We start from the raw sequence: 60948 nt of genomic DNA, 5'->3' as shown, positions 1-60948 counted from the left end.
AAATGTGCCCAAAATGAGATGCTCAGTAACATACCTGTGTTTATGTGGTGGTGCCCATGCAAAATATTTGTAATTATTATGATTAAGCTTTCAAGTTTAGTTAAAAAAAAAAAAAGTTCTTACTCATAAAGCCTCCCTGAAGACAAAAGGACTGATTTGGGATTGCCACCTGCTACCGCACGTCCTACAATACGTCCCTAAAAAGGGAACAAAGAAAGAGGCCTGAAAAATCTTTAGAGGAACCATTCATTACAGTGACAATGGGGAAAAGAAATACATTATCATAATTAATCCTATCGCTGGCGGTGGGTGGCGGGTTGCCGCTCTAGGGCTGTCGGACACTGACAATGCCTACATGTACACACGCTATTGTGTAACAAGGCAGTTTGGGGGTTAAGAATATTTTAAGCTTTGTAAACATCATTCACAGAACAAAACCTCACTGTTAGTTGGAAAGGCAACTTTCTCTGTCCCCCTTTTTAATGTGAAAACAGAATGCTGAAGTCCATTGAAATTAAACTTCCTTCGTGTAGTTGCTTTTTCTTTCTTTCTTTCTTTCTTTCTTTTCATGGCACTTCAGAGAATCGTAGCAATACTTTTCAGATGACCGTATCGAGGTGGTTTTCTGACAGAAACTGACAGAAAATAATCCAGGGCGTGTGTTAAATAAAGTAAAAAAAAAAAAAAAAAAAAATGCTAATCTGGTAAGGATTTTGCAATAATAATAATAATAAAAAAATACATATTTCAAACCTCTCACGAGCCAACAAGTTTACATTTTCAGAGGATGTTGTATGTATGTATGTATGTATGTATGTATGTATTATTATTATTATTATTATTATTATTATTATTATTATTTGTGATAATTTTTTTGCATGTTCTAAATAAAGATTTTTTTTTTTGTTTAATTTTCACATCTAGCAGGACTGCTAATAGCAGGGCTTTCTGGGAGTTGTAGTTTTTTTCCACCCGTGCGAAGCACATAAACTGTTTTTTTTAACCCGATCAGCTGCAAGCAGTATTATTTCAGTTACGTTTCTAAACAATGTTTAATGATCCTAAAATGTAATGTATGCAGTAACCTACTTTTTAAAATTAAAATGATCAATATTATGTTAACCTGTCAGGAAATAAGATGACATAGTATAGTGTAGTATAAATAGTGAATTTGAAGCTGACATCCTGGGATCCTTCAAGAAGCTCCTTGATGAGATTCTGGGATCAATAAGCTACTAACAACCAAACGAGCAAGATGGGCCGAATGGCCTCCTCTCGTTTGTAAACTTTCTTATGTTCTTATGTTCTTAGTATAAATAAAATAAAATAAAATAAAACAACACAGAGATATATTATATCTTTATATAGTGCCTTTTATAGTGGACCACCATCACAAAGCACTTTACAGAGGTAGGCTGTGAACTGCACATTATATGCAGAGTCACTTACAATAGGACATTGATTTAACATCTCATCTGCAGGGTAGAACACAAGGAGGTAAAGTGGCTTGCTCAGGGTCACACGGTGGGTCAGTCAGCGGCAGAGGTGGGATCTGAACCGGCGGTCTTTTGGTTACAAACGCTGGTCTTTAACCACTGGACCACACTGCCTCCTTATAATTATGTGTAATAATTTCTAGCAGTGTATTTTCCACCTGTGAAATAATTTTATACCCATAAAAGTGAGCTCCTTACTTACTTTGTTTAAATGCAGGATGAAGATTAATTTAGCCTAGTCGTTTTAAATTATTTGAATGTCTTAAATTTATATTTGTGCTACATTGGCCTTAATTTTTACTGCGTTCTAAATAAATAAACCCCACCTGAGCTCTTGCCGATGATGAGCGATAGTTGAGCTGCTTTTGCCCACACGTATTAATTGGGGCTGCAGAAGTTCATGTTAAGAGCTGTGTGATGGCAGATATCTGGACAGCGCATGGTCATCTCCTCAGTTTATTTATTCAAGGCCTAAAGACCTCAGCCGAGACCTCCCTCAGTTTGTTAGGCTTAAAGGGGGCCTTGTCTACCACACAGGGCAATTCTTCACATTCCACATTAGCTCAAATTTCCATCTGCCTTTTTCTTCGTTAAATTAAACAAATTGAGTTTTTAGCGGGTGCCCTGCTCCACACATCTTGCATGCGAAGACCATTTATAGAATGGGAACAGTATTATTACATGACCCGGCTGTGTAAAAATGTGTAATGGTTTATACATAACGCATTAACACTATGGTAATAATATTTCTAATACGAAATTATGTAAAATAGAACATTTACCATGGCTATCTATATTAGTATCTTAGTATAAAATATATTCAGAATACATGAGTGTGACATTAATATGAGAAAGGTTACCATGATGTAATCTTTTGGAGGCTATTTTTGTACTTATGCAACCGTTGGCCAAATAGTCCGGACCAGTTATAAGGTGTGTCCCTGTTAGAAAAGAAGTTCAAGGCAGAACAATAGCAATTTATCCTCTTGAAAAAAAATGTATTCTGGTAAATTTGCATTCACGTAGATATAGCTATGTTTGCATCCCATCCACCTCTTTCTTTGTTGATTAAAGAACTCTGTAAGATTACCACTCACAGAATATGTTCCTTGCAGTATTATAACAATTACTTGCAATATATGCTTTAAACTATTTCATATATATATATATATATATATATATATATATATATATATACACACACACACATTGGCATTAATATACAATATGCGCATTAAATAGATCACAAAATATATTTCCTTATGTATTGTTTCTAATATATTCAATGCAGGATATTTTAAGTACATATTAAAATATATTGGGTGAAATACATTTAAAATATGTATGACCATCAATAGAAAATATACTGCTTAAATATCGGACAATATATTTTTCATATATTTATGATATTCCATGCAGGATATTTAAAATATACTAAAATATATGTGTTGGAGTACTTTGGAACAATATATTACCATCAATATAAAATATACTGAATAAAATATGACTCAAAATATATTTTCTCATATATTCTTTCAAAATATTTTGCATTAAATATATATTGGAAATATATTTCAATACATATGCAATGTATTTGCAATATATTATTTTTTCATATGGGTATTTATCACAAACTATTACTATTTTGTTAAAATAAAAAAATAATGGGTAGCCTGATGACAGAAACGAACAACTGGTTATGCACAATTATTATTATTATTATAAATAAAAGGCATGTACTGTATTAACATTTTAAAAGACTGTTAACCTATGATGTATGTTCACAAATGATGTGTAACTGACCACTAGTCTAAAGTAAAGACAAACTGTTGATTGCAATAAATAAATAAACTAATTAGAGTAGCCTAACATTCTGGATTTCTAGTTTTGAAACAATATGTAATACATATTGCAACAAGAGTATTAAGAACTACAAAGAAGATTAATAACTGACTCAAAACACAAGTTTAAATGAAGAAATCTGAGTAGAGAGAATGCTTTGACTCTACCAGAGTTGGCTAGAGTACTGCTGTTAAAAACCAGGAAAAGAAGAACACAATCCATGCAGAGTGTAGAGGGTGCAGAAAATAGAGCTATCAGTGGATGGTAGGTTAGAATAAAGACTGCACCACCCACTGGAAGAGTTTACAATTGAGGATTTAGACACGTCAATCAGCGACGTTATTCCACCTCATGCCATTAAAACGAAATGCTAATAACATGCACACAGTTTAACTTCTCAAACCTAATAGGGGTCACTTCGAGACAGGCTTACCTGTGGGAGATGTTTTGCATTCACCACAGTGACTGAAAAAAAGCCACCAACACAATCGGAGGTACTGTACTGTATGTCCAAATCTACATGTAACTCATCACTGTTACAATTAAATATACACTTCAAATTGAAAAGAATACTCAGAATAGGCGTTATACTGTACATTTTCAATTTATTTATTAATGAGTGATTCATGTGAATGCTTATTAAATCATATACTTTGCAGTCTTAACAAATCAATTAAAAAATATTGGTAATTTATAGTAATATACTAAAATGTTACTACTCAGATAGGAATCTGGTTAACCTCTTTTGATACCTTAACATAGCATACAGTGGTACCAGTGCCCAGATGTTGATACTGAAGTATATTTTAATGAAGCAAACAATGCTGCCACATGGCCAACTGCTGCAATTGCAGCTCCGATTTTAAAGTCAGATATACAGTTTATTCACACTCCTACAAATTATTATTATTATTATTATTATTATTATTATTATTATTATTATTATTATTATTATTATAGTGGTAGTAGTTTTGTAATATAAATGAGTTTAATGAATCTGGCCCATAGTTTCTCGTCCAGGGTTTGCATATGGGTGTGCCACAGTCATTTACTCTACACTCACCCAGAAGCTTCTGACCCTGCTCAAATTGGGTTAAAAAAGAGCCTGTCTTGCCTTAAACCTGTTTCTTCTGGGACCGCAGATATTTAGGGTCTCTAGTTACTTTAATTGGGTGCCCTCTGGTGCAGAAGAAATAAATCAGCCTGACTGTGAGTGAGTTATAGATCATGTCCAGGATGATACAGTGTGGTCCTAAAAACAGACCCTTGCTTCAACCTTGTTTTTACAGGTGAGGGAAATCATAAACAGAGATACTGTAGAAATAGGCTCTTATTCCTTTAGTTTAGCTTCACACCTGGACAGGTATTAACCTCTGAAAACATGCAGGAAGCTTCATTCAGTGTCTGTTAGATTCTGTATGCATGTGTGCATATATACATATGGATGGATAGATGTAGGGCCACCATGAGTAGCTATGGTGACAGGTGTGCTAGGTGTTTAAGGGATATGTGGCCATATTTGTGCAGTCTCTGATAAAGAAGCACCTGACAACCAAGCACCTTACCCTAGTGAGAGTAAACCACACTTGCAAAAGGGACATACATATATATACAGCTCTGGAAAAAATTAAGAGACCACTGCAAAATTATCACTTTCTCTGGTTTTACTATTTATAGGTATGTGTTTGGGTAAAATGAACATTTTTGTTTTATTCTATAAACTACTGACAAAATTTCTCCCAAATTCCAAATAAAAATATTGTCATTTAGAGCATTTATTTGCAGAAAATGAAACTGGTCAAAATAACAAAAAAGATGCAGTGTTGTCAGACCTCGAATAATGCAAAGAAAATAAGTTCATATTCATTTTTAAACAACACAATACTAATGTTTTAACTTAGGAAGAGTTCAGAAACCAATATTTGGTGGAATAACCCTGATTTTCAAGCACAGCTTTCATGTGTCTTGGCATGCTCTCCACCAGTCTTTCACATTGATGTTGGGTGACTTTATGCCACTCCTGGCGCAAAAATTCAAGCAGCTCGGCCTTGTTTGATGGCTTGTGACCATCCATCTTCCTCTTGATCACAACCTTCAAGCCAAGTACAACCTTGTACTTGGCTTGATTCATGCCAAAGCTGCCCGATTCCAGCCTTGCTGAAGCACCCCCAGATCATCACCGATCCTCCACCACATTTCACAGTGGGTGCGAGACACTGTGGCTTGTAGGCCTCTCCAGATCTCCGTCTAACCATTAGCGACCAGGTGTTGGGCAAAGCTGAAAATTGGACTCATCTGGGGGTGCTTCAGCAAGGCTGGAATCGGGCAGATTTGTCTTTGTGAAGGACGCATGAATCAAGCCAGGTACAAACTTGCTTCCTTCTGCTCTGACAATGTTCCCCAACTCTGAGGATTGTTTTTTCCAGCAGGACAATGCTCCATGCCACAGCCAGGTCAATCAAGGTGTGGATGGAGGACCACCAGATCAAGACCCTGTCATGGCCAGCCCAATCTCCAGACCTGAACCCCATTGAAAACCTCTGGAATGTGATCAAGAGGAAGATGGATGGTCACAAGCCATCAAACAAAGCCAAGCTGCTTGAATTTTTGCGCCAGGAGTGGCATAAAGTCACCCAACATCAATGTGAAAGACTGGTGGAGAGCATGCCTCTTCCTAAGTTAAAACATTAGTATTGTGTTGTTTAAAAATGAATATGAACTTATTTTCTTTGCATTATTCGAGGACCAGTTGTCATTTTCTGCAAATAAATGCTCTAAATGACAATATTTTTATTTGGAATTTGGGAGAAATTTTGTCAGTAGTTTATAGAATAAAACAAAAATGTTCATTTTACCCAAACACATACCTATAAATAATAAAACCAGAGAAACTGATAATTTTGCAGTGGTCTCTTAATTTTTTCCAGAGCTGTATATTGTTATTTTCCACAAATACTAATTCATATAAGAATACAACTGGCAAATTGTCCAAAGTTCATGGTGATCCTTAAAAAAATATGTAATAATTAACGCAGCGCATAAAATAACTCTCTCATGTTTTCTTCAAATGCTTTCAGAAAAGCTTGTTGAAGTAAACGTTCGTTTCTCGATAAAAACAAACCCATTTCAAATGCATGCCAAAACCTTTCCGGGTTTCTTTTTCTTTCTCTTTTGTGTATCTGATTTTGAGTTTAAAGGGGGTTGTATCTGTTATATCACTATAGATGGTATGTCAGATTGCTTTTTATAAAGCGAGTTTAACCATTAGGAAATGTGCAGAGCAGGATTGCAATGTGCGGGATTTTATTGAAAGAGTTTTCCTCTCCCTCTCTCTCACTCGCTCAGTCACTCGCTCGGTAGTCCCCCTCCCTCCCCCCAACTGATTTGAAGGATCTGCCTGGGTGGTCTCCCTCTCTCTCCACTTTGGCGAGCTGTTGCTTAGCAGCTAATAATAGGAGATGTTTGCAAAGTAATTTGCGTCTTCCTTGGCCAATGAGAACCAGAGCACTTTTCCATCAAACCTCCCTTTTCAGGATTTGCGAAGGGGCTCCCTTCTCCAAATGTTACTGCAACAGGATCAGAAGCAGACCTAGAGATCTGCGTTAGTGTTTCCCTGGTTCTTAACTATATTTTACAAGCTATCTGGGCTAATGAAGACCAAAGGATCTATAAGGATTTGGACACATAATGTTGGGATGGAGTTGCAAGACTTTGGCTCAAGGAAAGAGTAGAAGATTTTCTCCAAACTTTTACCCCCTGGATGCGCTTTTTCTTTTTCTTGGATTATTGCTGATTTTGTTGAATTTCGCTTTGATTCTTCTTCCTCATTTTATTGTGAGCTTCGTTTTCTTGTTTGGACTATGGCCTCGGATCCCAGTATCCCAGGGGCCAGTATCTGTGGAGAATTACCCCCGAGTTATACGCGTTCTGCCCTGCCTGCAAACTCAGATCTGCTCCGGAGACCCAGTTATTGCCATGCTGCTTTCGCACTAAAACAGATTTCAAAGGTGACAAATCGAATGTATTTACACATGCTTAAAAATGTAAACGAAGGTTTTGTACATAATAGCCCCAGAAAATTAACATTTAGGATAGGTAAACAACGTTTTAAGGTGTAAATGTTAAAAAATATTTGCGATATCCAAGGTATTTTAAAGAAGTGTATTGGCTGTTGTAAACCCATGCGTTTATCTGTATCTAATGTCCCTGCAACAAACGCTTTAAACTAGCGTGTAGCGATGTACATTTTGAAACGGTTAAAAAGTGTATGGAAGGATGTTGTGAAAAGTGTTAAAATGCTTTAGCTTCACAAAGTTCAGCTAAAGACACACGCTGAATGAAAAGAGTTTGATATTTATTTTAAATAACCCCGATTTAACTTGAACTGTTTGTTCTGATTTCAGACAAAACAATTTGCTGTGGGTAGAACGTGGGTAATCTGAACTCGAAAGCTTTCTATAAAAATATGTATTTTGAGTGTGGTTCTTTTGTAAATGACATGTTCGGTTTGCGAAATGAATCTATAGGCTGTTGTGCTTGTTTGAAGATGCGGTGGGTCCCCAAGAGGAATTAACTGATTAAGTTTTATCTGACAGACCTATCAATGAAGTGTACGTGCGTTTGGAAAAGTGTCAGAATTCGGGGAATAATAATTTTAGAAATGAAGATTAAACGTGCACATATACCATAACAAATAAGAGAAAAATACTTAAAACGTATTAAATGGACTGTTACGCGTTTAACAAAGTCCTGAAAATAGAGAACGAGGCGTTCTGAATCAACAGCTGAAGACATAAGCATTCGTGACAAAATACAGATTATATATTTTTTCATAGGGAAGTGGGTATATTGGCATTTGTGGGTTTGTTTTTCTGACTGCTTAGAGCAGCGTGGAGCATTTAAAAAACATGCAGCACACCACCGAAAAATGCATTCCAGATTATCAAAGCCTTAAAAATATGGATGGATGTAAGACATTAGAAGCTTACGAGGTCTCAATGTTCTGCTTCCAATAAACTGACGGTATATAATGACATTAGATTGTTAATAACATGTATTTCTAGAGCTAAATCAGTCACGGTTGTTTGCCACCCAAGTCTTTTTGAGATCATAGTGTGGTTATTTTGTAGTGTGGGCAGAGTGGGCAGAGAGCGGAAGCTAGAATTGAATAGGAAAGAAACCTTTGACACTGGTGACATTACCTGTGGCCAATTAGGAATGCACAGACAATCCCCAAAACAAGCACACGCTTCTAGAAAATGGTATGTGGCAAATAACGTAATGTGCGGGCAGACGCTACCGTAATATCAACACTTAGCAAAGTTCTTCCCAAGTTGATAACTTCAATTGCAGAAAAGAAAAGTAAATATCTTGATACCTGAGAGATGGGCTGAGTCCATTCTGAACCCCGAGTAATTTGTATGTATGGGTGTGTTCCTTTATATTGCAGGGTAAGGCTGTGGGACAGAAAGCCCCCCTGTGGATTCGGGCGAGGTTCCAGGCCCTGCTCTTCTCCCTGGGCTGTCAGATCCAGCGGCACTGTGGAAAGGTCCTCTTCATTGGACTTCTTGTATTTGGCGCTTTGGCTGTCGGATTGCGGGTTGCAGCAATTGAGACGGATATCGAACAACTTTGGGTGGAAGGTCAGTAATAATACTGTATATTTTACTATTGGGTTTGCAGAGAAGAGACATGATCAGTTGCCAAACTGGACCATGTACCTTTTGAATAATTGGATGTATGTCTATTTAAGGGGAATGTCAGCAATTTATCACGTGTGAGTAAATTAATAGGTTCGACGTTGCGGTAGCAGTCCTCAAAGTTTAGAACATAACTTTGTGCTTCTTTGTCTATTTACAGTCTTGCGATGTTTATTTACAGTGACATATTGTTACTTTGTAATTGCTACTTTGTGTTTGCAATCATACCAACTGCTTTGGAAACAACAGTACCATGTCAAGTTTATGCTTTGAACATCGCTTGGTGTTTTTTTTTTCTTTTTAAAAATTGCAGAATAAACAACAAAACTGGAATAATACTATGGACTTAAAACACGCGTACCAGCGGTAGGCTGTTGTGTCTCGTTGAGGCGGTGTCTGAATTTGACTGCATTTTTTCCTGTTGAAAAGTTGTCTCTTTGGCACTTAAATTTCAGATTCCGTATTTGTTTTTAGTTTTTTCCGTTTTTGTCTTAGCACGTTTGGGTCGTACGAAGCTGGTGGGTTTTATTTGGTTTTCACACTCTCGAATTCTTTCTAAGCCCCCAGGCTTTAGCTCTGCTGTTGATCCCAGGAGCAGATGGGCTGTGTGAATCGTTATAGCCGTCTTTCAGGCCCTGACCCTCCCCCTAAGCTCCCTGTGTGGTCTTAAACTATTCTTGGATTCCATTCAAGAATAAAGCCCCCCCCCCCCCCCCCCCCCCCAAAAAAAAAAAAAAAAAAAAAATAGCGATTGCCTCTAAGTTTACCCACCTGTTTCACACACACTAAGGGATTCACGGCAGTTGTAAAAAGAGGTTTCTTGTATTTTCCGGTCAGTTTTGTCTGTATTTTTAAGTGGTTTTGTTGAAAACTGCAAAGTTATCTACAACAGCTGTAATCTATCATAAGGTTTAATTACCCTGTTTTTTCACTTCCTATTCCTTAATTTGTTACGATTTGCCTCAATGCAAAACCAAATTTTTACTATAAACGTACAGTATAGTAGATGATTACAAAGGTGAATAGGCGGATAGCTTTTTTGGATTTAAAAAAAATGGGGGGGGGGGGGGTTCTTAAAACTTAATGTAGTATAAAACATCTATGGAATCATCTTTTAGTAATGACAGAATATATTTTAAAAGTAGCAGTAGCTGTCTCAGACTTATGGAAGTAAATGTAAACTCGCCTGGTAAGATAAACTAACTGTAACAGAGCTGAACGCAGCGCTTAATGTATTATGGCAAATGATTGCCTTAGAATGAAATTCCAATAGCTTAAAAAGGAGAATGCTGTGCCTTTAAGAGGCTGTGCCTGTTCTAAAGTTTCTGTCTGTGTTGTTTCCCCCAATAGCCCATTGACAAAGCTGCTCTAAGTTGAATGGAGAGTAAGTGGTTTGGTAACAGCGAGAGGCTAGTTCTCACACACACTCACACACACACACACGCACACATACACTCACGTTTGCATTCCAATATTTGTGGGAACTTCTCATTGACTCTCACTATATTTTTATTTACTAATTTCTCCAGTCAGACAAAACTCCACACAGGGTGAAAGTCAGCAACAAACTACTGTATTTTTTTTTTTTTTTTTAAGGCATACCTAAAAACATGTTTTACAAAGTGGGGACATCCCCACAACATTATTTTTTCAAGGAGTTACTATCTTTGTGGAGACATTTTCTCAAATTCTGTCTGCACATTGATATTAATACCTGCAGTTGTAGTTATATATTTGCTTGCTAAACTGACTTTCCTAAAGCCTACTGTGTAATTCTGAAGAACATTGGGCAGAGGTATTTAAGGGAGTAAGTCTTAAATAGAACTGAGGTGCTTACGAGCAGGCAAGCACATTGATTGATTGGGTTGTTTTTCCCAGTATAGTTTTAGAATACAGCAAAAGGGGTTCCCCTGGTCTGCTGTCCACTTTTTCCCCCTTTGGGGTGATACCTGGACTTGCACCCCACATGCCCTTGAAGAAAATGAATGCAAATGTGCTGCCAAAAAATAGATGGGAGAGAGAAGAAAAAAGGGAAAGAGAAATCACAGGCTATGTGAGTGAAAAGGCAGAGTACACAGATAATAGGGCCCTGAGTGCATTGTTAACAGGAAGAAAAGGGAATAATGGAGGGGGGTGTTGGGGGGGCACAGGACAGGACAATCCAGAGGGGTTCACATTTTACATTTAGCCTGTTTGACATTTGTAAGACTCACTCTTGCTCAATTTAAAAACTATTGAAATTGAAAATAGCTTGTGATTTACAACAGCATAGTTTGTTAAGGTGTCTTGAAGGTGCATATGGGAATGATAACATTGCACTTTACTGTATAACTGCAGTTACAAAGCAGTTATTGTGATGTTCAATAACATTAAGAGACATTCTGTTTTCTGAAATTGGGTTTCTCAATTTCATTAGCTGGACTCAATGCTTTACCCTAGTGCAGTTTGAATATTTAAATGCATGTTTGTTGTTTTACAGTATGTAGCTGAACTGTATGTCAGTGTGAAAATGCTGTACTTCCTTCAATATAACTCTGATCCATGAAAAAAGATGCATTTGTCATGTTTACACAATGCCAATCAAAAGAATGTACTAATGCCCAGCTTTCCACATTCCAAGCTGTTGAATTTAGAAATATATAATATCAAATAAAATCTTTTCTGACTGACTACACATGACTGTTTGCACCCTTGGGCCTGGGTTTGATCAGAATGCTCAGCATTGCTATAGCCACACTGTTGACTTTTGAATTCTTTATTGGGACTGTACTGCAGCTGTAGTATTATGGATAAGGTCCCAAGATTAATAATGCAAATTACAGTAAGTGTAAATGTAACTAACGGCTGGATCACTGTCAGCCGTTAAATTAATGCATCTAACAAAAAAAGAAAAAATGCTTTTCAAGGTCTTTAAAGTCTGACAACAATCTTGTCAGTTTCACTTTAAATCAAATTCATTATGTTCAATGGCAGAGGACTACATTAATAGTCTAAAGCTGTTGTTAAGGATGTGCGTGTATGTGGGTGTGTGAAATCCTATTAAATTAGTCAGTGGAATGCCTTCTTTATGATACCTCACAAAATGGTTTATAATGAGAGTTGTGTGTAGTAAAAAAAGAAAGAAAGAAAACACAAGTGCCAGCGTGATTTGAAGGGTCCAGCTGGAGCACTGGAGACACCTTTCAGAGTACTCAAATAAACAAGGCTTTCGCAGGAAATTTTGAGTTATTTGCGCTCAGAGCGGTTATCTAAATAAAAATGCAAGGTAAATGCAATAATTCATTAAAAAATACACAGTCTCCCAGTCCCGGCCGGGAACCAGAGAAAGAAAGCTCTATCAAGCATTATCGGAGGTGAATTGCAAGCCACAGGGCCCCAGCTACATAAATAAACTGTAACTACTGAGCTGCAGACCTCACGAGTAGAAAGAATAAACAAGGCCAAAGTCAGCCTGGGTCAGCAGAAAATGTTTATTCCAACCCCCAACCCCCCCACCACGACCACACTCCTGAAAGCACCTATAATTCTGTTTTTAAAAACACTTTGTTCATGAATGTAATGTTCAGGGTTGAATTGACAGCATTGAGGGACTGGGGTCTTCTGTTCATTCACAGTCTTGGCCAATGGAGATCAGTCCTGAACTCCATAACCTGTACTGGGCAGACTGAGCTATGATGAACAAGCAGCATATTCTTGCTTGAACTGTGCTGATGCTGTGTGATGTTGGTATTCTTAAAGTATCTCCACTTTGTTTACGTTGATCTATGTGAGGAAAACCTTGCAACTTGAATAAGGGAATGGTCAGATGAGATTCTTTTCAAAATGTGTCAAAATTAGCCCATGGTGGTGAAGTTTGCTAGCTGGGTCTTCAGGGTCCATCACTAGCCACGTGATCCCAAAAGCGAACCTGGATTTTAAACCTTTCCTGGAAATTCTTTTGCTGATAATTATCACTGCTTCAAATAAAGCGATACCAGTCTCTTTTTTTTTTCAAGGATTTTGTTTTCGTCTCTTTATCTCTCTATCCTATTTACACCGTCAAAATAAAACGAAAAGAAAAAAAAAAATTCTGGATGCTTGGAAAAAAAAATGGTCCCTGGGCTCAATAAATTCATTTCTGGTCTGAATGAAGCCAGCAATGTGGAAAAATTTTGCTTTTCACAACGGGATGAATGTATGTTTCAACCACACATTAAGCCGTATTAGCAGGCAGTGGAGTGCTTAATGCGACCATTTTTCACAGCAGCCAACAGTGGGGATGATTAGCATAATTAGTACAGGCAAGCCTATACATATGGAAATGGCAAGTGCCTAAATGCCAACACCAGTGGAAATTTATGTCAACCCTGACAGGAGTCTCAGGATTGAATAGGTCCTACTCCTAACTGAATCTTTTCTTTTTTATGGCACTTCCCTTAACCTTAACTAGTTTTAGAAATCTAGATTTAAGTTTATCTTAATTTAAGTTTCATTTTAGGTGGGACTTCACAGTCTCTGAATGGTAGGCCTCACACACACACAAAAATGAAAGACCTCTTAGGCTTCAAACCATGAAGTAGGCCTCAACAAAACCCCTTGGTAATTAAGTCTTTTTCTCCTCTCTCTCTCCCTCCCTCTCTCTCTCAAAAACTCTCACACACACACACTCACACTCAGACTTTCTATAGCTAAGGTATGAAGCCAAACCCCCCTTTTTGCATAGTTTTATTTGGGAGGGAAGGCTTGGTTCTTTGCTTTTGTTGTGTTAGTTTTCTTTATTTTTTCCTGTTTGTTGGGAAACATCTGAAAGACATTCAGGATGAATGACAAAAGCCCATATTCATTCTTTGGAGCCTAGGCTCTTTCTTTGCTGAGCTGAGGTGGAGCACCCATCTGCTACTAAATTCTACGAAAAAGGGGGGTTTGGTTGTTTAGGAAGGGGGGGGGGGATTTATTTTTCAGAGGCTTTTTTCATGAAAAGAGACCAAATTTTCACTGCTAGGTTTTTTAACATGTTCCAGAAAATATTGCAAGTGAGATCTCAGCACGTTAAGGGAAAACAAAGCAACAGAGGACAAGACATGTTTTGACAAGAGCTCGTTCCAAAGAACAGCTTAGAACTGCTTTCCCAATACACCATCTCTTTTAATTTCGCTGTATATTTTCTGGGAAGCTGGGGTGGCTACAACAGGTAAAAATGCGTCTTTCAGCACACCACTCACCAAGACTTCCTCCAAAGCAGCATGGGTCCTTTCAATGGCTCCCTAATCCAGCTAATCTGGCCCACAACACTTTGAAGGTGGCCCACCCCATGTTGTGACTAGCATTGTGCCAAGAAACTCAAATCACTTAGTTTAATTATATTATATTGTGGCTTTACATTAATTTAGCGTTTTACATGTTATTAAATATAATATGAATTCTGTTTTACTCTCAGTGACTTTGGTAACCCTTGGCAGTATCTTGCTTACTGCAGTCCAGTATGATTGAGTGATGTCATCCCACACTGCATTCTGTCTGCAGCGAGGATGTTGCCATACCCTGGTGCACTAAGGTTGGGTTGCAGCGATCATGTAGAAAAAACACTTTGATGCAGAGAAGAGTTCCATTACTGGGACTGATTAGCCAACGTAGCCAGCCTTTAAATAATACTAACTCAAATGGACTGGACCATGGGTCCAAAGTAATTAGCAGTGGAGAAAAATAACAAGAAGAAAAAAGTAAACTTGCCACTAATTAATAGCAAATGGTCTTGCAGTTTGAGAAGTTTCTGTTTGAAAGTTGTGCAATTGTTTTAAATGGTACTGCTTTTGGAATTTGGGCAAACCTTGGAGACCTGGACAAGGACCATAATATCAGAACATTTTTATATGAGGTACACATTTCAGAACCTCTTAACAAAAAGAACCTTTTCATGACATTCTAAGATAATAAAAGTTTGGAAAGCTGTACTGTAGCTCCCTGGACCAGAGAGAGTGTTTAGGAGGGAGTGTGATTGTGAGTGAGATTGGAGCTGACAGAGTCCAGCAGCGGAGCTGACACCACAGCACAGGGGACTCTAACTCTGTGGTTAATTACACGTCACATTTCATACAGCTCGGGGCCCTTCTTACTGGCCTGATACGCTAGCCGTCCGCTGGGTGAGATCCCCCGCCCTCTTTAAATCTCCGGTGTCAATAGCATTGTATCTTGCTTGTCTGTGGTTTTTACAAGTAATTTAGTTTATAGTGTATTTTATTCCTGGATGATTTAGAGTATTTAATTATGTGGAATACGTTTACTTGCCTGTATTTTCTATTATCATAGCTATGTATTGTATTCATGCTCTATACTACACACAAAGATGTACAGCATAGTACGACATAGTGTGATGTATGCACACACCATGGCACAAAGAAACAGCTGTAGTCGACACACTAAAGAAAATGTCTCCCAACTTTAAAGTTCAACAGTGGTAACATTCAACTTCTAGTTACAGCTTTGTACATGCAGCCCTCATTCACCCATGTCTGGTAATTTGCTGACTTTGTAGCATTAACAAAATTATTCCTTGTGCCTGGTTTTCAATGAGTTATAGAGGGAACCTGACATATTTTCCTTCAAGTTCTTTTTACTATTTCGGTGCCTGTCCCTTTAAGTGCAAGGGCCTGTAACCACAAGCAGCAGAGTTCCCATCTGGTGAGTGGCTGAGCAATTGCTGAGTGGCGGGGCCCTGGTCCCTGTCTGGGTGGTCCAGATGGGTGGAACGAGACACAAATAGCTATAATTTACTTCAGGAGCCCTATAATTACAGGGAGAGAGGTTGAAGCTCTGTTCCTGCAGATGCCCGATTGCATTAAATGTGAACACAATGCTCAGAAGGAGAGGAAATACATAAAAAAAAAAAGAAAGAAAAAACTCCTGGGCCTAAAATCCTAATTGGGCCCTTTATCATCAAACTAAACTATGCTTCTGTGCAATAGAACATTCTGTGAATTGTCTCCTCTTCCCAGCACACTGAGCCTCCTTTACTGTTGACTGTCTATAAATCTGGTGTTTTTCAAAAATAATCTGATACTGCTGTAGTTTTGTTACAAATTAAGCCCTGCTGCATGGGGAAAGTCAAGTTGGAAAGGGAAGCTGAGTTTCATAGGTATAGCTGCAGGGATGCTCCACTACTTGGCACTTGAGTATGTGACAGAGTTCAGTAACTGTTTTGGTATAAAGGGAATATCCAGAGATTGCTCTGGACTATTCTATATTGACAGAAAAACATGAAAAAAATCCCAGTGTGGTACAGTAAATGTCGTAGCCCCTCTGAAGTGGAGTGTGGTGTGTTTAATGTGCCCTTGGTGGTACTGTGGATTCCCTGCCTTGTCTTTTTATGATGGTCCCACTTAATTAGAGAGTTGGACTCTGAGGCTTCCTCTAGTGCTTTGTATCTGCACTCCAGCATAGCGTGAGAGGGGTGCTGTGCTGGTAGAGTGAACATTATCACATGAGACACATTTGGTCAGTGCTGGTTTGCAGGATTTTTACTGTTTGTTGCATTGGCCAAACTTTTGCCAGAAAAGTTCCTGCAAACCAAGTTGGCAAAGTGAGTAAAAACAAGCGTGCATGCTAAAATGGTTGTCTTGTTTAAGTGCCTAAGCGTCTTCAAATAAACTGGGCACAGTCATGCAGGCGTGCGTGCGGTTTGCATTGTTTCAGAGACGTGGCAGAATATACCCTTCAGAACTCTTCCCAAGGCACGACAATCCAAACACAAGTAGAATATATAGCTTGTAATAATAAGGCTGTGAGATTGCCTGCTTGTGGTGCATCTCTCCCCCTCAAGCTCTGCTGTGGGTCCCTGGTGGGTCTGTGGTTAGGATTGCAGAGCTGTGTAGGAAGTAGAAAAGCAATGAGAAAGGGGGGGGGGGGTTGGAAATTAGAAATTACCACATAGAACTTTGTCAACCTTGCACATAATTATTACCCCCCCCCATCCTATAATCCTGTAAATCCTTAAAACCCATTTAGATATTCAAGCAACATCTGTGCACAACCCATCAAAAGATGTTTTCTTGTGGCTTACTTTCTGTGATTTGTATTGCTTGCTATTTAGTTGGTTAGAAATTTAAAAAAATAAAACATACTTAACAGACCTATGTATGAATTAACTAGGATATCGCTAACTTAACCCTTTAGATGCTGCAGACTGATCTCTATACTGCAGATAGACAGTGTTGCATTTCAGTGCAGTTATAGTGCAGCTCAGTTGCAACTGAGTACAGTTAGCCCTGCTGTGTATTAACTAGCTTTGGTTTTCTCTGCAGCTGGCAGCCGTGTGAGTCGAGAGTTGAGGTACACCAAGGAGAAACAAGGAGAGGAGACTGTCTTCACGTCACAAATGCTGATTCAGACCTCTAAACGGGGAGGTACCAACATCCTTACGCAGGAAGCTTTGCTGCAGCACCTCGAGGCCGCACAAGCAGCCAGCAAAGTCCAGGTGTCTTTGTATGGAAAGTAAGTATTTAAGTTGTAAGGATGCAAACGTTTTATTTTATTTTTTTGTCGCCAAAATAAAATCTGTTTTTTCTAGGGTTTCAATGTTTAACGTTTAACTTTGATTTTATAGGTCGTGGGATCTGAACAAAATCTGCTACAAATCGGGTGTCCCTGTCATCGAGAATGGAATGATTGAGAGGGTAAGTGTCCAAAGCCCTGCCTGCTATCTGGGGATGCTGTCCAAATCAGAACAATACAACAGAAAGTGTTGCATCTGTTAGAATCAGAAATATTTGTGCTGTTGTTGTAAACGTTAACTTGTAAACACTAACCCTGCACTGTGTTGATTTTCTCCAGATGATCGACAAGCTCTTTCCCTGCATGATTGTGACTCCTCTGGACTGTTTCTGGGAGGGAGCCAAACTCCAGGGTGGCTCTGCCTACCTTCCGTAAGTAACTATTTCACTCAATGAGATTCACTATATGGACAGCAGCTTTACCCTGTACATGTTTTGGTTGCATAGCCCATTGCCTTAAATTATTTTATTGTCAGACATCATTTAAAATGTTGTTTTTCTGAAAAAGGCTGTATCATTTGAATATAATTGGATAGGATTTGAGATTTGCAATCAAGTGAAATGTGTAGTGCTACAGTCTCCCATCTTGGCCACACACACACATCACCCTGCTGGGGTCTTTTCAGACAGAGTATAACCAGCTAATCCTACATTAGGTTTAAAACTGGTGACCTATCTTCTAGCCCTAAAACTAGAATGCTATCTATGGCTGTCTGGTGAGATCACCCAGCTGATCACCCATTTATTTCTAGCTGGTGGTCCTGCTTTCTGCTTTTCTTCACCTTGTTTTATAGACAGATATTCAGACCTCTAACAAGTGAGCCACACTGTCTCAGTGCCTGCTTTACCTCTCTCACACCTAGGCATAAGAACATAAGAAAGTTTACAAACGAGAGGAGGCCATTCAGCCCATCTTGCTCGTTTGGTTGTTAGTAGCTTATTGATCCCAGAATCTCATCAAGCAGCTTCTTGAAAGATCCCAGGGTGTCAGCTTCAACAACATTACTGCGGAGTTGGTTCCAGACTCCCACAGTTCTCTGTGTAATTTTCTGTTCTGAGTGCCCCTTTATCTAATCTCCATTTGTGACCCCTGGTCCTTGTTTCTTTTTTCAGGTTGAAAAGTCTTGGGTCGACATTGTCAATACCTTTTAGAATTTTGAATGCTTGAATCAGATCGCTGCGTAGTCTTCTTTGTTCAAGACTGAATGGATTCAATTATTTTAGCCTGTCTACATATGATATGCCTTTTAAACCCGGAATAATTCTGGTCGCTCTTCTTTGCACTCTTTCTAGAGCAGCAATATCCTTTTTGTAACGAGGTGACCAGAACTGAACACAATATTCTAGATGAGGTCTTACTAATGCATTGTAAAGTTTTAACATTATTTCCCTTGATTTAAATTCAACACTTTTCACTATATATCTGAGCATTTTGTTGGCCTTTTTTATAGCTTCCCCACATTGTCTGGATGAAGACATTTCTGAGTCAACTTAAACTCCTAGATCTTTTTCATAGATTCCTTCTTCAATTTCATTATCTCCCATATGGTATTTATAGTGGCCATTTTTATTGCCTGCATGCAGTACCTTACACTTTTCTGTATTACATGTCATTTGCCATGTGTCTGCCCAGTTCTGAATGCTGTCTATATCATTGTAGAGTGAGCAGCAGTGTAGAGTAGTGGTTAGGGCTCTGGACTCTTGACCGGAGGGTTGTGGGTTCAATCCCCAGTGGAGGACACTGCTGCTGTACCCTTGAGCAAGGTACTTTACCTAGATTGCTCCAGTAAAAACCCAATTGTATAAATGGGTAATTGTATGTAAAAAAAAAAAAAAAAATGTAGTTGTATATAAAAATAATGTGATATCTTGTAACAATTGTAACTCGCCCTGGATAAGGGTGTCTGCTAAGAAATAAATAATAATAATAATAATAATTGTGAATGACCTTTGCTGCTGCAACAGTGTTTGCTACTCCTCCTATTTTTGTGTCGTCTGCAAATTTAATAAGTTTGCTTGCTATACCAGAATCTAAGTCATTAATGTAGATTAGGAAGAGCAGAGGACCTAGTACTCCACTGGTTACCTCGCTCTGTTTTGAGGCTCTTCTAATTAGTACTTTCTGTTTTCTACATGTTAACCACTCCCTAATCCATGTGCATGCATTTCCTTGAATCCCTGCTGCGTTCAGTTTGAGAAGTAATCTTTTATGTGGGACTTTGTCAAAACCTTTCTGGAAATCTAAATGAACCACGTCATATGCTTTTACTAAATGAAAGAGGTCACTTTACTTCCTTGTACCTCAAACCCAGCCTAAACTGGATGAAAGCAGCTTGCTCCCCAATGCATACCTCCATCCGGTAACCACACACACACCGGAAACAGGTTGTTGCTTATACTGGCAGAGGGATTCGAACCCGTCCCCTTGCTGTTGCTGTGGAAGGCAAGAGCAATTTGGTGGTCAACCGGAGGGGGGGGGGGGGGGGGTCAAACAATGGTTAGCATTCTTTTAGTTTACGAGTGTGTGTCCATCAGTGAGGGATCCTATAGGGGGGCCCTGCTTTGTTAGCAACTGGTAACACCACTCATTCTCATGTTAATCACCGTTGCTCAAAGCTGTAAGTTGCCCAACAAATAAAACAGGCATTATTCATGCCACGGGCCTATAGAGAAAAAAAACTAGGAATAGAGTGGGCTGGATGACCCCCTTATATATATATATATATATATATATATATATATATATATATATATATATACATACATACATACATACATACATACATACATACATACATACATATACACATGTAAAAGGATTTTGTTTGTATGATTCAGCCGTGACTCGTCATTTGTCATTGATGGAATGAATGAAGATTAAACCAGAACTTGGAAAAAGAGGGTGATCTTATCTTATATTGAATCTTAACAAGATGAACCTTATCAGGGTTCAGACGAATGGCAAAAAATGTCAGGAAGAAAACTTTTTAGTTTGTTCATTTAAGATTGAAAAAATAGCCCTTCAAATCTATACGGCTTTTGTTTATTTTGTTGCCATTTGTTTTCTCCTTCTCTGGTCACTTCGTTTTTCAGGGGTTGAGTGGGGAGGGGGGTTGCTGGAGTGAATGTCCTCTCCAGCTTCCGCTTCAGTTCAGTCGAGTTTTTTTTCAGAGCAAAAAAGAGAGAGAGAGAGAGCAGAGAGAGAAAAAACTTTAGAGAACAAAGAGCAGCAATCTATGGAAAAACAAAAGGGCCTGGGCCGGCTCACTCAAGCAAAAAATAGCAGATAAAGGAGCCTCTCTTTGCAGACAGGAGCGGGGCCGCTTGGTATGTGGGAATCAGAAAGAAGCAGCTTTATTTGAAGCCACTCTTCATGAATTATTGGAGTGAGATTCTGCCCAGAGTTTGGACGCTTTTTTGTGTGTCTTTTTTTTCTCTCTACTCCCTGTTTTTTGGTGGCCGGCCGGGGGCGGCGGTCTTGTTAAAATACCCTTGTCATTCTTTTTTTTATAAAAATGACACCCTCTGTTTTATATCTCTTTAGCCATTAGGGGACAAAAGATGTCATGCTTCTTGAGCTGTTAAAAAAAAAAAAAGTAGTTTCAAACATTAAATATAAGTGTTACAGGTTCAGTTTCAAAAAGTGTGCATTTCCATACTTAGCATGCAGTCTGTTTTCCTCAATATGTATCTAAAACTCCCTTTAAAAAATATATCGGTAATTAGTACGAAATGCTGAATTTTATTTCCCTTGTTTAGTAACGTATGTGTTCAGCTTTTGCTGTTGGTAAATAATGAAAGTAAGAACTTGTACCATTGGATTGCTCAGTAGAGATGCAACACCTCATTCCCAGTGGGTTCCTGCCTCTTAGCAGTAATCATAGGGGGCATGGAAAGGTCAAGTCAACTTACCCCACCAAAGGGGTCACACTGCAAGGTTGCAAGTTATTAAACTTTGCTTCAGAAACGGCTGAAAATCCAATAATACAATACAAATAAAATAAAAGCAACTACCGAGCCAAACCTTTGTGGCATGTTGTCTGTACTGTAAGCATCCTGGCTCCCTCGTCTTCACGGCATTAACACTTCTTTTTTTCACTCTTTTTTATTGCAAGTCAGTGAAATGAGCTGAAGGGGGCAGGAGATGGAAGGGGAGGGGGTTGGTTTGGAAGGGGGGGGGGGTGGAGACAAATAAAATCAGTCATTGTAAGTGTGAGAGAAAAACCTACAAAAGGATATTTTACAGATGAAGAGATTAATGGTTTAACGTCCCCCCAGAAGAGAGCTGTAACTCGCAGGGAGAGAGAGAAGGGGGAGGGAGAATGGGAGACATCAAAGCTGCAGCCAGTTTTAGGAAAGACAGTGATAATGAGAGAGTGCAGCCCAGGTTGGCAGTGCCATAATCTAACTGTTTGCTGAGAAAGGAGGGAGGGGTTCATTACCAACATAATTGAACCCCACCAACACCCACCTTAGAAACAAACAGCGCTTAAAATAAGAAGCACCTGAAACTTTTGTTGGCATCTTTTCTTTCAGTTCAGACTTTGTTTGTGCAGGTGTGTATTTTAAAGTCACAGCAGCCTATCCTTTGGTAAAATAGTAAACACATAACAAAACTAGCCTGATGCATAAAATAGCAGTTTGCTAAATTCTATTTCATATTTATCTCTAGGGATTCCCATGTTGGGTTACTATAAATTAAACAATATAAAAGTACATCAGCCACCTAACCCAAGGTATATATTTTTTTGTTTGTTTTTTTTACTATTTGAATGCAATTTGATATTAAGGGAAGAAAATCTAAGTTAACACAGAATTCCCAGGCTAGTGACTGGAATTGGTTTATCAGCGCCCCTCTGCAGAATGACAAGCACGGCTGTTTTTTCTCTTCACCCCCCAGTGTGGTATCAAGATGTTTGAGAGCCAAAGGTAATCGTCACGACTCGATGCACAACGCTGAGAAATAGGAGCGAGCAGCCTGCCGATAGGGCTTACCCTGCATTGTTGCCCCGTGTAACAGGATAATATACGCTGCTTTACTCTGCATCTGGCACTGGCAATGAAGATTTAGCAAGGATGACCAAAACAACCGTTCTTGGGGTGCTGGGGCTGACATTCATATATTTTGAGTCGCCGCTGGGCAGGTTAGTTTAGTCTAATAAGAGCGAAAAGCAATTAAGATGGAAATACGTTGTTCCATTGTGGCACAGTAGGTTGAATGTATATGCATGAGGTTGGCAGTCTATAGGCCCTAGATTACATGTGGGATATTTGTTGTGCTATCTACAAGCCTAAATGAGACCCTCAGTTCTGTCAGAGAAAAGTCCCTGACTGTCTGTTTTTTTTGTTCTGCAGAGGGAAGCCAGATATCCAGTGGATGAACCTGGACCCAGTGCAGCTGATGGAGGAGCTGGGTCAGTTCACATCGCTCGAGGGCTTCCGTGAGATGCTGGAGAAGGCGCAGGTGGGCCACGCCTACATGAACCGACCATGTCTGGACCCAACTGACCCCGACTGCCCCGACAGTGCACCAAACAAAGTGCTGTGTGAGGTGAGTGAGCATCTACCACCTTTGGGTTCATTGTACCTAACAGGGACTTATTGAAATTAAAATGATTGTTTTTTAAATTCACTTTTAATTCCCCCCCCCCCCCCCCCCCCCCCCCCCCTTTTCCAGTGTCCTGACATTGCACAGGAGCTGCGCGGCGGCTGTCACGGCTTCTCCAAGAAATTCATGCACTGGCAGGAGGAGCTGATACTGGGCGGCAGGGCCAAAGACTCCCAGAACGCACTGCTCAGGTGAGTCACAGGAAAATCCTCTAGCAGGCCTGGGAGAGCTGGCCTTTTGACTCTAAATAACCTCACACAGCTGAGGAATTCCTTGCATGAGGGAGGTTCAGTTTCAACCTCTAACCTCTGCATAGGATTGGCCAATTAAACATGATGGACAGCCACATAAAGCTTGCTCTTATTTGTCAGTAAAAGTAAGGGTTATGGGGAAGGCAGACTATTGTAGCTATTTTTTTTTTAATAAAAACAAAATACTAATCATCATTTGAAAAAGGGAGGGATTTGAAAACACCATTTACAGAGTATTTTAGTAGAGTCATGTACCTGCGTGCTGGGCTTCTCTAAGTATTTTGAATTATTGTTTTAATTTAAAACCACTGTGAAAAGGAATAGAGTGGCAAAGTCTGTTCTTTGCCCAGATCTTGACCATGGCAAATCTCAGTGGAAGTGAAACCATCCCTTACTACGGGCCAATAAAACCCACAAACATCACTTTAAGATATGATTTATTATAATCTCATTCATCTTTTTTTTATTTTACCACCACAATTTTGTGCCATCTGTTTAAGTGTGTGAATTGAAGGCATACATTAACACATACAGGCACTATAAACTATTTAAATTATAAGAATACAAATAAAAGTATTGGTACTACTGCACTGTACATCATTAGCATATAACATATAACATACAAGTCATTATGAAAGCCTCATTGAACCTGTTCTACAGCTTGCACATATTTATTTATGCTGCTGTGTCCCCACAGTGCTGAAGCTCTCCAGACCATGTACCTCCTGATGAGCCCCAAGCAGCTTTATGAACACTTCAAGGATGACTACGACATCCATGACATTAACTGGAATGAGGAGAAGGCCACTGCCATTCTAGAGTCCTGGCAGAGGAAGTTTGTTGAGGTATAACTTTGTCTTTTCTTTCCCATAGCACCTATCTATCAGTCTTCAGTTTTAGAAGCATGTTTGTAAATGTGCTTACTATTGTAGTATATCTCGCTTATCAAAAAAGGGCATCGTTTTGGAAGGCAAAATGAAAAGGGTCTGCATTCTGCAGCCTGTTTCAAGAAACGTGACCGTGTCTTGTTTTTAATGAACACTGGACTAAGATCAAATCCTGGAACTTTGAGAACACAATGGATATTCTATATAATATTAATTTTGTGAACTGTGGACCTATGAGAGAATCATGGCTAACCCTGGAAGGACTATTAAACAGTGAAGCAACAGTGGAAATGTGGAGGAATGCTGAAAGGGATGAGTTTGTCCTGAAATCATGGATTTCATTTGTGGCTTCCCAAATTCTGTTCAGGTCAGAGCATATTCTTCTTTCTCTTGGAAACTCGATGGCAAACTCTCTTTGTTTTTACAATGAACTGTACACTGGTTACGCAGCAGCAGAGAGGAAAAAAATGGTGACTTTACTAGGTTTCAATGGGATTGCACCATACATCATGGTTCAGCATGAAGAGGCCTCTAACCAATTCACTGCATTCTAGCTGCAGTTTACCTGCTATGAAAAGGGGAGTCCCAGGGATAACAGAAGGCCTTGGAACAGTTTATCTGCCTGAATTCCATCAATCCTCAACTGCCTTGTAAATAGTCAGCCGAGGAGGCTACTGACAGACTCCGAGTTATAGGAACAAGCTGTTTTTGTGATAACTGACACCCTGCGCTGACTGAAGGCTAGGAGAGGGGGAGACCTGCATGGCTTGAGCCATGCCTGATCAGGAGGGAGAGAGGGAGGATAGCAAAAGATTAGGGGAAGGAAAGGGGAAGAGGGGAGTGTTGCAGAGAAAACAAATTATGTTTTTTCTTTCCCCCAAGATTGCCATTCTGTGTGGTGATGAAGTGGCTCGGGAGACCACGTGATCTAATTTGATCTCCCACCCTTGTGACCTTTGGCATCTGTGGTCATTATTTTGAAATTGTCAACCTTGGTTCACAGTACCTTGTTGTATATTGTTTATCTAAAACACATACAGTATTGTTTAAAAAACTATAATGACATAAAGACTATTTTATTATCAAATCTTATGTTTGGATGAAACATCATATATTTGTAAAGCACCTACTCTGTGCTTTTGGTTACACAATGAAGCATCATGCTAAAGTGTATTATGTACTCTCTGTCTTCCAGGTGGCTCATCAGAGCATCCTCCAAAACTCCTCTCAGAGTATCCATGCCTTCTCTACCACCACCCTCAACGACATCATGAAATCCTTCTCTGATGTTAGTGTAATCCGCGTGGCGGGCGGTTACCTACTTATGGTAAGTAATATTGCTGTTGAAGCCTAGCCAGCCATTATCAGATGTCTTATTTTGTAGTGTAGAGTACTTAAGACTTTATAATAACTCCCCCCTCCTCTCTTGCAGTTGGCATATGCCTGTGTGACCATGCTGCGCTGGGACTGTGCCAAGTCCCAGGGGGCAGTGGGGCTTGCTGGTGTCCTGTTGGTAGCGCTGTCTGTAGCGTCTGGTTTAGGGCTATGCTCTCTCCTAGGGATCTCCTTCAATGCAGCCACAACGCAGGTAAGAGAAACCTTGACAAATGTGGGCCTTGCAGCCCTCAGGTATACTGTGTTACATAGTATCCAGTATCTGATGCTCTTTCTTAATGACTTCTAGGTGCTTCCCTTCCTGGCTCTGGGGATCGGCGTGGACGACATGTTTCTGTTAGCCCATGCTTTCACTGAGACTGGCTACAACATCCCCTTTAAGGTGAGGTTCTTTATACTTCCTGATACACCTTTTACTCAAACCACCTTATACTGTTACACAGTGATGCCGGCCCATGACATATGGGTAAACAACTTTTTGTGCTTTGATTATTTTCTACAGGAGAGAACTGGGGAGTGCCTCAGGCGGACTGGAACAAGTGTGGCTCTAACCTCCATCAATAACATGATTGCCTTCTTCATGGCTGCTCTTGTTCCCATTCCAGCCCTGAGAGCTTTCTCCTTGCAGGTAATTGTTTATTCATTTTAGTTAAAAATGGTTACATCACTAGGTATTAATCCAAAATAGTGGGATTCTTAATAGAGCTCGTAGCTTCTGTTTTTACCTTATTCCGTTCCAAGCAGGTGGGAGGGTATATACAGTATATATATCACAGAGCCTGTTCTCCCTGGGTGGTCTGTAGTCTGATGACATAGAATATAATGTCAGCCTAAGGCAGGCATGTGTGAAGGGGGGGTGCTCCTTTATCTGCTACCTTGGGAGTCTCATTTACTCTGATTGTTTCTGTTTAATGTACAACTGAAAATCAGGTGTTTAATAATGTAATATTGCTGTCATAACACCCTATTATTGTCCCCCACAGGCTGCCATAGTTGTGGTCTTTAACTTTGCTATGGTTCTGCTCATCTTCCCGGCCATCTTGAGTCTGGACCTCCACCGACGAGAGGACAAGAGGCTTGATATTCTCTGCTGCTTCTACAGGTAACCACTGACATGGTTAAGAAGAAATGTTTTGCAATAAACAACAACTGATTTGAATGTTCTGAATTAAAACAAAAATCATTCCTAGCAAGTCATCTAACAGCTCTCGCTCTCTTCTCCTCTCTCCGTGCCAGCCCATGCTCTAACCGGGTGATCCAGATCCAGCCGCAGGAGTTTGCCGATGCCAACGATAACCACACCTACCCGGTCTCCACTTATAGTGGCCCCACCATCACCACCAGCACCCAGATCACCACTACGGTGCAGGCCTTCACGCAGTGCGATGCCTTGGGCCAGCACATCGTCACCATCCTGCCTCCCACATCCCAGATCTCCACAGGCCCCCCCTCTGTGCTGGTGCCTCCCAACCCAGACCCCTACGGCTCACAGCTTTTCACACCCTCCAGCTCCACCCGCGACCTCCTGGCCCAGGTGGATGAGTCCAAAGGGGGGCGTGAGTGTGTGCCTCTGCCCTTCTTCCGGTGGAACCTGTCTGACTTTGCCCGCGACAAGTATGCTCCACTGCTGCTCAAACCAGAAAGCAAGGTGATTGTTGTTGTCCTGTTCATGAGCCTCCTGGGGCTGAGCCTCTATGGCACTACAATGGTTCATGATGGCCTCTACCTGACTGACATTGTCCCTCGTGACACCAAGGAGTATGACTTTATCTCGGCTCAGTTCCAGTACTTCTCCTTCTACAACATGTACTTGGTGACTATGGGTGGCTTTGACTACCCCCGCTGCCAACGGCAGCTCCTACAGCTACACAACAGCTTCAAGTCTGTCAAATACGTGGTTCGTGACAACAACCAGCAGCTTCCCCGGATGTGGCTGCATTACTTCCAGGACTGGCTCCAAGGTAAGGCTTTTCAAATATGTTGTCCCGGTTTACAAAACTTACTGATTCTTTTGAATAGGTATGGGTGAAGTTTGGGATTTTGAAGTGTACAATAATTGATCTATCTACTTGTGAGAAGATAATATTTTATTTTAAAGCCTGCACATATTGATCTATTCTAAAATGTTCATTTTTGTTGACAGTTCTTTTTATGAGCTCTGAGAACAATTTGTATTTCTACCTGTAAATAGAATAAATATACTGTAGGTTATTTCTTAACTTGGTGTCATTCAGAATACAGCCCATTTTGTCCCGGCACAGTGTACCTCTCGTACACAAACCCTGTAGTCCGTTTGTGTGTGCTTGCCCTAGGGAGAGGGGTTGGAAGCGTGGTGAAAGTCTAGAGCTGTATGGTGGCCCCAGGGGGAGATGGGGGTTGGATGGAGGCTGCCACGGCCGTCATTTAGCCTCTCACTCAGGTTACAAGAGGAGAGCAATGGAGGGTTGTTCCTTTGTAGAAAAGGAGAGAGAGAGAGAGAAAGAGAGTGAAGGAGAGTAATTCCGTAAGCACTGGCTTACCCTGACATATTCCGGGGAGATCCCAGTAATTACAGAATTGCTGTGGAAATTGTTTACTGTTTCAGACTATATCATTTAGTGGAGAAAAAAAAAGTGATTGGGTTTTTTCATGACAGTTTTCCGTTTGGATACTTTTTGGGTCAATGTATTAATATATATTAGAAAGTCGTCATTGAAATTGTTTATGTGGGGAAAACAAAACAAATAACACCACTAATGCTGTGGTTTCCCAGTAACATATTATTGATCGAGACATTGGGACAGCTGCACGATCTGACCCTCCCCTTCTCTCACAGGTCTGCAGGCAGCATTCGATGCTGACTGGGCAGCAGGCAGGATCACCCGTGATAACTACCGCAATGGCACAGAGGATGGTGTACTGGCATATAAGCTGCTCGTCCAGACTGGCACTAAGAAGGAGCCATTCAACTACAGCCAGGTGTGTAAACCTTAACAGGGGAATGGCAGTGTCATTTAAAACGTGTTGAAATCAACGTTGCCCCAGTTTTGTTTGATTTCCTGCGATTTTAACTGTGTGTTATTCTGTATTCACATAGCTGACCACTAGGCGACTGGTAGATGAGGAAGGCTTGATCAACCCTGATACATTTTACATCTACCTGACGGTGTGGGTCAGTAATGATCCTCTTGGTTACGCAGCCTCCCAGGCTAACTTTGACCCCCACCCTCCTGAGTGGATCCACGACAAATATGATACAACGGGGGAGAACCTGCGCAGTAAGTACCTATACTAATGTACTTTCTGCTTCTTTTTCTAAAAAATAGGCGAAGCGTATGTAGACTGCCCTATAACGCTGTTTTTACTGCAGTGTGGAGCAGTAAAATTATGTTATTTTTATTTGTATTCTCTCTCTCCTTAGTTCCCATGGCTGAGCCACTGGAGTTTGCCCAGTTCCCATTCTACCTGAACGGTCTACGTGAGACCTCAGACTTCATTGAGGCCATCGAGAGTGTGCGCTCCATCTGTGATGATTTCTCCAAGAAGGGCATCCTCAACTACCCTAACGGCTACCCCTTCCTGTTCTGGGAGCAGTACATTGGCCTGCGCCACTGGTTCCTTCTCGCCATCAGCATTGTGCTGGCCTGCACCTTCCTGGTGTGCGCCATCCTCCTGCTGAACCCCTGGACAGCCGGCATCATCGTAAGTCTGGAGTTGCAAGAAAATAATATGTACAGTTGACCCTGTAATTTTTAGTATGTTTTCTCATAAGTTGCACTTTGGGTGGGCTGATCTGTTTTAGATGCTTATTAGGAAATGAAAGCATCTAGCATACAGAAAGGCAGTGGAGTCTTTACTCCAAATTGTCTTTGTCAAAATTCGAGTGAGAACGGTCGGCCCTCTCTCAGCCTTGGCCTGCAAAATCCATCCATCAGGTCTTGAAAGATGCAGTGTCAGGGGAGCGGTTTGGAAAGATTTCACAGTGGCTGGTGTGGCCTCGGCTAGCCAGGGGAGGGTGAGCAATCCCTAAGAACACAGGCTCACATTCTCAGGAGTTTTTACAATATGAGAAAAGTTTAGTTCTTTGTATTTTTATCAACAGGTTTTGATTAATAACAATATCCCTCCTTCCACTTAGCCCCCTTTCCATATTTTACTCAGTAATAATAATAATAATAATAATAATAATAATAATAATAATAGTAACATTTAAAAGCTAAATACTAATTAAATTGAACTAAAGTTAGCGCCTTTATTGCAACACTAGCTGGTTACAGCATTTTTTTGGGCCAGTTGAAGCTCTTGTAAAACACTTTTTAAAATGTCTCATTTAAGCATGACCAGTTAGGACCCCTGGTGACATCAGGGCTGTTGTAATACTGTAGTTGTTGTTAGAAGGATAGCGACAATTAAAAACTAGAAAATAAAATCAAACAAATGTTTAAAAAGTATGGTAACTATAATTCAGTCAGAGGGAGCAGAACCTCACAGTTTGTGAGGTCTATTTGCCCTTATTCTGAAAATGTCAGCCATTTCATGAAAGAGAAAGGGGGGGGGTGTGGGGGGGGGTTGTTTAGAAACCTGGGAGGCCCAGCTGTAATTCAATGCTGTGCAGATGATAGTGGCATCCTGAATGTTTGGCTACTGCTAATGCACCTCTTCTGTGTGCAGGCCTGAGACAGCTTCACTCAGGCCTGTAGTGATTTCCATGTAAATAGGCCCTGAGAGGCAGAGATAAAGAACTGAAGGGAGGACTATAAACACAGTTCAGGGCCTGGCTTTCATTTCTGCTTTCTAGTTTTACAATTACTGATTCAGAAGCACCTCCCCTTCTCACACACACTACACATTAACGCTAACAGAGCTGTAACTCAGGCCCCCCTCCCCCCTTTGATTTTAAGGTCATTGTAGTGAAGTAGTGACCACATTTGCTCCCCTGGACACTTTCTAAAGTGGGAGGCATGGCTACATCAAAGACAGTTAGTTTTTTTCTGTTTAGTGTTATTTAATATAAACTCCCTGTGGGATTGGGTATGTTGTTGAGTTTTGAAAAAGTTGATGTGGCCTGTTTTGCTGATTGCTGATGTTTCACTACAGATTTGTTATTACTGCTGTTTAAAAAAAAGAGGCAAATAATGTAATTTTTGGCTTTCTTCGAATTAGTTATTAAGTCTAAGAAAATACGCTTTTGTTTTGTGAGTTTGTTAACCTTCTCTCTGCCTCCCCAGGTGTTCATTCTGGCCATGATGACGGTTGAGCTCTTTGGAATCATGGGATTGATCGGTATTAAGCTGAGCGCTATCCCCGTTGTAATCCTGATCGCGTCTGTGGGGATCGGCGTGGAGTTCACCGTCCACGTAGCACTGGTACATTCACACTTCACTTATGTTTATGTTATGTAATTATATCCTATCGTAAAGTGATACCAACATTTTTTATTTTCTTACATAAACAGTTTTGACAAGAAAATAGCAAAATGTACGCAGTAAAACTAGTATAGACAACCACAAAACCACTATATATTGTAATTTATTGCGTGTTGTTTCTCCAACCCTGCAGGGCTTTTTGACGGCTATCGGCAACAGGAATCTCCGCTCCACGGTGGCACTGGAACACATGTTTGCCCCTGTAGTAGATGGCGCCATCTCCACTCTTCTGGGTGTGCTGATGCTGGCTGGGTCCGAGTTTGACTTCATCATGAGGTAGGGCTCCGTCTTTTTGCTTTTAGCAAAGGAACAATCTGATGTTCTGTTGAAAGCAATTTGCAGTTTGCAGGGCAGTTTTGTTGAGCTGTCTGGGTAAGCAGGCTGGCAGAAAGTGGAGGTGGGAACTGGATTTACCCACCTGTCCCTGCCACTCCATCTCCCCTCCCCTCCACAATGCTCGACAAATGGAGAGAACTTTAGCAGTTAACAGCAGCTGCTCGTAAAATAATGAAACCTCTATAGGGAAGTGAACCACACACATACTCCTTTTCACACAAATTTGTTTGTGCAGCTAGCAAAGTGAGTGCCTGAAACACCTTTTTCAGATTTTCCTATCAGGATAACCTCAAACGTTCCCAGTTAGAATGGTTTACCCAGTTGTCTAGGTTGGAATTTGCACCAGAATAAAGAAAAAACACATAAAAAAGAAAAATGAACGCTTTAAAATGAAATGAGCTCAGCTGAGACAGACCACAGCCTTGAGATCAACCTCAAAAAATTCTGTCTCAGAAAAGTGCTTACTTACAGAATATTGCTTCAAAAATAAATACATTGAGGGTGGCTTCTTGGCAGATTTGTCAAGCTTTCTCAGAGTGATTGACTCAGGTTAGATGGTAAAGTGATAAGATTTTTTTTATATAGAAAGGGAAACAAAACATGAGATAGAAAGAAAGATGAGGCAAGGGCAGGAGCGAGAGAGAGCGAGCGAGATAGTGAGAGAAAGATAACGCTACAAGCCAGGGCATTCATTCTGGGTGGTCCTGTTTAGACATGGAGAAAATAGTCCCTCTAGCAGGGGAATAGCATAAATACATTGTTGTAAACATTTCCTCTCGGTGGCACATAGAATAAACAGCTGATCAAGCTCAGCGGCTCGATTCTGAGCAAACCCCCTCCCCTCCAACCTTCAGCTCCGAATGGAAAAGATTACAGTTTATATAAACAGAATTCCTAATACTCAGCCTCCTTTGGAGGTCTGGCCCGGCCGGGGCCCACGGATAGTTTTGCTTTTTTCCCCCTTAAATAAATCACGCTTCATTTTCAGAATGTTGACTTAGTAAAATAAACAAGTGAATTTTTTTTTTGTTTTTTTACACACTGGATAGTTACAGAAGACGGGCCTCTCTCTGTGTAAATAGAGGGAAGTGGATGCTGGCAATTTCAGAGCGGCTGTTTCATCTTTTGTTTCTTCAACTGGGACATAAAAATAAAAATAAGTGTATCAAAAAAGTATTTCATCATGTGGCAGTTCATTTTTTCAATTTCTTCATTCAAACAAAAATAAGGATTTGAATTTTAATGAAATAAGCGGAACCGTTAAGATGAACAAAGTGTTTTTACTTGTGTATGTATGCGTATAAATACAAAGAATAATCAGTGAAGCCAAAAGAAAAGCTGAAAGCTGTATGGTGGAATTTGGGACTGTATGGTTTTGTTAATGAGGCAGAGAGAGCTAAAGGAAGGAGTTGAAATGAATGAAGGAAAGAGAATGTGTGTGGGGGGGGGAGGGGTGGTCCCTGTAGCTCCATCCCCAGCTACATTGCGTGACTTTCCCCTTCTCAGAGAATTCCAACCTGGACCTCTCCTGCTTATCTTAGTGCTACCTTGTTAAATAAACAGTAGGGCCTGCTGAGCCTAACTGGGGTCTGGGGCTGAACATCAGAGCCTCTCACAAAGAGGAGGGACCACAGGCAAGAGACGGGAGGTCCACTAAAACAAACTGCTGGTGCGCAGCTGGAATTGAGCTCAAGAGAAAAAAAAAAAAACACTGGGATAATTTTAATTTTTTTTTTTTTGGGGGGGGGGGAGCAACTGCCTTTTACTGTTGATCTGTGTTGCATTGCGTTCAGCACACTGGATTTGCATTGGGTGGACCAGATAGCATTTAAGGCCATGCACCATAGAGTTAAGCAAGAGCGAGGATGGTGAAGCTGCTGTTCGGGGAATAGAAAAATAATCACTTTATAGAAAAGAAAGCAAGACTTTGAAAGATTAGTTCTGTATTTTAAAATGGTGTGAAAATAAAATAAAGAAGTTGTCTCTAAGACTGGGTCTTTGCACAGAGGGGACTCTGTTCACGAGATTTTCAGAAAGCTGCTAATGGTGCGAGCGCCCCAAGATAAACCGGGTAAAGATGGTTAAACTCTCAATTGCACCTGGGTAAACAGATAGCCTCACCGTCTGAGGAGACAAAGTCAAACAAGCGAACAGGCGGCAGTTTCCATTACGTTGGCAGGGGGAAATCTTAGTACCAGATGTGTTCAACATGTAGCTTCATTTCTTCTTTTAGTTTTTTTCGAGCCCCAAAAGGGTGTTGCTTGTGAGCTTCGGTGTGCTATGGACAGGGTTTAGATCAGTTACTCACAGGCTGGTGGCCCTGTGGAAACTTAGGTTAGGATTGCCTTTGTTGCTTTTGTGTCATACTCACAGAATACTCACAGAATTATAAAAGGTTAATCCTTTTAAAGAATGGCTGCAAATTAATATCAATTCCACAGGAATATCGTGCACTGTATTTGTATGTGTCTGTCAGTCAGCTCTTACCTCTTACTGTCTGGACCACAGCTGGAGTAGTAGGCGGCTGTCTCCTCTTCCATCTAAACATTTGAAAAGAGCTCTCTAATTTTGGTTTGCCCCGTACACTGCTTAGCCCACACAGACACCACCACCCAAACTACCACCTCCAAAATTATGGGCTTCACAAGCCCAACAAGAGACAATCCTGAAGTTACCCAAGTTTGGGATCAGCGTGGAGTGGGCAGCAGTGTGGAGTAGTGGTTAGGGCTCTGGACTCTTGACCGGAGGGTCGTGGGTTCAGTCCCAGGTGGGGGACACTGCTGCTGTACCCTTGAGCCAAGGTACTTTACCTAGATTGCTCCAGTAAAAACCCAACTGGGTAATTGTATGTAAAAAAATAATAATAATAATAATAATAATAATGTGATATCTTGTAACAATTGTAAGTCGTCCTGGATAAGGGCATCTGCTAAGAAATAAATAATAAAATACTGACCAAAAACTTTTCTCACTAACTGTATATTAAATGGCCTTTTAACTAATTGCTTTTCTACTGATTCTCTGGCGCGTTGCTAAATGTAAAAGACCATCCACTTGGTTTTGAAGGTGTGCCACTTAAAAATAAAACACTTAAACCAGTTCCCAGTGAGCTCCATTTCCTGTCAAGGCAGAGGTTTAATATTGCAGTCTATTAGCTGTCAGATTATTGATATGGGATTATTGTCAACGCCCTGGTGCTAGAAGATAAACAATCCCTGCCTAATGGGTGACTGATTCGGGCCAGGCCCTTTGGGATGGGGATTTCTATAAACAATGAGAAACACAGACCCTCTCTGGGAGACATGGAACACCGCGTTCGTGCTACTGATCCGAGGAAGAACATTATTCATAATGTGAGGAGTATCAAATGCCATTTAATTGTAATATAAAGAGAATTAAACCCAATATGTGAAATATAGTTAGTGTGCAGTGCTGTTTAAGGCATTTCCTTTAACTATGTTGTAACTGCAGTTTCATCCTTGAACTTACATTGATGGAGACAAATTGAAGAAGTTCACCCAGAATTAGCAAGTCTGCAGATGCCTGCTGCTGTGTCGGATAGGAGCAACATAGCATTAGACAGTTTATTAAAAGTTGTCTTAAGTTAGCAGGGGCCAAAAAAGAGAAAGGTGTTGTTTTTAGTAGGCTGTGGTTAACACAGACAGGGGAGGGGTGAATGTTTTTGGTGTGTAGTATCTATACGCTAATGTAAACACACATTTTCAGGAAGTGGCGGTCCTGTGGTGATAGATGAGGGCTCCCTAAGGGAAATGAAATGCTGTGGATTTCTAGCTGAGGAATTTTTTCATCTTGACACTGAGCCAAACAAAGAAAAAAGGAAAGAAAGACAAATTAAACATTTAACTGCAGCAAAAGATGTAAGATTAAGAATGTACAGGGCATCCAAACTACAGTAACATTGTAGTAAGTGAAATGAAACTAAAACTGCTGGACCATTCTGGAAAACAAAAAAACAAAATCTGCCCTCAGAAGTATGGTAATTTAACTAATAATATAGTTTATTAAAAAATATGAGCAATTACTAGCTCTAATAATTTTCTTTTTTCTACCCCCCCCCAGGTATTTCTTTGCAGTTCTGACCATCTTAACTGTGTTGGGCCTACTAAACGGACTAGTTCTGCTCCCTGTACTGCTATCGGTCATTGGCCCACCTGCTGAGGTCACACCAGCAGATAATGGTAGCCGTTTACCCACGCCTTCCCCAGAGCCAATGCCCCCTCCCATGAACCACCATGGTCTCTACACAGGGCGCTACCCTCCAGGCCGGCGCCACCACGCCTTCTCTGAGTCGTCGGACTCCGAATACTACTCTGAGACAACCACCACGTCGGGCCTTGGGGATGAGGAGTACCAGTACTGTGACCAAAGTGCATATATCATCCCTCCCGCCAATGCACCCCCCTCCCACATCCTTCTGGAGGCCAGCAAGAACCCCAGCTTCCCCAAACTCACGGTATGCAGCAGAGAGCTCTCTGTCTTTCTCTATCACTCTTTCTGTCTCCCACTGTCAGGTTTAAAAATCATTTTGTATACTAAACAACAGCTTCTCAACGCACTTTACAGATAATCAACACCCCATTTGCAATAAAACAGGGCTATAGAATAATCCTACACCTACATATTCTGCAGATACTTCATTGTTTTGAGGTCATTAAAGCTTCTCTCTACACCTTTTCTGCAGATTGTAAAGCCGTACAAAGAGGGCCAGGACATCCCTGCCAAAAAGGAAACCTTAAACACACCAGTACAGCCCACTGTGAACTCTGTCAGCTCTCAGATAGCAAGGCAGGACAACAAGCAGGACTTTCAGCAGGACCAAGGGCCAAGGAGGCAACATTTGCCTAGTGACAGACCCCAAGGGCCAGGAAGGACTAATTACTCTGGCCCCAGGCCTCAATACAGCAACAGACCCCACTATCCTAGGACTACGTTGCCTGCGTATGGCGCAGCAACCAGGGTACCGGGGTCTAATAGCGCTGTTACCATGGTGACTGCCACCGCCTCGGTGACGGTCGCTGTGCACCCCAGTGTGCCGGGGTCATTCAGGGGTTACACACATGAGGGCTTTGAGGACTGTGAATCCGACTGCTTCAAGGAAACACTTCCACCTTCTTACACGGCCTCTGAGAAAAGGACTGACTCCTCCAAGACAGAGACCTCGGAGCTCCAGGACCTTGATTGTGAAAGAACGAGCAGAGGCGCCTCGACTAGGCACTAGGTCAGTACAAAAACTGAAAGAACCCTTTAGTTTAAAGAGATACAGTAGCAGCAGCAATGGAAACATACAGATACAAATGTGTTACTGCCGTTTTACAAATGAAATAGAACATGAAATAGCGCTACAGTGTGAATCAGAATACACAAGTCTATACATTTCAGTTGCTTTAATAAGACTTAAGGTCTTCAGAATGTTGTTCGGCAGGATCAACCAGTAGCAAGGAAGGGCAGTCTGACAACAGTTTGTTTATACTTACTTTTTATTTGAGCCATTGTGTGCAGCAGTTTTAGGCAGCCAATATATATATATATATATATAAAATCAGGATTCTTACAATAGCGCTTTTTTGAAGGGCGTTATTGTAAACAGGTGAGCACTCTGATATCATCTTCAGTTTCTACTCTGCCAGTATAAACTGTGTTTAAAATATGATTTGTCTAACTTTTTTTTTTTTTTTTTTTTACAGGTGTCCCACTTAGTCAAAGACAGCTAAACCTTCTTGTCTGGAATACATCTCTGACTGCACAAGGGACAATGTGGCCCCCAACCCTGCTCTATGTACTGTAAATAGATCTCAGACAGACAAGAGAATTTATTTTAAAATATTAAGTTCTTGTTTTTTTTTTTTAAATGAAAAAATATATATTAAATTATTATTAATATATATATATATATATATATATATATATATATATATATATATATATATATATATATATATATATATATATATATTAATAATAAAAAAGAGGGAAAAAGCTATTTAAGAGTACTGTATAACTTGTGTATTCTATTATGTAAAAAAAAAAAGTCAGATATTGTATAAGGAGGTAGGAGCTACCCTCCCGTTTATAATAAAGAGATGTATTTTATGTAAAAAAAGAAAATAAGAAAAGTCAATTGGTGTAATGACAATACTTTATTGACAAATAAATGGTCAGTGTGTTGTTTGCTGCTACTCTGAAAAAAATGCAGTTTCATTTGCCTTGAAAATATGCATTACCCCCCCCCCCCTTTTTTTTTTTTTTTTTTAAAGAAAAGCAAACAGATGAATTACCCTCAATGGTCATGAAATGTTGTGACAGAGCGGCCAGTGACAGGCTTTTACAGTGACCAGCATATGTTCAGCGACCTTAGTCTTTTCTTAATGTTTTAAAAAGCAAATGATGCTGTTTCATTCCACGTTCTCTTTTTGTTTCTTCTCTATGCAATGCAAGGTCCGCACCCAGCAAACTGCTCAGACCTTGTTCGCATTTTATGTTTCCAAACCAGCATGAACACTAAACTTAGCATTATGGCCTTTCATTTTTCATGGACCAGGGTACACCGTGTGACCTGATGTATGTTTGGTGACTTGGTTAGTTTATCATTTACACACAATACATTCATACTGGTAAGTCTTTTAAAATAATGCCTATGGATTCAAATGGAATATCTGTTATTCCTAACATACAGCACATTAACAAATTATAAACTAAACAAATTATATTCCATTTTATGTCAAATGATTTTGTGGCCATTATTTTACAATCTTAACTCTTTACTGCCCCACCCACCCACAAAGCATTAAATCTGTATTGAAAAGTGGAAAAATAAAAACACATTTTGAACTAACAGTGAGGTCAAGATAACAGAACTTGTCCATGCTGCCACAAACATTGTAGCGTGCAGGTTGCTTTTTATTAAAGGACACTTTATTGATTTTAATTCTAGCTTTGTTTTACTTTACTTAGAAATGTTGAGTAGCACAAAAAAAAAATACATTTTATCATTTACACACAGTCCCCTTGGCTTCTGTAAAGTTTTGAGTGTTTGAGAGAGCTGGTAAAGGTGTCTAATATCCAATATCTAATATTCAAAGTGTTTGAATTTAATATCGGCACTCAAATGATTCAAAACATTGCTACAAGATTAGGAGATTGAAAGCAGCTAGAAAATGTCTTTTGTTTTGTTTTGTTTTGCTCCTTGCCTCTCTTAATGACTGTTATAGACCTATAGACTTACATGTCTATCTTTGTATTACTTGAATAAGCTGTCAGTTAAGGAATTTTAAAGTGTGTCTCGTGTAAGCTGTACGTTGGGTAAAGTTTGTATTTTGTCAGCTACAGGTGTAATATGTTGTATACCCTTATGTTTTGACAAATGCTATGTTCACCTGGAATTTTTGCTTTTTAAAAAGGGAATTTGAACTCTTAAAGAGAGGGGTCTTGTTAACGCTCTTGAGGTCTTATTTACAAAGCATTTGTGTGGCTTGTAAATGCACTGTAGCTCTATGCATTGACAACTGTGCAGATGTTTGATGAATAAGTCCCTTGGTCGGGGAGCTTTTATAGTTTTTGCCAAGAAGATTCCCTTTCATTTCAGCTACAATGGGGCAAGGGTGCTCTCCATAGCTTTGTTAAAAGACAGTTTAGACCTCATTGCAAGCCAGTTTTATAATTGTATTTCTACCTTTATTTTATTTTTACTTTGTCGTTTAATAAGGAATAATTCAGTATTGGTCACATCACTGCCAATTTAAATGCAGGGAAAATGTGTATAATTTAAATGGCAGCTTCTGTTCTTTTTGTATAAAAGTGTGAAACAGTGAGTAAAAAAAAAAAAAAAAGCTACTGTAGATTCTGGAAGAGAATGAACAACAGAAAATTATATCCACTCCATCAAACATCAGAAATGTAATTATTTGTGGGAGAGGGAATTGGAGGCTGCAGTGGGTTGTAGTTTTATTTCATATGTTTGTTATGCCATATAAATTATTTATATAAAATTTTTATTTTTGTAGTTTGTACAGAAGTTAGCCATCTGACTGAAGTTTTATTTTTAAAGAGTAAAAATATATATTATATATAATTATATCTATTTGTTGCTGTTTTTTTCAGGGGGGGAGGGGGGAGGGGGGGTGGGAGGTGGAAAGGGGGTTGGTGGGGTGGGCGTTTTATGATCTGATCACCCTTTCTGAAATACTTGTACACTTGGAAAATGAAGGAGAGGTAGAGCGATCTAGCTGTCTGTTTCTTTCTTGCCTTTCCTTCTTCATGTCATAGTTTTAAGTGTTTTTTTGTCAATGTCTAAAACACTGACTGAAACTGTGTTACAGAAAGTTCATATGTGACCATCCTTGTCCTGCACCCTTATAGGAGCTGAACTAACAAAATAAATTGAATGATACAAAAAAGAAAAATGCTTTGGGCTATTGTTTTACAAGTCTTGTTTTCTGCAAATCTATACACGCATTCACAGTCAAATTATTTGTACAGATGACCTTGAGACATCCTGTTACTATATAGTTAAAAATGTAGACATCCTGTTTTAGTCTAGATTAAATAACTTTACAACAGTATGATGTTCACGTGAGTTATACAGTCAACAGTTACATATCATGTAGCAATTGTTACAAGTCATATAACAATTAATAACCAGAAGGATGTGAATAAGACCCATATACGGAGGTCATGTGACCTCCCCCCTCCGTGTCTTCAAAACCCCTCTAACAACTAGAAACACTGTTTTTGATTGTTATCAACCCCTTTTATCTTAAACAAACACATTCTTCAGTTGGTAAAAGGTACAACAGACATGCAGAGTTAATGGCTTGGTGTAGGACTGTCTGGCAGCAGGCTGGTCATGGTCACCACATTCACCTCCCCTTGGGCCGCCTCCTTAGCTTGTGATATAGCCAACACTTGGGCCTTTTCCCAACCCATTGTTCTGGCTGTAAAACCATCATATCCAAATAGCAGGGCCGTCAATAAAGATGAAAGGGATGCTTCCCACAACAGCATCTCACGTGTCAACCACCTCAGCCTCGTCTGAAACTGATACTGGGTACTCTTTAACTGTCCTCACCTGCGTGTGTGGTGGGGGGAGGGGGCAGAATAAAAAAAACTCAGCGGTTAAAGCACTGAGGTAAAATGCTGGGTTTTTTTTCAGATCAATCCAAACCTTATGGGTTATTCTATCATGAATTAAACGATTTGGATGAGCAAAAAAATACACCAGTTATTTGTGAGCAGTTGTCCAACTATTGGAGCTCAAGCAATTTCTCCAGGTTCTGTTCCTGTTTAGATGTTCCCCTGGTTGTCTGGTATTTCAGCTGCCCTCTCTACAATCAGGTCATGGGTGTGAGGACAGTGTGGTGGGATGGGAAAGTGGAACTGAGCCAACAACCCCCAGGTGTGCTGAGGAGGATTTAAAATAATGAAGCCTGCAGGTAAGATTTAACACAAAATATCAGGAAAAAGAGAGGTGAAAGAGATGTATGAGGTGTGGTTTTCAGTGTCACAAACACACACACACACACACACACACACACACCTTCAACACCCCCTGCCCATTCAATTTAAGAACTACCCTTCATTATTACATATAAACAATAGAAAAAATAAACCAATTGTCCATTAACTGCTAAAGTACTACAAGTTAACAGTTAAACAGCCCAGCAGTGAATGCACAGCAGGATCACAGTGTCTTATATTTACAGTACATTTGCATGGTTCCTTTTTGGTATACCCTATACATGCAACAGAGAGAGAGAGGATACATGGTCCATCCTTTGAATATCATATATACATATATAAAAGCATTTAATTAAGACATACCAGACAGAATAAGATCACTGCTGTGTATCTATTGTCTATGCCTACTTGATCCGCTGATAATAGGGGTAAAATAATACATTTATATATCTATAATTAGCATATAGTATTCTATAGAACCTCTGAAATTATCTATAAATATATATAGTTATTATTTTACAGAATTGTATGATTTCTGTACATTTATTTAACAGGGTAACAATTTGTCCAAGTGAAAATATGTTTCTTTTCTTTTTTTTTTGGTTTCTTTGTTCTTAGCTCAGTCAGGTTCCAATGCCTACAGAGAGTTCCTCTTAAAACTATTAGTCTGAAACAGTTCTGTACATAAGAAATGCAGAACTGCTGTAATGCCAAAGTCAAATGTCCAGAAATGAAGGCTAGTGCCACACACGTTTCTAATAGAACTTTAATAGTCTCTGTTTTGCATCTTTTTGTATTGCTCCTTGCTATCAGAGCACTTGGGAGCAAATGGATGGGGGCACTGCTTATGCATGCCCCTCCATTCCTGTTTCTGAGTTCAGTTCCTGCCAAGAATCTGAGGGGTACTTTGTGAGACTAAATGGGAGGTCCATTTTGTTTAGGATTTTTTTTTTTTTTTATCCCAGCAATTTCTGTAAATGTTATCAACAGAAATTAAAGCAGAAACATGAACAGAGAAAGAGGAAGAGAGACAGAGAGAATGAGAGAAAGAGAGGGGGAGCGAACCAAAGACAGCAGCAGTACACGAACAAAAAGCAGCTGGCACTAGCTGAAAGAACTGATCTTAAATAGAAAGTGATGTGTGGATGAGATAACAGCTGACATCTCAAACAACAGACAGCTCAATCTAGGTGGTAAAAATCAGGACAAACCGGCAGAAAGAAGAAAGACAAAAAAAGCAGTAGTAAAAGGACAAAAGAGCTAACACATGATCCTCTATCAAATCTTCTTGGGTGGTCAGAGGATGGCCGACTATTGTGTGAATATAATAGGGTTGATTAGTAAGATGTGTGTGTGTGTGTGTGTGTGTGTGTGTGTGTGTGTGTGTGTGTGTGTGTGTGTGCGGGTTGGGGGGCTGCCATTTTGTCTTGGAGGTGCCTCATTTCCTCTATTTCTTTGTTTATACTGTCATTGTGATGCTAAGCTGAAACGAACTATGTCAGTTTGAGCTTCAATGTAGTAAATAAAAAAGGAGAAATTAGTAACGTGCAGAGGTTAATGTAATTTGAGGCTCAAGAAAGGTATGGGTGGGTGTCTATGTGTCGTTTAGGATTGTGCTGATACAAGTGTCTATGTACTATTGGCTCAGCACTATAACCATTTGAAATGATATTCTGATAATCCAGTGTTAGTAATTGAGCTCAACTTTTACCACATTTGTTGTAGCCCAATAGGTTTTGGGCCACCCCAAATAGTTTTACTACACAAGTGAGACCCTCAAAATAAGTGTTAGAACTTCAATTTAGGGACACATTTTGCAGACCAGCTTTTTATCATGGTTACAAAAACGGTTGGAAATATTTAATTAAGTATTCAGGCATGTTACAGCCTGGTGAGGACTAACAAAGTCCTGGGCCGGATTTCTAAAACAAATATTGGATTGGTCTTAAACAGTGGACCAAGTTTTGAGATTTTATGAAAACAAAATCATTCATTTTGTAAGAGCTCTGCTGCTCAGCTGTAGGTGTGCTCTGGATATTGACCACTAGGTGTCACTGTATTGCACATGCCACAATGTTTTGGCACACTGCATTTTTCCACTACACTGTGATTTTTATACACTGTACACATATGTTCCAAATGCAGTGTTACTAAGCTGCAGTCACAGTGCACTGCAGCCAAACCCCAATTTAATGCACTTTTACAGATGCCGTTTACTGTGGTGCACTGTACCATGATAGAAGCTGTAGAGCTTACTATGAGATGAAGGTAGGAAATATATTCAAGGAAAATTCACTATTCATGAATCCCAAGATTTTTTTACAGGAGGGGGAGGGCATGGTGTTGGCTGCAAAATCAAGTGAATTTCAGCGTTGCATTGCAGGATTGACAGACGTAATTTTGTGTGACACATTGTATATATATAACCTATTTTATACATCTATGGAGAGAGTTACATACTGCAACTAGCTATTTTATTATGTAACTTTCCCTGACTTTAGCCTATTATGGGGAGTGAAAATCAATGTTTAGAAAATTCACTTCAAACTAACAAATGTGTTCACAATTTATAAGCTTACTTTGAATGAGCAACATTTTGAATTTTTAGACAGTCACAAGCAATGCAAACATGTTTTAAATAAACAGGAACCAACTTAATGCCCTTTTAATTGATTCATTCTGGCTGGAAATGTTTACAGAAGGGCATAAATATGAGCTTGTAATGTAAACCCAGTGTTTAGAAAAAGTTTGTTTGGTTAAAGCATTAACATTTTGAACATGAGCCTAGGAGTGAGACCCCTACACTGTTTTCACAAAGTAAAGAGGCGCTTTAGCATTTTTCTTAGAACTTTTTCTACTTTGTTTCAGCTTTTGCATCAACAGTCATTTTTATATATTCTCTCTAGCTCATTGTTGTATGTTTGTGTGTGTATTTGGCCCTGTTTACAAAGCTTTAACTCACAAGCCATGTATGTTTCCATGTCTGTTTATATTAATAAAAGAAAGCATAAGACTACTGACAGTTTCATAGTGTCATGACTGAAAGTTGTGTTTTTTATTTTGATATGGATAATATGGATGGCTAAAATAATATCTTAATAGACTTGCTTTGTTCCCCATTATTTTATATTTGGCTGCAATATAAGGTTTATATTGCATATATTTAACACATACAGATTGTTTCCTTCAAGTATCCTTTTGGTGGCACTATTGTGTACTATGTTATACATATACTATGCTAAAAGTCTTAAGTAAAAAAAAAAAAAAAAAGATGGGATTGCATCTGCATGCATAAGACAACTAGTAATAAGTGTTCAATTTCTTGAGTACTGGTAACAGCTGCTAACGTTTGGATGGGATCTAGTGTGACATAAAGGTGCCAGGTGTTGTTTGTCACTTGGACACTCGCCCTCTTGGCTAACTCAAGGCTGGCTTTGGCTTGATCTGGGGTGGGACAGAGGAGGAGATTCTCTGAGAGAGTTCCACAGAGCTCTACATGAAAGGATTTCATAATGGAAAATGTTTTGAGATGCAGTGAGGCTGGGGTGTTTACAGATTGTTTGTTGTATGATGGCATGATCTACTGAGCCCTGAAACACTGTCATCACTGTCATCCAGTCAGATGACTGCTGATTTCTGTTTGCAGATCAGCTGTCTTTTTAGTTGATCGCTGTAGATCTACAAGCCTAGTGCACACTCTTCCACCCACCAATTAGAGGTTACATTGAACAAGTTATATCCTGCTGGAAAAATCCACAGATGGATTTTTTAGAGCATTTTACAGCACCAGGGAGTCCACCTGGATTGCATCAACCACCAAATTAAAAATGGCATATTATTATATTAGATTAGTTTAATGGTCTGCTATTTTGAGTGGAGTTATCTTTCCTATACAACTAGAGCAGTCTGCAGTTTTGAATAGTTGTCTTTCTGTATATAGGTTTGTAGTGCTGAAAGTGTTAAAGTCAGGGCCCAGCGCCAGTGGAGTATGTTAGACTTTAGTTTATTTTACCATATAAACTACACTGTGATGACTGCCATTTGAAATCACTTTAAATAAAATCTGAACTGCAGTTCTAAGCAGGTAAACTGCAGTCACATGGCTGCCCATGGGAGCCTAAATGCCCTGCTATGTTATTGTATGGACCAACCTACAGCCTTTTAAAATGCAGCTATTCTTAATAGACGCTGCAATGTATTTTGAGTGAATGTGACAAGCAGCCACTCTATTTTCTGTGTGAGCAGGTACCTCTTTGATATACATAAACTTGGTCCAACATGGTCTCCTTAAATCTTGACGCTATTCTCACTGACTGGAAATACACGAAAGCCAGCCTGATAACAAAATAGAGCTGCTGAGCCCTTTTTGAACAGAAGGAAAACACAAACTATGGGGGCTGGGTGGGAGCAAGCTGACAAAATGGGAGACATAGAAATTACACAAGTCACTTTTTTACTCTATTTGCTGAGGCCTGCTGCCCATGGGACCCCCCTCACAAACAAGAAGTGACTTCTCAAGGTCCTAATGCTGAGAGAGTCCTCTAGTCTCCATTCCAGCTTTCCACCACCCTGAAACTACAGTAAGCACCGACACTGAGCTGAAAAAGAAAAGTAAATACATGTATTGAAGTGATTCATGATATATTCAGACTATACTTAGGGTGGGTTTGCTCTTCCTTAAACGTGTTACATTCTTAGAGTCCGTTCAAACTGCTTTGCTGTCTGTCACTCAAATAAAAGTTATTTCTGATATCTGCTCTTTGACAACAGCTTTGCCAGGCTCCTACCACAAATGTTCAAAACCTTTCTTAGCAGTGAAATGTACTATCATCATGGCCAGGCTGAGCAGGCAGGGACTAGCGTAAACTGCCTTTCAACCAGAGAAATCGTGAAGGAAATCCATGAGAAATGATTTTCTTTCATTCTCCTTTGATTCCATGTGCTACAAAAAGGCAGAGATGTTGGCACAGGGACAGGTTGCTCGTAAACTTTCCAAGGGAATCATTACACCTTTCATTAAGAAGACAGAGGGCCAATTCGTTTGCACTATTTTTTTACACTGTTCATATTTCGAAGAAAAAAAACAGTAATGGTCATTCAGTATGTGCACATAAGTGGTTTCGTTCTAGTTTTGTAATGTTTTGGAAACGTATAAACTTTTTATTAAAGTGAATCTCAGTGAATACTGGCAAATGTAAATGGCATACATCCCCCTTTTTCATTTTTATAAACAGCAACAACAGCCAAAAATAATATAATAAAATAAATAAATGTACACATAAAGGAGTTTGAATGACACTCCAGGGGTTATCAGAACCCAGAGATGGACGTTTGGTGCACAAAATACAAAGTAACAGTAAATAGAAGCTGGAAATTTGTAGAAATCCAGTACTAAACTTGTCTAATTTGGAAAACAAAGTATTACCATTACTACAGCTACGACCAATAGTACAAAAGGAAGCAAAAAGAAAGGAGAAATTTAATTTTCACCAAAAGATGAAGGGTGTTACATGCTGTAATTAAAAAGATGGTATTTTACTGTAATCTCACTGAAGTCTGGCCAAATTTTCCTTTTTCAGGCAGTATTCCACATCTCTAATCCCATTTAATTATTGTTTATGTAATTAATAAGGAACTGTAAAAAAGCTGTACAAAAAATACATTCATGCTCTTTTTTTGTCTCACGGTCTGCTTTTGCATATTTTTACACGCTGTAAGCAATGAAAATAAAAGTTAAAGCTTTAGTCATACTTCAGTGCTAAGCAGCACTAAAAAGTACCGCCAGGTTTATGCTACTACCTAGAACTACCTAGAACCACTAGCAGCAGTCGTTTTGATGGGTACGTTTTAATTGTATTAATTGTAATTAATTTACTTTAAAATGCATTTCTCTTTTTTCAAGGTCTTGGCAAGGCAATTCGTTCCTAGTGTACTGTTTTCTAAAAGAAATAAAATGTGGTTTGCGTTATCAGAAGAATTCAGATACCATCTGGTACACGCAGCATCGTTTAAATTAACATATATTTGACTACTTTACAGCGGCAATGGAGCTGAGGTGTACAGTAGTAAATTGAAAGTTTCTTCGTCTGAGGAACATTACCTTCATGAAGGCCACCTGTTTGTTTTTTAAAGTACCCATGGGGTCATACAGTACTGCAGGCAGACGCCACCTGTGCGACAGGTATGCCTGACAACAAATCCTTGTTATTGTTCCAGGAGGAGATTGAAGTTTTCACTTCAGGGTGTCACACGCTAAGGGTGTTGATGTGTTTCAAATTAACTGGAAGCTTCAGTTTACTAAAACAGTATCAAACACACCACAAGAAAGGGAGAGCTCTTCTAATTTCAAACTACTTGAAAATTGTTTCATATACAGTGCCTAGTCATTAAAATCAAATCCCAAGATCACACATGCTGGGACATGCCTGTCTGTAAGTGTACAGGATTTGGTGAAGGCTATACCACTGTGTATTAAAACTATGCGGGGTTGATGTCTTGAAAATAAGTGTAGAACCCTTTAATTAACATTTCATGTTTTTCTAACGACTTAACTGTATTAACAACAACAACAAAATGCAATATGTATTTTGAATGACGATGACATCGTTCCTTAGTTGTCTTTAACAGTGCTAAACCATCGCAGCCAACTAATGGTTTAAAAGCTAAGACAGTAGTAATTCATTCTAGTGACAAGGAAGAATTTACCTTCAAACTGCCTCAATGTTTTTCTTTTCTTTCCATCTCTTCACATTTAACACTATGATGTGTTTGTGGTGCAGTTAGCCTGCCCTCTAGTGTTCATTTAGCAATATGCACAGCTGATCCCCATGATTCTGTACAACCCTCTGTCATCTACAGCTGTGGCCAAAGGTTTTGCATCATCACCTTGTAGAATTAACTAATTTAGTTTCATAAAGTCAAATGAAACCTGCTGAATAACATATTGAATTGCATACCGCTTTGCAGTTTTTCCATATGCAGTACTTAACGAAAAACTGACAAAAATCTAGTTTTTTTGATTATTATTATTATTATTATTTATTTCTTAGCAGACGCCCTTATCCAGGGCAACTTACAATTGTTACAAGATATCACATTATACATTATTTCACATTATACAGATATCACATCATTTTTACATACAATTACCCATTTATACAGTTGGGTTTTTACTGGAGCAATCTAGATAAAGTACCTTGCTCAAGGGTACAACAGCAGTGTCCCCCACTGGGGATTGAACCCACAACCCTCCGGTCAAGAGTCAAGAGCCCTAACCACTACTCCACACTGCTGCCCAACATAATGTTAAATAAAATATCTAAATTATTTTCATATTGTTTTTTTTTTTTTTTTAAATATGTTTCAATCCTAAAATTCTAGGTGATGCAGAACTTTTGGCCATAGCTGTAGACTCATCCTAGTCATGTCCAATCATATCTAAATGAGAGCTAAGTGTTTCCAGAGAACTTTGTTCTCGTTACACTCTGAATGCAGATGGAACACTGTTCCCAGAAAAGATGAATGCATGTGTAATGAAGAATATAAAATAAAAGATGTACCCCAGGAATCTATCTATTTGTCTATAGACCAATCCAGTCTATATACCACAATAGATATACTGTTTAATAAGGGGGCCCCTCCTTGTCTTGGAATATATCATTCTTTTTACATTGATCTGATGTGTCAGTAGAGGCCAGGCAGGTTGTGTGGAGCTGCTGGGTGCTGACAGATATGGGTGGCAGGTCTGTTAGTTTACTCAGGGTAGGAGCAGATCTACTCCTAATTCTACAAGCGAAAAAAAAAACCAGGGTCCTGCTTTCTCCCCAAACGCTCGCAAGCTCGCTGGGTGGGACGTATGTTTATTTAGTCTGCCAAGGTGATGGGAATAGAGCCCTGGCCACTGCCAATTTTCTTTGTGCTGAGAAAATATTCATCTCGACAGCTGGGAGCAGAGTCAAACATCCCTGCAGCCAAGAGATACAATAGTACTCACATAAACACATTTCCAGATAGAGAATAGAGGACCTGCCTGCTGCCAGTAGAACTGCTCATGGGTGATTGAGAGGAATACCTGTGCTCTACCTGATATTGAAGATATTTGAACAGGATCGATTCCCTGAAGTGAAACATCTCTTTTTTTTAGGGCTGTAGGGGAAAGTCATACATTGCAGAGTTAATCAAAGTTGGGGGAACTAGTTTATTCAAGCCATGCATTTGGGGTTGACTTTTAACACCCTGTGCTTCTTAGTAAAAGGGCTCTTGGTTTTAAAAAGTTATTCCATGTCCTGCACAAGGTGTAAACTACAGTTTTTGCAGGGATCTGAATAGCTCATAAGTGCACATACGGTGGTCATATATAGTGATTGGAAATCCTGGCCTGTGATTGGTTAAAACCTCATCATCGAAGGAAGAACAGATTGAAATCCCGACCGACCGTTGATAGGAGTTCTAGGTGGATAGGAGGACTTTTAGGTCACACAATTAGGTTGTGCTGTGTGTATAATCTCCAAAGCACTTTCAATTAAAAACAAATTGTCGCCTTTTAATCTATAGATAAAAAAAAACACATTTAATTTGAACATGGTGACGCTCTTAAATTATGTCATTAGGTTCTGCAGAGTGCTTTCGATTCAAAGAGAATTGTCAGCTTTTAACTGGCCAATTATCACATGCGTGTTTTGCGTCATCTCAATTTAAAACTTTTAAACCTCAACATCAATAGATCGAAGAATTCTAACAAGAGGGATTTTTTTAAAAACCCTACATGAAGACGTTACACACTATTGTTATGCTTATGTGTTTATAATGTGGATCTGCATCGGCCACGCGAAACTCAGTGTTTACAGATTAAAAGGCGACAATTTGTTTTTAATTGAAAGCATTTTGGAGATTATACACACAGCACAACCTAATTGTGTGATTTTAAGGTTTAACCCGCTTTCAAGTGTAATGTGTCGGTTCAGTGAGACCTTAAAGGAAAATTATTCGGAACCGCTGTATTTGTCCCATCCCTAATATATATATATGCATGAAATGCTACTACTCTAGTCTGGAAACATTTTAATAAGACTTGCGTCTGACTTAAAATATGGGACTGGCAATCACTTCCATACAGAACTAGCGCTTCTCAAGGGACTTAACAGCTAATGGAAGAATGTTGCTGTAACAGTAACATTTTAAACAGCATTGTTTCATGCATGGATTTTCAGATTAGTGCTGTATTAACACAAAAGAGAGCTTCAGGGGAATTGTCTGAGCTGTTTGGATTTGGGCACTCTAAACACTAAGACACTTTCGAGTGCTAAATCCTATTGTCACCCATCTTATCAATGTACAGTAAAACCTTTTGCTTTATATGCATCCCAAGACCAAGTCTTACCAGTTGAACTGTTTTGGTATGTAAAGACAATATCAGTTGTATGTTATGGAATAAAATGAAAGCATACCAAACACAGGTTTTTTTTTACACATCTACATTCCCCATTTTGTTTCGACATCGCAGTTTCAAAGCTGCTATTTGTATTAAGATTCAAAACAGACTTAATATTTGGTTTTGGGGTGCTATCACTATGGAAGTAAGAGTTCCCTAACACCAGTACTGGGACTTCAAAGTGTGAGTGACTCACATGTTTGCAGTTTTGAAATCCAGTAACGAAAGCATCTTAAAAGAGAAGCCCAAAACTGCAATGAAAGCCAGCTGTGAGATAACATTTATTTGGGAGATGGCCTTTATACCCCCTCCTTACTGCTCAAAAGTTTTACTTTCAGTGGGATCAGAACAACTGAAACATCAAAAAACAAAAATATATTATGTAATCCATTGGCAGAGTTACAGGCGTTTGTGCTGGACTCAGTTGAAATTTCACTTTCATCAGATTTTTCCCTCGACTACTCGCCTGACAAAGCAGGGAATCCTCTGACACATTTTAATATCTGATGACAGTTTATATTCATTTGTGTACACTTTGGTCGTGCAATACAAATGCTCATGCTGCTAGGGCAATTTGTGAGGCTCAAGAGCTGACAGAAACTACATACGGAGAGAAGGAACATATATGTGTAAAATAGATATGCAACAAGTGTGTTGAATACATCAAACAGGAGCTCTTTTGAGACCAACTGTAATTTTCAAGTAAAATTATTTTCAAGAACTAGCTTTGCGTTCCCCCCTTCTTAATTAGAATTTGAATATTAAGCCTATTGTTTCCTTGCTCATAGAACACAAATTGAAATGTTAGTCTGCCTTTGGCTGTTTGAGTATTCTACATTGGCTGACTATAGATGGCAAGCTTAGGAAGAATTTTTTTTTTTTTTGCATTCTCTTTCTCGAGTTGTTACTTAAAACAGTTTAAAATACGGTTGAAATAAAAGTAAACATATTCATGGGACGTGATTATTTAGATATTGTTCCTTGCGAATGTGAAAGGCTGCAGGCTGGCAGGAGGGGGAAGGAGGCTGAAGGGTATACCACCCACAGTGACAAGGGCCCAGGCTGCTCTCATAGGAAACAGTTGTGCTGTAGGCCTCACACAGAGATCAGGGGCCACCCAGCCGCCTGTGGAATCTGTTTATTTTTATCCTTTGGGGAAAATTGTTCACTCCGAGACGTTTATTAGAGCTTTGATTTGTCATGTGTCGGCTCTTCAGTTCAGACCAGTGTGCATACATGGTTATTGCTTGTGTATAGTAATGCAAGTTTGTTTAAAAAAAAACACAGGAGACCCCACACGTGAGACCACTGAAGCAGGCATCGGGTCACATCTCAGTTTTCGTGGTACTCCTCTCAGTGTATAAAACAACACACTAATTTGATAGACAAAAGCACAACAAAAAGGATTTGGTACTTACACCGGTCCTGCTGTTGACCAGTAGGAGAACCTGCATCTTTTGATGTCAAACAATGAAAAGGTCTTCCATGTTATTATTTTACTCATGAAACATTACTGCAGTTAAAAAACAAATACACAAAAATGTGATCAGAAATTATTTGATTTTCATACTAAGTGTTGCATGTATTAGCATTACTAACTTAAAAAATAAAAAACCCATATAACTGCTAGGGATGATATTTCATGGAATTTAACTTGAAACTGCTTGGAGAGCACAACAGTACAAGCCTCCAGTAATTAGCAGTGTGAAGGTTTAACACATTTTCAGCCATTTTATGTAAAAACTGAGCTCGGCAAATCAGTTAAGTGTCCAACAAGTCTTTAAAAAAAATAATTTATTTTTAAAATAAATAAGGATCCTATAGTCTATAATACATGTCAGGTAACAAACCAGCACAAGCTTATAACAATAGTTCCCTTCCCAGTAGTATACCGGACAATCAATTAAGTGGTCCACATGGAGTAGTTTACTTTTAATTCTTTTCATGCTTATCTTTACACATTATTTATTCATGTTTGGACAGAACAGCTTAAGTAAATGAATGACCTAGGGAAGATTTGTTTTCAGTTTGATCAACTTTGATTTTTTTTTTTCTTTTGTGGCATTTAGCACAGGTTTAAATAAAAAAAAAAGTTTCTTGGGGGCAGGGAAGAAGAGGGGCGTCTATTAAAAGGAAGGTGGAATGAGAAATGTTCAAATAAATATATAGGATCTAAAGCAAACTGAACCCTACCACTACCCATAGGTCTGGTGGTGAAGTGATAGATACAGTATATTTTACAAACCCATGTCTTCTGTAGAAAATAAATAAATAAAAATAAAATGTGATGGAGCAAGAACCGACAGATCTGTAATTCCAGCAGCCGGAATGTCTCTGCTCCGATTCCCACCTTTACATTATATAATTGTCTCTGTCTGTTGGCCACTTCCATCTGTTACATATTATTTCCTTTTCGTCTTCAAGTAATAATTGGTCCGGTCATGGAGCTTCCTGGCTGATAAAGAGATTTCTCAAACTAGAGAGAATTACATACATCAAAGTCTAAGAGGGGTTAGAAGATCAGGGGAAATTTGCAGTGGACATGTCAGGAACAAAACTTTGATTAGTTTTTACTAAAGTAACCACAAATACAGGCTTCCTGCCAAGTAACAGACACTTAATAGAAAGGATGATGAGACAAGGTGGCTTGATCTTCCTTACTAGAAGGTATGGCACTACAACATATTTCAAAATCAACAACAAAACAAAAATACCCAAATTAAAACAATAAAAACTTTACATCTTGCAAATGTACTTTATTACAAAATATACAACTGGTCTCCCCATGTTCGTGTTTAAAAAAAAAGGATGAACCACAGAACTCCCACCATTCACAACACTAGGTTAGTTCTCATCGCTGTCAAAATGGAACCATTTTTATAACACCCCTTCACAGTTTGATAACATACAAAAAAAAACAGGCAATTACACACTCTTATTTATGCATCATCATAAACCATGTTGAAGGATTTTTAAAGCCTGTTTTAATATTGGGTGTCTCATCCAAGGGAGAAATGAAAAAAACTAACTGTACAAACACAATGAAGTCTCCAAATTGTCTAAATACAAATCTTATTTTAAACATTGTATACATCTCTACTACGGATCTAACTGTTTGGTTTCAACCCTTGAAATTTTACCCTACTGTAGAATCCAAGCAAAACCGATAGAGCTATGTCACCAGCAATATTTTGGTAATAATTACAAATGGCACTCTTTTCTATCAATTTAAATTTTTATAAAAACCTGACACTCATTTATTTGGGTAAAGACAAACACATAAATGTACAATAACACAGGTGTCAGAATACTTGTCAACTATTTTTTTTATTATTAAAATATACTATAAAACAAATAAAGTCATGTATGACAAGGGTGGTATTTACATAGATTGAAAAATAGCATATGGTTTCAGGTTTGTTCAATTGCCAGCACCATTCCATTAAGAGAACACCAAATGATTCTAAAACATCAACACTAATATTCATGTTCTGGAAACATAAAAAAAGGTGTATTTGAAACCTCACATTTCTAAATTAACACACATACAGTGGAATATTAAAACATTATTTAAACTGGAAGTATAGTACAAAGCCAACACTGCCCTCTTCAGGCAATTAGCGGCATCTGTTTTTCAGATGTGAACTTGCCTTCTCTTCAGCTACCATTGCAGATTCTAAAGACTTCACATTCTCTGAAGAGAAAACAGAAATCACAAAAAATGTTATTATATAAAAAAGGAACAGTACCAGAGCCATTTTCCAATAAATACATCTTCCTCTGGAGCAGTGAAAAAAGTCAAAATGCTCAGAGAAGTTATCTAATTCAATTTGAAGATGTTTTCTCGTTATTATTGATTGGTACTGAAAAAAACCATTGAAAGAGTGCAGAAAATATAAACTGTGTTTACAGCGCTGTATTGGGGCATAACCGTAGAACAATAGTATAGGCTATATAACAACCGCAGACAGATGGACACATTGATGACGTTTCTCACATTTTTATATGGCACAAATTCAGCTGCGTAATGAATTATAAAGCGTAACGCCAATCGCATTGAATACAAAAGAAAGAAAAAAAGATAAATAAAACCATGCTCAGTTCTTCAGTGATGTAAAGGAGCGGGCTGGAAACACTCACATTCTCTGCTCACTCAACCACCCCCACCCCTCCTATTCACTAAACAGTCAGGCCTGAATCTTAAACCAAATCTAAACTCACCTTGTAGTGCCCCCGCCTCCATCAGAACCTCTTTAACTCGTGTTACGACAGACTGCAAGTCAAAGCTTGGCTGCTCAACCATCTTTAAGACCTGCATTCCTCGCTTAAAAAAAAAAAGGCAGCATTAGAAAAAAAAAAAAATATGCATGCACACAATGACTAGATATATTTAAATATTTCTAAAGTAATAGTAAATAAATCCTTCACCCTCGCCACAGTCACTATACATACCTGTATCATTTCATGGAATTCTTCCACAACTTTCTCTTCCAATTCAGAGACACAAGACATGGCATCATAGAAACTGGTCATCTGGTTTGACAAAACAGTATCCTTCAAATCAGACATTTCAAATTCATGGATAAAAACAGAAAATTCTACAATAAAACGCAGTCCCCCCTCTTCCTTATTTGGTAGTTAGGAATCTGCATGTTACAGAAAAGATTAACATTTCGCCGAACATTAACAAAAAGGTACAATCTGTGATTAAATAGTTTTTGAAAAGAATTCCGTGTCAGAGCAGTTAATATTTACTTGAAGAAAAAAAAAAAAAAGGTCTGGACATTCAAGATGCCATACCGGGCAGTTTGGGAGATTTCTGTCTGCTTAAAAGTGTGCAAAACCACGTGGAGTGCAGGGGGGGGCTAGGTTGGCCAGGGTGTCCTCGGCTCACTGCGCACTAACAACCCCTGTAGACTGGCTGGGCACCTGTGAGTCTGCCTGCAAGCTGCCCAGAGCTGCGTATGAACTTATTATAAAAGCACCAAAATGAACAGTCAGAGATCCAGTTTAAAGGGGTTATAGGACAACTCACTGCCCATACACATCCAATCCAAGGCCACTTTGAAGATATTTTGGTCCAATAGCCAATGGAGGCTTTAATATTAATGTAACAAATTTCACTGTGGTGAAAAAGCAAAATGAAGGCAAATAAAACTCACATGATGCACAGCAGGGGATTCTTCACCAACTTCCATATCTTCCTTATCAGAGCTATCAGAATTGCTACCACTGGATGTTTCATTCAGTTCCTTTACTCTATAATATATATTACATACATGTTTTTATATATATATATATATATATATATATATATATATATATATATATATATATATATATATATATATATATATATATATATATATACACACACACACACACACACACACACACACATTTAAAAAATGGTGAAGACAACATAAGGAATAGTTGTATTGGTCTTTAGTCTTGATTGTCCCTATTCCAAAAGTTACCTCTAAAAAGAACTTAAATACTTTCAAAACAAATAAAAACATGTGTGAATACAGCATTGTTTAAATTTTAAAATAATTTTGCTAACACATTGTGCATGTATCCAGAGAAATGTTGGTAAACCTGACCAGCTCAAAATGCAGAGCTTGAGATTAACATATGGTTTCAAGGTTCATCCGATGAAGTTCAAATTCAAGTCTTTTTCACTTAGTGCAGTCCCTGGAGGACCTTGCTTAGGAACTTCAACTTCAGGAGCTTCACTGGACTTTCATGTAAAGTTTCCAAGCATTGCTTAGAAATAGATAAATCAGCATTCTACCTGTCTGCGTATCGGAGGGTGTTCAGTGTGTATTCACAAGAGTTAATGCCAGGAGAAATCATAGCGATCTATGGGGAATAAAAAATATATATTTAGGTAACCTGCTGTTTAAGTGACAGATGTTGGTTTTCAGATCTATTTTAAAATAGAACAAAGTATTTTGGCACCGTCTCGCTTTTGTAGTGGATAACTTAATGTAGAACAAAACATGATATAGCAACAAGATTCTAAAGATAACCAATATGTGAAACCCTTACCATGCATGTCCTAGAGTTCTCTCCTATAAAGGAATCCCTCAAGACCTGGGTCAGTTTACTCATCCTGAATGGGGTGTGAGTTTGGTTGTGCCCCAGAGCTCGAATACACTCCTGAAAAATACAAGAACACAAACAAAACAAAGCCTGTCATCTTACTTAGCAACAGCTAGAAAGATCTGCATTTATCTAGTAGCTGATTGATCTCAAAACTTTGTCAAGTTGGTTCTTAAAAAGATCCCTATGGATTCAGCATCAGCAACATGCCTACCCTCACCACTATGTCCTAAGTCTATGTCCACTTGATTTCCAACTGTGTCCTCTGGTCCAGTTTAAACTACACTAAAAAGTTAAGATTAACTTAACGGGTTCTCACTCTGGTTAAACAAAGAAACAAACTGAATAACCCAAATGATTCCAACACTGGGGGAACATATTCATGGGATCAAGTGGCCAATGATCATTTTGACCAAAGCTCTGGAGTTGTACATGCTCTCTGATGCATGATCATTTTGACTGAAGCTCTGGGGTGGTGCATGCTCTCAGATGCATGATCATTTTGACCGAAGCTCTGGGGTGGTGCATGCTCTCAGATGCATGATCATTTTGACTGAAGCTCTGGGGTGGTGCATGCTCTCAGATGCATGATCATTTTGACTGAAGCTCTGGGGTGGTGCATGCTCTCAGATGCATGATCATTTTGACTGAAGCTCTGGGGTGGTGCATGCTCTCAGATGCATGATCATTTTGACTGAAGCTCTGGGGTGGTGCATGCTCTCAGATGCATGATCATTTTGACTGAAGCTCTGGGGTGGTGCATGCTCTCAGATGCATGATCATTTTGACCGAAGCTCTGGGGTGGTGCATGCTCTCAGATGCATGATCATTTTGACTGAAGCTCTGGGGTGGTGCATGCTCTCAGATGCATGATCATTTTGACTGAAGCTCTGGGGTGGTGCATGCTCTCAGATGCATGATCATTTTGACTGAAGCTCTGGGGTGGTGCATGCTCTCAGATGCATGATCATTTTGACCGAAGCTCTGGGGTGGTACACGCTCTCAGATGCAATCTCAGCCATTTTGGACCACATTCAGAAGCACGTTTGAACTTGACTTTGTAGAAAAAGAAATTCAGAAATCACTTCACTTACAACTTGTCGTCATTTTACCAGATGGATCAACCTAGTAAATCTCACAAGGCTAGTTAACATAGTTTTTTTAAATGTTACTGATCAAACCTTACATATATGCCCAATTCACATATTCATTTTATAAAACCTCAGCCGCAAAAATCATATACAATCTCTTTACTCAATCAGATATCTTAAATACAGGGTTCATACAGTTTTACATCATCTTCTATGTTGATAACCAATAATCAAAATGTAAAAAAATAAGTTTTTGCATTAAGAGTTTATTTAACTGTATAATAACACATCTAAATTATACTCACTTTTACAGATAAGTTCTGGACCAGTAATTTTTCTTATTCAGTAACAGGAGTCAGTTTTGGTATCTATAGGCGAGTGTTTCATTCTAAAAGCAGTACAACAATTCAGTGTTTTAATCAATATCAGAAGCAACGGTCAAAGCAACGGTTTATGTCTCAATCATAGGCGCCGAACTGTTAAACAGTAGGGGGGCAAACTCAAGGACTAACTGCTGAGAGTAGAGAAGCAAATGTTTGTTTAATTAATTTATTTTACAATGAAGAAGCTCTAAGAAAGCAAGCAAACCTTGCTGTTGTGAAGTTATGGTTTCAGTAACTGCAAACCTACAAAATTGGGAACATGTTTCAGCACAAAATGTACAATATGTACTTACTGAGCATGCATTAAATACAGATACATGCAAGTCTATGCACAGTGCTACACCTAGAATTCCCACATGTAGTTTATTAAAGGAAAGTGTTAAACAAAGAAAAGCAAGTACTGTTCTTTAGAAGGCAATTATTCCCCAAGTAAGGCAGTTCAAAACAGACTTTTCTTTTGTTGAATAAAACAAATCAACAGTATAAACTTAATTGCAGGAAGGGCCAGTCAAGAGTTGTTTCTCGTTGGTCTTATCGCTCTAAGAAATGGTGTCTTTGCCTTTGTGTTGTACTTCTAAATATGGTCCATTGAGTTAGAGAGCAAAACAATAATGTAACTGCTGCTAGTGCTCATTTTTTAAATTTAATATTCAGGCAAGTTTTTGCTTCGGATCGGGTATGTTATTTATATCTTTAACCAGGGTTGACAGTGCGCAGAATGGCAGGGAAAGTATAAGCAAACAGTTTAATTACTTTACAATTCAGGTGTGTGCCTTTCAAGTAAGATTAAACTATTGCCATTATTTATATACAAATAAACTTATTTGACTTGAAAAACATCTTAAGGAAATTCCTACTTTGTTTTCTTGAATGAGTAGTACACAACAAGCTTCAATATGAAAGCTGAAAATTAATTAAAGAACGGCAAGTTTTTAATGAAAAAAAAATTCTAAATTAAAAACAGGATTCGGTTACGTGAACTTCCTTGTTTACAAAAAAAACCAAAAAACAACAACAATTTAATTGAGAGAATAAAACAAACTAAAACTAACAATTAACTAGCCTATATTTAATTAATCATTTAGTATCCAAACTGCCCAGCGTCTTCTGTTGCAGTCACACCGCTGCTAACGTTGGCTGTTGAAAATAGTGCAGAGCGGACTATGGTGGGTCAAACCAATGTTTGTGTAGGGGTCGTTTTATTATGGGTTTTTATTTATTTTATTTTTAATGTTGGACTTATGGCGACTTAGGAATGACTTTTTCCGTTTATAGGCAAAACCATAACAAAACATAGAATAGTGTGTTTACACAGAGCAATAACAGTAGAACTTTCACCCATGCATATTTAAGAGTTCGTACCTTTAATGCTAGGAGGCTCCTGTTGATCTCTGCCCCTTCCACTAAAGTCTGTCGGTCAGAGCTGCAGACGTCAGCTCCTCGCTCATTCCCTGCCAGATCCACCAATGAGAACTTGCCGTGCAGCTTTCCCCTCCTCCTCAGAACAATCTGCAAGATGGCGTGAGAGCGAGAAGAGCTGGAGTTCGCAAAGGTCTGTCCTGACGTTCTGCAAGAGCAGAGAAATAAAAAAAGAAAGTGTTGAGCCTCTCAGCGGAAGTGCAGCCTAGACAATTCTAAAGTATTGGGCTTAATTATACCTGCATGCACTGCCAATATCAATGACTTTGATGACATCATCAGCTGATGCGACCTGCCTCTCTTGCAGCCCCACAACCTGGACTTGCTGCTTGCTATCCTCTAGAACACGGAGTTTTGCCTTCTTGTTTAACAAATCAAACACCTATTCAAATGCATATCAATTAAAAACAGAGTACATTTGTTAACAAAACATGTGCACTTCTTTTGTAAAATGTTCACTCCTTAAAATCAGGTCTTACCTTTCCATTGTAGATCTCAAAAAATGAAACGTATGGTTCTAGGCCAAGGATGGAATATGTGGGCTGACTCAGGAACATAAAGACATCACGTGCTAAGGTTTAAATGGGAAGAAAAGAGCACGTTGCACTTTTTTTTTTTTTTTGGTTTAAGGTTTGCAAAAACTAAAAAATAACAATAATTTCAACCAATTTACCTGCAAATGCATAGATCCCTTTTGAAGAGTTTTGGCTTTTGCCACAGAAGTCACCACCCATTGTCTGTCAAAAGAAGCAAGGTTTTGAAAATCTAAAAAAAGTACCATTTAGTAATAATTAAATAAGGTGTTTTTAAAAAGTAACCAAAAAAGAAATGTTTCAGAATAATTTGGTTTGGATTTTATGAAAAAACAAAGTCATTAACTTACATGAGTTTTCCCACTTCCAGTTTGACCATAGGCAAAACAAGTTGCCATGCTGCCCTCAAATATTTTTTGTACCAGTGGTCTGGCTGTAAACCTAAAAAAAATATATATGATTGAGTCAAGTAGCCTGCATCTCAATAGTATTCAGACACATTTTTGTACATTTCACCACAGGTTTTTCCTAACAGGAACATTACATCAAATCCGCCTAACTGCTGAATGAGGAACGAAAAAAAGTTAAAGTAAATATATACTGGCTGAAGGATTCTCCCCCCACATGTACTTAATTTATAGGACTATGGCAAAAAAAAAGAAATTAATAAAAAAAAACTATCTTTACCAACAGCAGGATTTAAAATTGCATTAAAAATGTATATATATTTTTCAACATAATTGCTTTACTGTACCTGTAAACCATTTCATTTGTTGCTGAATCATCAAAAGAGTAGTCGAATCTAAACGTCTGATTATCTAAGTACTTTGTGAGATCAACTTTCTGCTTGGGCTCATGCACCAGAAGCAGGCCTTTTTCAGGGATGGTTATTACATCAATTTCTTTCTTTGTAATCTCTGTTTCAAAAGAGATTGCAATTGAGATGCACAACATTATACAAAAACACACAATTTAGGCTTGGGCTAAAAAGGTTAAATCAATGATAAAAGCATAAAGATAAGGAAAGAAAAAGCTTGTTTTTTATATTCATACCTTTTTTATTAAGAGG

General features: G+C 39.0%; 2 protein-coding genes across 6 annotated transcripts in view; one reads left to right on the top strand and one right to left on the bottom strand.

Annotated features, from left to right (window-relative positions):
• The first annotated feature begins 6755 nt into the window (after positions 1 to 6755).
• ptch2 (patched 2) lies at positions 6756 to 37339 on the top strand. Of its 3 annotated transcripts, XM_034005175.3 has the most exons (22): positions 6764 to 7345; positions 8788 to 8980; positions 17314 to 17503; positions 17616 to 17685; positions 17843 to 17934; positions 22918 to 23113; positions 23240 to 23361; positions 24119 to 24266; positions 25504 to 25635; positions 25741 to 25896; positions 25993 to 26085; positions 26206 to 26331; positions 26687 to 26805; positions 26940 to 27664; positions 28519 to 28661; positions 28780 to 28960; positions 29104 to 29384; positions 30911 to 31048; positions 31242 to 31384; positions 35525 to 35918; positions 36147 to 36683; positions 37150 to 37339. In XM_034005175.3, exons 1-21 carry the CDS (start codon positions 7199 to 7201, stop codon positions 36681 to 36683), a joined length of 4326 nt encoding a protein of 1441 aa, XP_033861066.3. In that variant the 5' UTR covers positions 6764 to 7198; the 3' UTR covers positions 37150 to 37339. The 3 variants fall into 3 exon arrangements, with proteins under 3 accessions (XP_058887641.1, XP_058887640.1, XP_033861066.3); XM_059031657.1 differs by lacking the exon at positions 26206 to 26331 and having other exon boundaries at positions 6763 to 7345; XM_059031658.1 differs by lacking the exons at positions 22918 to 23113; positions 23240 to 23361; positions 24119 to 24266; ... (12 more) ...; positions 36147 to 36683; positions 37150 to 37339 and adding an exon at positions 18676 to 20024 and having other exon boundaries at positions 6756 to 7345.
• Positions 37340 to 53089: 15750 nt separating this feature from the next.
• LOC117412943 (kinesin-like protein KIF2C) overlaps positions 53090 to 60948 on the bottom strand; it is a 12734-nt gene continuing 4875 nt past the window's right edge. For 2 of the 3 annotated variants that reach the window (XM_059031654.1, XM_059031656.1), the window contains 13 exons: positions 60933 to 60948; positions 60634 to 60796; positions 60230 to 60320; positions 60020 to 60083; positions 59826 to 59917; positions 59586 to 59728; positions 59290 to 59494; positions 56400 to 56510; positions 56143 to 56210; positions 55511 to 55607; positions 54801 to 54902; positions 54570 to 54672; positions 53090 to 54042 (listed from right to left, as the gene is read on the bottom strand). The exon at positions 60933 to 60948 is cut by the window's right edge and continues 39 nt beyond it. In XM_059031654.1, the coding sequence (XP_058887637.1) occupies positions 53966 to 54042; positions 54570 to 54672; positions 54801 to 54902; positions 55511 to 55607; positions 56143 to 56210; positions 56400 to 56510; positions 59290 to 59494; positions 59586 to 59728; positions 59826 to 59917; positions 60020 to 60083; positions 60230 to 60320; positions 60634 to 60796; positions 60933 to 60948 (1332 nt within the window). In that variant the 3' untranslated portion in view covers positions 53090 to 53965. The remainder of the gene's footprint in view (positions 54043 to 54569; positions 54673 to 54800; positions 54903 to 55510; positions 55608 to 56142; positions 56211 to 56399; positions 56511 to 59289; positions 59495 to 59585; positions 59729 to 59825; positions 59918 to 60019; positions 60084 to 60229; positions 60321 to 60633; positions 60797 to 60932) is intronic. The other variant, XM_059031655.1, reaches the window with a different exon arrangement.

The sequence above is a fragment of the Acipenser ruthenus genome, chromosome 10 (assembly GCF_902713425.1).
Source record: "Acipenser ruthenus chromosome 10, fAciRut3.2 maternal haplotype, whole genome shotgun sequence".
Taxonomy (NCBI): domain Eukaryota; kingdom Metazoa; phylum Chordata; class Actinopteri; order Acipenseriformes; family Acipenseridae; genus Acipenser; species Acipenser ruthenus.
This window is presented reverse-complemented; position numbering and strand designations above follow the sequence as displayed.

Bases quoted from the DNA above. Each gene is read 5' to 3' on its own strand.
- ptch2 (XM_034005175.3), top strand. From the start codon at position 7,199: ATGGCCTCGGATCCCAGTATCCCAGGGGCCAGTATCTGTGGAGAATTA. The intron at 23,362-24,118 runs GTGAGTCACAGG...GTGTCCCCACAG, and splicing joins TCCCAGAACGCACTGCTCAG to TGCTGAAGCTCTCCAGACCA. The intron at 24,267-25,503 runs GTATAACTTTGT...TCTGTCTTCCAG, and splicing joins GGCAGAGGAAGTTTGTTGAG to GTGGCTCATCAGAGCATCCT.